A 72,089-nucleotide genomic window follows, 5' to 3' on the forward strand; every position below is an offset into this window, starting at 1 on the left:
ATTTCACTCTTGCATTGAGTCTACCATCAGTCAGCATCCTCCCAATAAGCATCAACTGGGGAAAACCAAAATTAATCCCACCTTTAAATTGATTTATTAAGATAAAATAATTTAGGAGGACAAGAGGGTGAATTGGAGGAGTAGAGATAATGAGAGAAACAACCTACATTCGGGTCAATGAAGTTGGCACCAAATTCATAGTGTGCAGTAGGAATTTTAATGGTTTCAGCAGATTGAGAAGGAAGTTCTGTTGGGCCCATAAACACACTGGGAGATGATTGTGAATGAATAGATACCATTATTTCTTAATATAGAAAAGAAAAGACATAAGAAAAATAGTAATAATAATAATAATAAAAGCAAAAATCTCAAAGAGTCAAAGAAGCTGAAGCTACCTGTGACTGAGTGAGAATTTCTGATTTAGTCCTTTGGTAAAATCAAATCGCAATCCTTCAAAAGTTTCTGGCTTCAGAGACACTGCCAGACATGTTCAAGCAATAAACATTAATTTTTCATAAAAAAGAACAGACTCTAACTGCTATTTTAGGTTATTCTTCTTTCTCCATAATAACCCTGCGAACGATGCATCATAATACCTTACAATTCAAAGCTTGTAGAGATAGATACACAATTAGAAGACAAAATTAGGAAACAAAAGAAACAAATTAAGTGCATAGTCTTCAACATCTAACAGGGCACACTGAATATGCATCAGGTGCTGAAGAAAATAGATGCCAACCAAAGAAAGAATTTAAACATGAAATTAACCATACACTTCAAAGCACTTGAGACCAAAAGAAAAGTTAATTATATCTCAAGAACTTACTTACAAACAAATCTTAGAAGTGTATAACCCTGGCATGCTTTTAGTTCCCTAGTAAACCTCTTTCTTTCCCTTATTACCAAACATAAATATTCACCGGTCATGCTCTTGTTACACACCAGCTTTACACAGCAAAATAATTCCACGTTGGAAGTTGGGTGTGTTATCAGAATATACTAGTCCATTCATTAAACCCAAAGAAACTGCTGCCCCCAATTCTAAGAAGCAACTGCTTTTATAAAACTTGTACTTATAAAAAATCAAAACACTTCCCTCTTCTTAAAAAAAAAAAAAAGAGATATTAAAGTTACTAGTTTTGTGACTAATGCAAAATTATCAATAAAAACCTATCATTTTCACTAATCAGAGCAGAATAGGGTTCTAAGAAAGGGGATTGAAAGCACACCACAAGCTAAATCTGCAGCCCCTACATTCCACTAACTTCGCCATCTCTAGTCAAAATGCCAAACCATAAAATTCCACATAAGCCAATAGAGATTAAGAGACAACCAACCAAGGTTTTTTTTTTAAAAAAAATCGCATCCATAATCTCAAGACAAAGTTACAAATCAAGAAATAAAAAGAATAAAAAGAAAACCAATATATTAAAAAGTGAGAAGGGAAGACTAACTGAGAGCTTCACGGTGGAGCTCTTCAAAAGGAATAGGGCATGGGAGATTCATGTAATCGGTTTTCTCCTCAGCTTTGGTATGCGCCGCTTTGGATGCGTCGGCTGGAATCGTCGTAGTACCAGGAGGTACGAGCCCCGCCATTTATCTCTTCTTTTCTGTAGAGGAATTAAAAGCAAAATCAAACAGCCGCGACTGTGAGTGTGATGAGGAGGAATAAGAGATTGGGGGCAGAAGGAGGAGTTGCAGCACTCAGGATGCGCTTATTATGGGTTTTAGCCAGGGTTTTACTAGGGGAGGGGTCCACATCTTTTTTCCCCCTTTCCTTTTTTATGAAGTATAAAATGTTTTTACTTTTTCTAACCTTTTCCTTCGCTTTTTGTTTGTTTTATGAATGGTAAAATAGAGTTGTATGAAGTCAATCGTATGCTTTTTTTATTTTGGTCATTCAATTATAAAAAATTTATATATATATATATATATATATATTGAAAAGAAATTGTTTCATTCATTCATTAATAATAATGGCTTCCTCTTCTACGATTGATTGTACCAAAACAGAACATTCTGCTATCCAAAACTTATCTTGATTAACCCCCAGACCATATTTTGCTAGGTTGTAGGCTGCTGTATTTCCTTCTCGTTTGATATGCTGCACCCTAAACTCATGAAACTCAGCAGCTCTAATCCTCGCTTTCTCTATCAAATTTCCTATATGAGACAGGTCCTGATTCCAGTTTTTCCTCCTTGTAATTATTGTCTGTGAGTCACCTTCTAAAATGATATCCTGATCCTTATATCTTCGCAAATTCCAGCACCTTTACAGCCGTATAAGCTTCAGCAGTGAAAGGACTTATCACCCCAGGTAACTTATCACAATAAGCTCCCAATATTTTGCCTTCATAATCTCGGATCAGTATCCCTGTACCTTCCTATTTCTTCTCTTTGTCAACTGCTTCATCAAAATTGATTTTTGATAAGTATGTTCGGTGGTTTCCATTTGCTCTCTCGTTCTGCATTGGCATTAACATGCTACTATCGAGCCCTGTGAAGTTCTTCCATATAGCTTCTCACGAATGCAGCAGATACCAGTCAGTCTCTTATTTGTTCTCCATGATATTCTTTGCTCTTATCATTCCAGATTGTCCACATACCAACCAGGAGCATTTGCATCTGTCCTGCTGTGATATTCTCCATAGCCCTTGAGCACCAAAGTAGAGGCTCATCCTACGGGTCATTTTCACTCTCCCACTAGACATTGCGATTTTCCCATACCTTTTTTGCACAACAACATCCCTTGACTGCATGCATTACGGTTTCCTCTTCATTTACGCATCTCATTTACGTGCTTGCCACTGGAATATGCCTCTTCGCCAAATTCACCCCAACTGGTAAAAAGCCTTACTCACCTTCCACATTAGTATTTTAATTTTTGATGGTGCATCAGCTGCCTAGATCTTCGTCCATACATTCTGTCCCCTCTCTCTTTCTTCAGTTGTTTCCTCACCCGAAACAATCTCCATAGATTGTTTGTTTAGCATTTTATATCCACTCTTCACTGTGAAAAGACATTTGTTGTCAAAGTTCCGGACCAGGCAGTCTAGCATATCCATCTTGCTCAAAGGTATTTCACATATAGCATCTGCTTCATCTTGAGTAAACATCTCATGAATTAAATACCATTTCCATGTTCGACTCTACTCATTTATCAAGTCAGCAACTAAGCCATTTACGTCGTAATTGTTCCTTAGTGACTTCAGCTTGAAATCTGCATTACATGGAACCCATTTATCCCTTCACATGCAAATGGACCTTCCATTTCTAACACACGATCTCAACTCGTTTAGCAAGACTGCTTTTGTTGTCCAAATGCTCCTCCACGTTAGTGATGGGTTGGCTCCTAAATCAGCATGTAGAAAAGATCCATGTCGGAAGTACTTAGCTTGAAGGACCCTATGTGCCAGCATGTTGGGATCGGTAAGAATTCTCAATCCTTGTTTGGCCAACAAGGCCTTGTTAAATCTTCCCATTTCTCTAAATCTCATTCTTCCCTGTTTTTTATCCCAACACAGTGAATTCCTTTTTTTTCCTTGTCATGTCTCCACCAGTAATTGCTTATTAAGCTAAGAGGTAGGAGAAAGCAGCTAGTTGCAAAAGTTGGAATGGATTGAAGATGGACTTTATACAGATTTCCTTTTCCCCCAGGACAGTATTCTTTGGCTCTTACCATTCATTCTAGCCTTCATGCGATCTTTCAAATCTCTAAACGATCTCCCTTTGTTTTCGCCTACCATTGTAGGCAATCCCAGATATCTATCTAGATTTTTGTGTTTCTAGGACATTGAAGATACTTTTTATTTCATCCCTTTGTTTGTTTGCAGTGTTGGTGCTAAAAAATATAGCTAATTTGTCCAAATTTATCTTTTGACTTGAGCTTTCTTCATATCCCTTTAGCATATGCATCATCATCTTGCTTTTGCTTCTATTCGCCATAGCAAAGAGAAGACTATCTTTAGCAAAGAACAGATAATTAACTCGAGGTCCATTTTGGCTTAGCCTACCTCCATGCAACTGTCCCTGCATTTGGTTCTTCTTTAATAATGATAAAAGCCCTTCTGTGCAAAAACAAAAACAAATATGATGAAAGAAAATCTCCTTAGCGAAGTCCTTTTTTTGGGACAAACTCATTAGAAATATCTCCATTAACAACAATCGAGTATAAGACAGATGTCACGCAGTCATGATCCTAGTAATCCACTTAAAATGGAAGCCTAATTTACCCGTTATAGCCTCAAGAAAATTCCATTCAACTGTGTCATATGCCTCGCTTATATTTAATTTAAGTGCAAAAAACCCTTTATTGCCTTTTTTTTTTTGTTCTCAAATGGTGTATAAGTTCGTAGGCTACAAGAATATTGTCAGATATAGATCTCCATAGGACAAACGCACTTTGCATCTCACTAATACAAAAAGGAAGTATTCTCTTTAGCCTATTAACTAAAACCTTTGAAATAATTTTGTATATGACATTGCATAGACTTATGGTCTAAATTGTGTAATGTTCTTTGGGCCTTTGGTTTTTGGTATGAGCACAATATGAATCTAGTTTATCTCTCTAATTTTTTTTTCACCCTTTAGATAAGCTAAGCAAAAATTGGTTACATCAATCCCAACAATATTCCTAAATTTTTGAAAAAATAATGCAGGCATACCGTCAGATCCCGGTGACTTCGTTGGGTTCATTTGTTTGATGGCTTGGTGAATCTCCTCATCTTTGAACTCTACAAGGAGCATCCTATTCATCTCATCATTGACACAAAGATCAATAGCCTTTAGAACATCTTTAAATCTTGATGAATTCTCGGAATGAAATAAAATTTTGAAGTATCCAGTGGCAATTTGTTTTATTTGGTCCTCGTCTTCACTCCAAATCTCATTTTCATCCTCCAAACCACTTATCCCATTATTCTTTTTCCTCGCCCAAGCCTGTGCATGAAAATATCCCATATTTCTATCTCTTCCTCGAAGCCATTGCACCCTTGAATGCTACCTCCAATAGGTTTCCTCCATTTCCATATTAGAGTTTAACTCATTCCTTATGCTTTTCACGTGGCCTAGTACCTCATTTGTGGGGGCCATTAAATAGAGCTTTGCAAGGTCATTTTTAATTTGACATATCTTTTCTCTTGCTGCACAAAACGTGGACCTATGCCAAGTCCACAGCTTTTCCCCCACTTTTTTCATTTATTCTTGTACTAGGCCCCAACCCATTTGACGCCAAGTTTCCTCCATAATTTGTTCGCATTTTGCTTCTTTCATCTACATGGTTTCAAATCTTTACCTTTTTTTAAAAGCCATTTCTTCTTTTTCTCCTTATTTCTTGCAGTGGTCACCAAAATGGGACAATGATTAGATACTGGCACTATTAGTTGATGGATTTCTTATTCTGGAAATTGATCACACCATTTCTTATTTCCCAAGCCTCAGTCTAGTCATTCTTTGAAATTTGTTTCATGTGTTCTCCCTCTTTCCCTTGTGAACCATTGTTCAGTATATCCCAAGTCTTCAAAACCACAATCCTTTGCTACTTCTCGAAACGCATTCATCTGGCATTCCCTTCTGATATTGTTCCCTGATTTTTCATTGTTCCTCACCAGCTCATTGAAATTCCCAATGCATAGCCACGGTTTTTCCTCCTACCCAGCAACATCACACAGCAACTCCTATGATTTATTTCGATCCCTTACATCTGGTTCACCATAAAATCCGATTAGTCTCCATGTTACCATATCTGATTCTCCCTTAATATCCACATCAATATGTTTTTGTGAGAAACTTCTTAAATTGATCTCCATGTCCTCTTTTCACAACAACATTAAACCTCCACTACTTCTTTCAGAACTTACCCCGATACAGCCCTGCATTTTACACTTATTTTTTTATTCTACTTGGATTTTTTTCATATAGTTTTGTCTCTATTATAAACATTACATGGGAACTTTTACTCTATACCAACTCATTAAGAGCTCAAATTGCATGTGGGTTCCCAAGCCCATAGCAATTCTAAGTTATACACCTTATTCTTCTCAGCGAGACTGATTCCCAGTTACTGTAGTTTCACTTTTTGGTTTCCAAACCACATTCCCATCTTCCTTGCATTTCTTCGTCTGTATATCAATCTCTATATCCTTTGTTTCTCCTTCATATTCCAGTTTTTTTTCCTAATGCAGTTCGACCCGACTACCACAATACGACCTGCCTCATGTGCCTTTTTTTAGGTGCTCTTTCTACATTTGTTTACCTTAGCATTAGTATTCCCATTGTTCTGATTGGTCTCCGCGCCATATGCTTCCTCAGCAATATTTCCATTATTGAAATCCATTCTCTCGGCATCATTATTGGCTTTCTTGTTTTTCCCACTCTCCACGCAATCTAGTTTATATGGATATTCTGTCTCCATATTTTGTAACATTGGCATATTTTCAATTGACCCTAAATTTCCTCCCTTAAAATTCTCTGCCACGATCCCTTGATTATTTCCCATATCTTTTAATTTTTTTCCCGTTTGTAGACTCAATCCCTACGTTTTTGTTTCTGCATTGATGACTTTCCTCAACAATTTCTCCTCATTCCTCTGTCCCGCCGTCCACCAACTGTCCTTTCTAACCTGTTAACCTTTTATTCCTTTCTTCCCTAACCGTCTTTCTTTTTATCAATGTTTTTCCTTCTTTCCAGATGTATCTTCCTCTCTTCTCCTGGAAAACTTCTCGTTTTATTGGAGAAGCCTTTAACCAGTCACCATATTCTTTACTTTCCCCATTATTCTTTTCCTCTGTTGCATGATCACACTCCATATTTGTATAACCCAGCTTCCTGCACACAAACAGAATTTTGGCAACCTTTTGTACTTTAGTTTTCCCTACATTCCATCTCTGTTATTTTTCCCTGTAATTGAAATGAATCTCCTCAGAGGCTTTGTTATATCTATCTCTACTCTGATTCGCAAAAGTGCTTCCCCATATGAGAACAAGCTATTATTATCAACTCCTTTAAAAGAGCCAATCATTTTGCTAATCCTTTCTGCCATGTCCCAATTCAACCATTTCAACACCATTCCATAACCCTTACCCAGAATTTTGACTTGTCAAAAATGTAATCTGTTGGTCACAAGTTCTCATTATACTCTTTAAACATAGTGAGATCTTTTCAAAGGTCAATGATGATCCCTCAAGAACTTTGTAATCCTTTCTGCCATGTCCCAATTCAACCATTTCAACACCATTCCATAACCCTTACCCAGAATTTTGACTTGTCAAAAATGTAATCTGTTGGTCACAAGTTCTCATTATACTCTTTAAACATAGTGAGATCTTTTCAAAGGTCAATGATGATCCCTCAAGAACTTTGTGTTTGTCATTTTTTGTTCCAAATTTGAAAACAAACAGATTTGTTTCAAGGAAAATCACTGTCATTTTTTTGGATAGTTTTCAGATCACCTATAGCATGTTGATCAGCTCCTCCCCATTGAAGATTTTTGTTGTTAATAACTTTCCTACTAACCAAAATTCTTCCGAGGGATCATTACCCTCTGGCAAGTCTGCTGTTTCAGCGCTTTATTTCTCCGCTTCTGTGAGCATAAACTTGGACCAAATCCACTCCAATTCGTCATTCATTTCCATTCCACCAAAGAAACAAAACAAGCAAATCGTAATGACCAAGTTGACCATTAAAAACTGCACAAGATTATACTCTCATTCCGAGAAACTAAAATTGTTAACTCTTGCAAACTGTCAAGATTTAAAAATTTCTATTTTAATCACTAATGATTAAATAAATTTTTTTATCATTCAATTGTCAATGTCTAATAAAATACTAATTGAACACACCATCGACAAAGAGCACAAGAAATATCCACATAAAAATGTCATGTTAGCAGATTTGAAAAAAAAATTATCGATTTAAAAAAAGTTAGGTAACTCGAAAATCCAAGTGATTAACCTAACTAATAATCTTTGAACCTTTTTCTTTGCCATCCACTTTACTTTTGGTTGCTGCTACTTCTTAAAGCAAATAATTCAGGTTTCGGACACTCTTACTCCTATTCGGCTAATATAATCAACTAATCCGATCCAAACCATTATTTTAATTTGTCTCACACCTAGTATAATGGATGTAAAGGCACTACCATTTTCACCTTAGTTGGAATGTCACAATACATCTTCACTATCATTTTCAATCAAACTTTCATTACCAATTCCAATTCCAAATACCGCCTCACTATCAGTATTTCCATCAACCTCTACATTCAATTTACAAATGAATATTAATCCATTGTCTTTATCTTTAAATGATTCCCTGAATTTACCATGCTTATTCAAGCTCGAGAAGTTCCTGTATGCCCTCGACAACCTTTTCTATGTTCGACCTATCATAAAAAACCCATTACCTTTACCTCATTTCGGTTCATGAATAGTTTGACCAACCTTTCAAGAGTTGGTTCACCATTTACTCAACAAGCTTTTGAGTAAAAGAGACATTATACCACTACAAGAAAATGGAAGATTAGTGGCAGTTTTGTAACGGCGTTTCACCTACAAACACCGCTAGCTTTCGTGTTTTTATAAAACTTAAGATGTTTATTATCAAAATGCCACTAAATATTCAAATAACAGTATTGTTACTTATAAATGTCACCAAAGACTTGATATTAGCGGCGTTTCTCGACTAAAACGCCTTGAATAATCTTGCCTTAAAATTTTGAGTGAATACTAAAAGGGTTTTTGCAGAAAACGCCTTAAATAATTTCATTAAAAAAATTGATAGGAAATTACTGAAGGTGTTTTTGGCAAACAACGCTTCAATAATCCCCTTATAAAAAAATCTATGCGATTATTAAAGATGTTTTATACAAAAAACGTCTTTAATAATTTCACAAAAAATTTCGTAGGCTTATTAAAGGTGTTTTTGGTAAAAAATACCTTCAATAAATATCATATCAAAATTTTAAGATCGTACGGATGTTAATCATAAGGTGGTAGGTTCGATCCCTCCCTTTAGCCTTTTTTAGGTTTTTGCGGAGATTATTTGTAATTGATTATTCTAGGAATTTTCTTGGCAAAAACACATTCACCAATTGCTTTAAAAAATTTTGGAGAGAATATTGAAGGCATTTTTCATAGAGAAATGCCCTTAATAATCCATAGAAAAAATATGGAACCGATTCTTGAAGGTGTTTTTGGCCAAACTCGCATTTTATAATCCAATCAATAAATTTTTAGTTAGAATTATTAAAAGCGATTTTTGTCAAAAATGCCTTCAATAATCCATAGACAAAAGTTGAAATGGATTCTTGAAAGCATTTTTTACTCGAAACGTCTTTAATATTCCAAACGATAAATTTGAATGATTGGATTATTGAAGGTGACTTTTTTCAAAAATACTTTTAATAACATTTTGTTAGGGATTATTTAAGGTGTTACCTGTAGGAAAACACATTTAATAATCCATTCAATTAATTTTTAGTTGGTATTATTAAAGGCGATTTTTTTTAAATACCTTCAATAATCCATACAAAAAAGTTAAAAACGGATTCTTAAAGGCATTTTTTGCCCAAAATGCCTTTAATATTCTACAAAATAAAATTTTATATAGGATTATTGAAGGCGATTTTGGTAAAAAAACGTCTTCAATAACATTTTATTAGGGATTATTCAAGGCTTTTTCTTGCTAAATATGTCATTAATAATCCATAAGAAAAATATAGAATGGATTCTTGAAAATGTTTTTGGGTGAAAACGTCTTCAATAATCTAATAAATAAATTTTTAACAAAAAATTATTGAAGGTAGTTTTTTTCAAAAATGCCTTTAATAATCCATACACAATATTTGATACGATTCTTGAAGGTGTTTTTTTTCTCCAAACACCTTTAATATTCCACACAATATATTTTTAGGTGGGATTATTGAAGGCGATTTTGGTTAAAAATACATTTAATAACATTTTGTTATGGATAATTCAAGGTATTTTCTTGCTAAAAATATTTTTATTAATCCCATGAAAAAAACATATTTGATATTATATATGTTAAGTTAGTTGTAGGTTTATGCCCATAAAATGTTTGAAGTTAATTGTATATTTATGCCCAGAAAACATTTGATTTATATATGTGATACTATGAATTACATTTTGAAATTTACATAATGAACATTGTTGTATTTCAATAAATTGACCATACATCCAAAATTAAAACTGATAACGTTGCCATATTAATATACTTTTTTGAAATAATCGTACTCAATAATATATTAAGTACACATAGTGTATTCATATTAAGTATACCAATAATATTAAACCAATACCCCAATGTACAAACTTAAAGTTTCCATTCAACATGGCATGTTAAAAACATTATAACAATTTGTTCCTCATATATTTACATTCAACCAATAATGTCTAACCTCAAGGTTTATCAACATTGATAAATGATAATACATACTCACACCATTTTTTACGAATTTCATCCAGTTCATCTTTTGTGAAGCTTTCTTTACTCTCCCATTAAAAAAAATATCATAAGTAAATGTTAATAAATGAGAACATAATGTACCTTTTTTATTTTTTTAAAGATATAATGAGTTTATGAAATTTATACTAACCTTGAATGGTGTGATCATAAAATCATGTAACACTATCTCCCGCATAAAACGAAAGACATAATATTCACATTCAGTATTATCGGGTTGATGAGGTACCTAAAAATTAAATTGAGTGGGTTTAGGAAACATTTATCTACACAAACTTAGCATAAAAGAATAAATTTCATATTTACCAGTAATGACACCTATTTTAGTTTTTTTATCTTTTCATCGAATGCAAATATTACTCTAAATTGAAAAAAAAAATTACTTAATACATAAATAAAATTACTTATGAAGAAACAAAAGATATATAACATAATAAAGTGTAATACCTTTTAATAAAAGTTTGAATATCGGGGTTAGGCATCGCTATTGGATTAATTGAATTAAATAAGTATAACGTTAAGGATTTGGTGTCAATCACAATAAACACCTAATGATATGACTGCAAAATAATAACAATGATATATTCAAATTACGCATCAGATCATATTTGAGTAAAGTTGGAATAATTAAGGTTGGAATATAACTTACTGCGCATTATACGGGAGCAAATAATAATCAACTGGTCTTTTCATGCATTGGATCACATGATTAGCATGATAAACGATTGTACCACTCTGCTCACTAATGAAGTTAGGGTCAATGAATCTAAATATGTTCGTCAACTGTCTCCCCTTGAACTCTTTATATAAGAAGCCGCACGATAACAATCAACACTGCTAGTTAGTATTACACCCTAATATAGATTACTACATATTGAATGTGTATATTTGTATTTATAAGCTAACCTCATATAAGCAACAATATCTACAGCTGATAATTCATCCAATTCATAAAATTCTTTAACCTCCTCCACACCAATGAAAAAAAATGATGGTTTATCAAATAATCCTTTCTCATACTTAATGGTTATAAAGTTGCATTTGGATAAATGCTCCAGCAAATATTTGGATAACTCATCCATAGTAGCTTGAGCAAGGGTTATATTATGAGTCCCAACATCTTGCTACAATATTTAATGAAATATAAGTATTAAAATCAAATCAATAAATATAATAAACAAATTAATATTAAAATTATAAATAAAATCATACTTTTTGGGTGGTAGAAGAGGATTGGTTCGCTTTCTTACTTGCAACGGAAGCTTTTCTTACATGGACGATGCTATTAGACCGGCCTACTAGCATGTTATGCTATATTGTTGCCAACATAGACTCCAAAGTAGCGAGTCTTTGCTGTTGCTCATTGAGGCATTGCTCTTGATCATCAATTCGTTGTTGTTGTTGCTCAATGATTGCTTCATATTATGTATTTCTCATTCACGAGATTTTGTGTTGATTACTAAAAAACTTTGATGGCAAGACAAATTTACCAACTCCATGAACCCGACTGGGCCTTTCTTTAGTGCCTAATGCTAAAGACAAAGGATCTTCGTCATACTGGGTTACTGGTTCATTTTGATAGCATAATCATCTTGAAAGATAATAATAAGATGGGCTATAACAATAAATCTATACAAGTTAGTATACAATCATACATACAACCACAATGCCAATCATATATTATATTAAAAAAATAGTTATACATATAATCTTTTTTGTCATTTTTTCGGTTGTTTCATCTATAAAGGATCCATCATTCCGTAAATGTCCTTGTTTCCAAACATCCCATCTGAAAACTTCAATGCCAGAACTCGCTGATTCCTATTAAATTACTACAATAAAAAAATTAGAATGTATGAAAAGAATATTCATAAATATTCATTAATGAGTATAAAATAAATGTGCAAATACATACAAGCTCATACTTCACATTTGCATATCCCTTTCTCACTATCCGATGGTGATATTGTTGTTTAGTCCGAATGTTCCGTTGATTTTCTTTGATTTTTTACAAAAGAAAAAAATTACGTCAATCACATATGAAGATCAAAGGCTATATTGCATAAAGACTTATAAACAATATTTTTGGTAATGGGTTTGCGTACTAATAAATCTTCTGAAAGTCGATATCGAACAAAATTTATCCAATCTTCAACACTTATCACATCTGCATATGCCGCAGGTGGAATAGCCAATGCATCACCTTGATCAGCTAGTGGTACAATATATTAGGTTGTCAATCTACTTTTAAAGTCTCTGAATACTTTCTCAGCAGATTGTAACACCATTTTTTTACAGTTAATTGGGATGTCGAACCACTCTTAAATTATTTAACACAATTAGTAAGAACACATTGAATTTTAATTAAATGATCATTTAACAAAATTTATGAAATAATTGAATAAACATACCACAATCGACTACCTTATATCATCATTTAGATCATCAAGAACTCGTTGCCAATCATTGTACGTAATTAAAATCCTACGACAGACGATGGCTCCAATATGAGTAGCCATTTTGGTAGCTCTTTCAAGACACAAGCTACCCACTTTGATTGAAGTCAACGTGAATTTTTGTGTCACTCACTTTAATTTGTTCATTTGGCCCCCTTCCTTTTTTTTTGGCCTATAGGTGTATCTTTTACATGTTCAATAGAAAGAGAATGATGTTGTTCGAAGTTCATAATATTGCGATTTTGATCATAATTATTCAAATTACACAAAATGATCGTCTAAATTTAACACTGTACTTAATTAAATACAACCAATACCATACATACTACGTACAGAAACACCATTCAACAAACTAATCAGTAATGTGCTCAAATACACCCTTCAGCAAACCACTTAGAAATACCATTCAGCAAACCATTCAAAAATACCATTCAGTAAACCATTTAGCATATGATTCAACATACCAATATCATACAACAAGGTTCAGCAAACCACATTATTAATAGAAAACTACATAGAAACAGCATACATACAATGATAGGTGCTTGGACGACTATGCTTATGGTGAAATTAATAAAAATATATATCATATGTAAATAGTAAAGAACAAAAAAAAATAGCTCTATCAAATAATATAAATAATATAGTAAACAAAAATTATAAAGACATATCAGTAAATAAAAAGGTGTGCGTCATTGATTTGCTGAAGGTCGGTGATGACAATAGGGATAAAAAAACCAAAAGTCTGATAGAAATGTGTTTGTGAGTTTGGTTTGGTTGATTAATATAACTTTTAATCGTTTTGTGTACTAACAGTTTGTGATTTCGATGTCCAAGACAGGGAATGAATATAAAATTTATTATTAAAGGCATTTTTCCTCAAAAAACGTCTTTGATAATTCTGAACAAAAATTATTAAAGGCGTTTTGAATAGAAAATCACCTTTAATAATTATGTACAAAAATTAAAAGAAATTAATGAAGGTGTTTGTTTTAAAAAAATACCTTCAATAATTATGTACGTAAATTAGGAGGAATTAGTGAATGTGTTTTTCTAGAATAAATGTCTTCACTAACATCTTAAAATTTGCATTATAAAAAATTGAAGGTATTTTTCACTAGAAGACACCTTTAATAATCTCAAAAATTTTAAAAGAAAAATATTGAAGGCGTTTGTTCTAAAAAAATGTATTCAATAATTATGTATGTAATTAGAAGAAATTAGTGAAGGCATTTTGCTAGAATAAATGCCTTCACTAAACGTCTTAAAATTTGAGTTGTGAAAAATTAAATGCATTTTTTACTCGAAGACGCTTTTAATAATCCCAAAAATTTTAAGAGAAAATTATTTAAGGCTTTTGTTCTAAAAAATACCTTCAATTATTATGTACGTAAATTATAAGAAATTAGTGAATGCATTTTTTTAGAATAAATGCCTTCACTAACTATCTTAAAAATTGACTTGTGAAAAATTAAATGCGTTTTTCACTAGAAAACGCTTTTAATAATCTCAAAAATTTTAAGAGAAAATTATTGAAGGTGTTTGTTCTAAAAAAATGCCTTCAATTATTATGTACATAAATTAGAAAAAATTAATGAAGGCATTTTTCTAGAATAAATACCGTCACTAACCATCTTAAAATTTGAATTGTGAAATACTGAAGGCATTTTTCACTGAAAGACACTTTTAATAATCTCAAAAATTTTAAAAGAAAATTATTGAATGCATTTATTCTTAAAAAATGCCTTCACTAATTGTCCTAAAGTTTGAGTAGTGGAATATTGAATGCGTTTTTCACTAGAAAATGCCTTCAATAAATTCTTTCAATAAAAAAAAATTAGTCAAAGAATTTTTCTGAAATAAATGCCTTCAATGATCCCTTAAAATTTTAGAAGTGTAATATTAAAGGCGTTTTGTACAGAAGATGCCTTTAATAATCTCAAACAATTTTTTTAAAAAAATTATTGAAGACATTTTTAGTAGAAAATCACTTTCACTGATATTCACAAAAAAAAAAGAAAAGAATTATTGAAGATGTATTATGCAAAAAATACCTTCAATAAATACACCATAAAAATTAGATGAAATTTTTAAATGCATTTTTAGGGCGTAAACGCCTTTAATAATCCCAAATAATTCTACTACGACTCTGTTGATGGCGCTTATAATATATTCAAAAAATATATATGAGAAAATTATTGAAGGTGTTTTTCTTAGTAAACGCTTTCAATAATTCGGTCCAATAAAATTGTCTCCAAATTTAGCGTATCCAATCACCAATTTAAAGCTTCATCTTTATTATTTTACTATTTTTCTTTCCAGACCAACTACAATTTACTTTCTTTTTTCTTCAGCTTTTAGTATTCGAGCATTGTCTTTTAGAACCCTATTTTGACTATTCATTAGTTATTTACTGATATTTTTACTTAATTTGACTATTCTTCAGCTTTTGCAATTAACGATTTTCTTTTTGGTTTAAACAATTTTCTTCAAAACCCACCTTCCTTAAATACCCATTTGTAACCCATCATCCATGTCCCTTTCCCTTTCATTTTTTTTAGGTTTTTTCTATACTTGTTTTACCTTATTTCAATCTTAACTACAAAAACTCTTAGGTACTGTCTACGTTAGCAGTAGATTTTAACATTCATAATATCAGGTACCTTATAAAATACTTCACAATAAGAAGTTCTCATTTTTTTTGTAAGTACTAGTCTTGTTATTATCTTTTGTTTAAAATATAGTAAACTTAAGTATTTGACATGTTCGTTTTCATATAAATTATTTATATACATTTAGTCTGATAATGTAACAAGTACTAAATGGATAAAAGTTGGATGCAAAAGTCAAGATTAAGTCAAGAGTACAGAGATGAAATGGAAAATTTTCTTAATTTTATATTTGAGAATACAAGTGAAGATAGTATAATATTATCCCATGAGTGAAGTGAGCTAATATAGATTGGCAAATGTGTCAAGTTATTTTTGAACATTTAATTTATATTGGATTTCTCTCGGGATATGTTAATTAGTATTTTCATTGAGAGTTTGTACTATCAAGGTCTTTCACTAAAGTTTCTTTAACTTCAAAGGCTCTCCAACACCAACATGATCCTTTTATAGCAGATGACATTTAAAGTATGTTGCGAGAAGTTTTTAACATTCATAACCAATATTTTCATACTCATAACTTACATTTTCATAATCTTTCTCCCCAAAATGATAGATTTAATCACTCTAATGTTGAAATGAATGAATTTGGCGAACATGGGATAGGTATATGTGACCAACAACCTAGAGGAGAAGCATCAAAGTTTTATATATTGCTTGAAGATATGAATGAAGACTTTATAAGGGCTCAAAGCATTCAATGTTATCTTTCTGTGTTCGTCTTTTTCACTTAAAATACTTATATGGATGGATAAAAAATTCTCTAACTTTATTATTGGAGTTCATGAAAGAAATGTTTTCTTTTGTAAAAATCTCTGAATCTTGTAAGGAATAAAAAAAGATGATCAAGGATTTAGATCTCATATATAAAAAAATTCATAGTTGTCTCAATGATTGTATGTTGTATTGGGGTGATAAAAAAAATAAAAAATCTTATCATGTGTGTGGTATTTCTCATTGGGTGGATAAAAACTCTGATGAAAGGTCGAATGAGGATGGTGATAAAGTCAATGTAAAAAAGAAGCCCGCTAAGGTTTTATGTTATTTTTTATTAATACTAAGACTTTAATGACTCTCATGTCTTTTAAAATTACAGATTTAATAAGGTGACAACATGAGAAACGGATAAATGATGGATTATTGAGGCATTCTGTAGATTTTTTGGCATGAAAATCATTTTATTCTAGGTTTTCAGATTTTGCATTTAATCCTCGAAATGTTATGCTTGGACTAGCATCTGACAGATTCAACTCGTTCAAAATGATGAGTACTTCTTATAGTACTTGACCAATTGTATTGATTTCTTATAATTTGTCACCATAGATTGTTATGAAGCAATAGTCATTTATATTGTCTATGATAATTTTCAAAAAAAAAAAGTTTGAGTAATGATATAAACATCTACCTACAACCTATTATTAAAAAGTTAAAGTAATTATGAGAATAAGTTGAGACCTATGATGTATAAAAAAAAAATAACTTCAATATGCGTGTTGTTTTATTATGGACTATCAATGATTTTTTTGTTTATACAAATTTATCTAGTTTGAGTACAAAAGGTCATTATAATTGTTCATGTTGTGCTACACAGACATATTCGAAGTGGTTACCTCTGGTAAAAAGTTTTGTTATATGAGACATCATCGATGATTAGATGATAATCATCGATTTAGATTTTTAAAATATATCTTTGATGAAACTGAAGAATTAAAGAGATCACTTTTACCCATTAGTGGATTTAATATCTTATCAAAGTTAAAAGACATCAATTTCACTTATGAAAAAATGAGTCCATTAAGAAAAAGAGTGAAGGACATCTTTGAAAGTGTACAACCTCATATTATGCAAGTTGGTGATACTGATACTAATGTTGGTGATCTTGATGTTCAAAGTGACGAAGAATATGACCCCAATGAGTTTGAGTTATGAAAAAAAAGTATCTTTTTTTAGTTGCTTTATTGGGAATATAATTTATTATGCCATAACCTTGATTTAATGCACATAGAGAAGAATGTTTACAAAAATTTTATTGGGACAATTCTCAATGTGAATAGAAGATCAAAGGATGACTTAAAGAGTCGACTTGACCTAGTTGATATGAGGATTCACCCAGACCTTTATCCGAAGTTACTTTCTAATGGTAAATATCGATTGTTTGTTACTTATTTTGGGATTTCTAAACTGAAAAAGATGTGTTTTACAAGGTTTTGAAAAATATCAAAGTTTTAGATGGTTATGCATCGAATATATAGAGATGCATGAATATGAAGGAGCGAAAACTTTCTTCATTGAAATCACATGATTATGACATTTTGATGTAAAACTTACTTTTAATTGCTTTACGTTCATCAATGTCAAAGTAAGTCACTTCTGTAGTAATTGAATTGAGTAACATATTTAAATCTCTATGTGGGAAATGTATGAATGTGGAAGAGCTTAACAAATTTTAAGATCAAGCTGCGATTACTTTATGCCATTTAGAGAAGATTTTCCCTTCAAACTTCTTTACTATTATGATGCGTTTGATTATTTACCTTCTATATGAAGCAAAAGTTGGTGGGCCAATTTATTATCGATGGATGTATCCTATTGAAAGGTATTATTGTCTAATAGATTGATTAAGGTTTTATTGATGATCATGCCACTCTAGTTAAAAAGATATATGACTAATAGTTTATGCAATAGGTTTTTGGGAAAATTAAAGTCTTATTGTCACAACAAACGTTATCTTAAAGGTTCTATTGCTGAAGGATATTTAGCAAAAGAGTGTATGACATTTTGTTCTCATTATTTGAAAGATGTTGAAATGAGATTTAATAGACCATCGAAAAATATTGGTATGCAGCAACATGACTCTACTTATAGTTATCTTTTTCAAAGTTTTGGACAACCAATAGGCAAAGCTGAATTGGTGGAGTTAGATGATAAATCTTGGGCACAAGCACATTGATATGTTTTTTTTTTCATCATGACTCTATTGAATCGTTTCGCACGTAAGTTTTTTGGCAAGAAAATTATTCATTACATTAACCATAATTTATTGTATTTTTTTATTGTTAATACTTTATCATGATGCTTTATAGTGAGTATAGAAATAATTTGAGAGCTCCTGCACATTATCGACGATCAAACCCTTGAAAGCTTGATAAGTTGTTTGCTGAAAATTTTTATGAATGGTTAGGAGCAACTATAAGTAATGTCATACTTTTTTTTATGAAAAATCTACATAGAATGTTTACGGTATAATTAACATTAATAACATATATATTTATTCTACTTTTATAAGTTTGGAGTGAAATGTTTGTTAGTGAAGAGGTAAGTGTCTTTCATAATGTCTGAACAGGATTGTGAAATGATACAAAAGTTTCATCATCAATGGATTTAGATTTTACACTAAATGTCATGAGAGATTTAACGGTACATAAAATTCAAGATTTGTTGTTACTTCATCAACTACTAGCTATGCTAGTGCTAGGGACACAAACCTTTTAAAGGAAAATGTTGACTATTATGGCATGATTACTGACATCATTAAGTTGGATTATTATGGCAAGTGAAAAGTTATCTTATTTCTGTGTGATTGGGCTTATGTGAATAATGCAAAGAGCATTAAGAAAGATCAGTATGGATTTATACTTGTGAATTTTTTTCGATTGATTCACACTGACAACAACTCATTGATGAATCTAATATTTTTTCATCTTAAGTTAAACAAGTTTTTTATTCTGAAGATCCCAAAGAATTGGGTTGGTTTGTTGTTGTTCGAAACACACCTAAAAACTTATTTGATATGGGGTTAGATACAAGACATGATGTTGAATATGAAACTAAATGTTATCTTTTTGCTGAACAAAACTTGGATGAAAATATCTTCAATACCTACGCTTAGTGGGTTCACGAAGATGTTAAGGAAGACATTTATGAACCATGATGGATCATGTATATTTTATAATTTGAGTGTTTAAGACATAATATAGTAAATGATTGTATGTAATTAATATCGCATTCGTTGTTGTATATTTATTGTATTGTAAATCATACATTATTTTTTGATTTAATTAAATCGATATGTTCTTTTTGTATCGTAGGTTATGATTTCTTAACTTCTCAATATCTTTATATTTGTTCTAAATTAATATATTTTATATATTCACTTTTATGATGCAGATAAGCTATAATACGGATGAGTAGATTAAAAGAAATATATATCAGAGATATTAGTTCAGAACTGTTTGTGGCACTTGTTGATATTGGCGATGGACTGAATCCTTTAGAGGTGAATGAACGTACTATCAGATCTAACTCAATCGCTTTTAATCATTCAACTGATATTGAATCTGACAATATAGGAGACCTAGGTTTAGATAGTATCCCATCAATTGATTATGCTTTAAATTTGAATGTAGGTATCATATACCCCATATTTACAAATCGATTATAATGATAAAAGTATTATCAATTTAGAAATTTATTTTTTAATTTTTACAGTTGATAATAATGGTCAACGAAAGACCAAAGGCTGGATAACTTTGAAAGAATTGTTTGCACTACCTCCGAACGAGTGTATTGTAGTGTCTGCAAACTTTAATAGGCAATAATTGGTGAAAAGACTCAACTGTTGGCTGGATTTCTAGGCATGTGTGCCTGTAATGAAATGAAATTACCTATTCATTATGAAACATGGCATAAAGTTCTAGTAGAAGTAAAGGCCGATGCTTTAAACTTTATTGAGGTATTAATATAATTAATTACATATAAAAAATTAAGTATTTTAAATTTGGTTTATTAATTAAAACTTTTTTTTTTGTATTATTACAGTTAAGATTTGTACTTGAAATATCAATTTTATTTGTGCTTAAGTAATTGGCAAAGAAATAGAAAGATTATAGGCATAATTTGAAGAATAAGTATTTTGATAGGAATACAACTGTAGAGGTGACGATGAAAAACCTATCACATAATGTGATTAGGTGGTAATATGAACAATTAGTTAGATTTTGTTCTCAAGAAAAAGAGAGGTACTAATTTATAACTTTGTATAGTATAATAAAATAATGAAAGTGTTTTGCTTTAAGTTTGTAATATTTGTATTTCTACAATATACCAAATTATTTTTTATGACAAAAAAGAGAACAAATTAGGATTGGTAGCAGAAAGCAATAGAAATATAGCCACACATTTGCAAGAAAGCAAAAAAAAATAGTAAGTTTATGATTTTAAACTTATTCCAATGAATGAACTTTTTGTGCCATTAAAAGGTAAATATGCAAATTAACAGTTATTATACTATTTTAATAGTTTTGATAGTTTCAATACATGATATTAAACTTATCAAAAGTTTTGAACTTAGTTTAGATGGATGATATGTGTGAAAAAGTTATTGTTTATGTCTATTTAGGTAAAATTACAAATTTTTTGTTATTGTTCAATTTAAACAATTTGGATAGCTTCAATACTTGATATTAAACTTGTCTGATTGATTGAACTTGGTTTCTATGATTGATATGGGTGAAAAAGTTATCATTTATATCTATTTGGGACTATTTTTGCCTTTAAAAGGAAAAAAATACAAATTAAACTTTTGGATGGCTTTCAACAATTTGAATGGCTTCATTCCATAATAGTTTAATCCAAATAATTAAATTTGGTTGTCATGATCGATATGTGTGAAAGGCCAAATGCTTTTATTGTTTGCGTCTGTTTAAGATTATTATGTTGTAAAGGGGCCAAAATATAAATACATGATATTAAAATTATTTGAAAATTTTAAACTTGATTGACAAGCATGATATGTATGAATAAGTTACAGTTGATATGTATTCTATCAAATAACATATGTTTTTGTATAAGAGATTAAGATGGGTGATCAAATTAGACGTGTGAAATTTTTTCGCTTAACACACACAAAAAAGAATGATTTTATATGAATGTCAAAACACAAAAAATTATGGTAATTTGTAATATTTATTTTAATAGAAAGTAAATATTAACTCTTTTTAACATATTATCAATTAATCATTAAACTTGATAGTGGTATATGACTAATTTACAAGAAAAAGTGAAAGAGAAAATGGTTGTTGAAATTGAAGTAGCATTGATGGTTCTCTCAACATGCAAGAATTGAAAAATTGGATATTCATAAAAGTTACTGAAAAAGAAAGGTATGGACGGGTTTGAGGCCTTGGATTGGGTCTAACACCATCTACCTATTATGGACGTAGCTCTCAGCAATTTACATTCTCAGCAAGTCAATCTTTGCGAAACATTTAGATATTAAGAGAGGAGTTACAAACTATGCAATAACATTTTCAGCAAATGAAAGTAGACAAAGAACAGAAGTGTGCCAAAATTGAGGAAGAACATGCTAGAATAGAGCAAGAGTGTGCAAAATTTTAGCAGTTGCATGATCGATTTAATCATCTTATGAATTTTGTGCAACAACAAATTTCAGGAACTAACTCCAACTCAAGTATTATATTTAGTAAATATTTATATTTTTTAATATAAAAAAAGTTTACTATGAAGTTTTAAAAATTACATGCTATTATTCAGTAGGTTTTTGAGCACGCTAGTGACCAAGGTGAAAAAATTTTTCTATCAATTGGTAGCCTTCAAAATATATGCAATCATCAATTTCATACATTTTAATTTTTATTTTGTTAATGTATTAAAAAAATTTGAATGTTATTATACTAATTATTAAACTTTGTGTTAATTAGATGTATATTTGAACATGAATTAAGTTTATATTAATTTCATTATCTAAATTTAAGCTCGTTTATGAAAACAATAAAATTAACAGAAATTTTTTATTTTAAAAAAATACATTTATCAATTTTGCGGTGTTTGTGTTTGAGAATGTCGCTAAATGGATAATTTAATGGCGTTTGTACCATAAAATGTCACTAAGAGTAGCAGCACTATTACTAGTAAATAAGCTAAACTAGCAGCATTTTTGTGATACAAATGCCACCAAAGTAATAACGTTTTTTTTTTTTATAAAAATACTACTAAATTAACGGAGTGTCAAAGGTACAAATATTGCTAATATAGTGGCATTTTCCAAATACAAATGCCCTAATATAGTGGCATTTTTCAAATGCAAATGCCGCTAATATAACGACATTTTTCATATATAAATGCCACTAATGTAACGGCATTTTATAGAAAACGTCGTTATTTTTCGTGACGCATGTATAGCCAGCACTTTGACTAGTGTTTTTCGCAAATGCCACAAATCTTTTAGTAGCATTTATAAACGTCGCTAAACGTAAAAAAAAAATGCCACTAAAAATCAAAACCCATGTAGTGTATAATTGTCTCCTTACAAAGTTGTTGACTATAATCCTGCTATTTCAAAATTTGAGAAATTTGTATCTATTCTATCATACGATTCTCTTTTTTGGGAAGATGACTTCACAAGCTCAAAATTGATATAACTGTTTTCCCCAAATCCAACCCAAATAATCATTTTGTTATTTGTGAGAGGAACAATTAGCCTACTTGGTCCTATAACTTCACATTTTCTCAAATTTCTAAAAAATCCTTTTAAATTTTCCAAGTTTCTTGTTGTTCTTCCTTGTGTCACTCCACCTGGTCTCCACTTTTTCACTTCAACCATCTTTCATGATAGAAAATGAATTCAAGTCGCAACTTGACTGCACCACAAGAGTTACAAACATATCGAAACTCAAAAATGTCAAAATTTCGAGCCTTATTTCTTACCCTTCTGTATGATTACTTGGGTTTTCTATGTACCTAATTATTTAAATTTCAATCTCTCTTTTTATTTTAATTTTTTACCATGTTAGCATTGATGATATGGTAGTTTTCTGATGTTAACATGTTACCTTGTTTTCGAAATTATACATAAAATATCCCATAAAATTTCAATAAATACTAACTATTGGATGATAAAAAAATATTTACTCAAATATTAATTACTAAAACATGCTTCTACAATTAAATGACTAAAATAAAAAAAATCACTTAAGTTATTCTTATAATTTATCCATAAAAACAGGATGTTAGAAGTAGATGTATTCATAGGTTTGCTTGGGTCAAGTTTGGGCTGGATTCGTACTTCATATTAATAATTTAGATGCTTACGTAAGCCCAGCCCAGCTCGAAATTTTTAAGCCTTAAAATTTTTTCAAACCTGATCCAAATTAAAAAAATAAATCTTAAACTTATCCCTTAAACTTAATTTATATAATAAAAAATTTTAAAAAATGTGATTAAATTAAATTTAATGGGATTATATTTAATTCATATATATATAAATTAAAAATAAAAATTATATATGTAAAACTTATAAATAAAAATTATATAAAAATAAAAATTAAGTTTAATAAAAAATATATAATTTTTATTTTTAATTTATATATATATGTGAATTAATTTATACATAATTTACATATATATAAATAAATAAATTTATATATATGTGAATTCAGACCAGGTCGGGATGGGTTCGAACTCTAAATTTTTTATCCAAGGCTCGGCCTAACATTTAAATAGGTCTAAAAATTGTGCCTAAACCCATATAGCGGATTTTAATTTTTTAATCAAACCTATTTAAAACTTGGGTGACTTTCGAGTTTAGAAGAGTAGTCCGACTCTTGAACAAGTAAAATTAGAAGATTGTTGCTTGGAATTAACTATGATGAGACTCATGATGGAGATGTAAGTAGACCATTTGGTAATAATGATCAATAATTAAATGTTGGGTCAAGCATTTATTTTGTGTTAGTACCACTTTTCTTTGTTTCAAACAATTAAGGGTTAATAGCATGTGTAGTCCCTAAACTTTGAGCCAATTTCTATATTGATTTTTAAATTTTGAAAAGTTTTAATTGAGTCATCAGTTGTCCAAACGTGTGTTAATATGGTCTTCTATCTACTGGACCGTATAAATTATCAGTAAATCATACATCGCATGACACATAATCTTATCAACTTTTATTATGTGAAATTTTTTTATTGTTTAAATAGATTATGTGAAATTTTTTATGGCTTTTAAACAAATCATAAAAGAGAAAAAACTAAATACTAAAAAAAAAAACTTAAACCAGACAACAAAAAGACTAAAAAAAATAATAAGTTTTATTATGAAAAAGAGAATGGTTTATGAAACTGTGTGAAAGAGAAAGACAAGTGCAAGAACGATGTGACCTTATGAAGTGAAAAGATTTTGCCTACCTTGTAAAAGAAGATCGATCAAGGGGAATTGTTTGTCAACGAGGAGATCGACCAAAATGGAATCACGTGTTTTTGAGGTTATAAAAAAGGGATATCCTGAGTTGGAGGTTGAGAGAAAATAATAGTGACATTGTTTGTGGTTTTTTTTTTTTTTTTGCTTGTTTATTTATGATTTTTGATAATTTTGCATTGTTTATGATTTGGGTTATTTATTATTCCTATTTGATTTTGGATTTTTTTTAGGGTTTTTCATGTTTAGGGTTCTTGTTTGATTTGTTTAGAATTTTTCATGTTTAGGAATCGTTTGATTTGTTTATTATTCTTGTTAGAGTTTTTATGAGTCTAGTTTAGATTTAGGGATTATTTTAGGCTTCATGTTTTAGAACTTTATTATTTTAGTATCTTCTACTTGCTTTGTAAATGATACAAATTGATAGAGCAAATAACATACACTTTACATCTAATCCATTTGTTTGTCATTTTGAATTTACATACACTGTAAATCCACCCCTCTTTGCATAAATCACCGAAAAAATGTCAAAGTCAAAGGCTATATAAACTATGTTATATGGAAATTATTGCAAATGGAAAGATACAATTGGAAATATAACTCACAATAAATGAAAATAATATTTTAATCTTGTTTTGTTAAAAGAAATATGCTGGAACAGCATAAATGTTTAGTATTCTAGTACATGAATGTCAGCTTTTACAATCTTAACAATTAAGAATACCCTGATTCTTAACAAAACCAAGCTCTAATTAGTTGTATCAACTAAGATATGTTCAACAACAAAAACAACAGTAATGAATGTTAAGAAAATTGCTTTGCTACTTGAATCACCATTTTGCATTACAAATCTTACTCGTCAACCAGAGGAATATTAGTAAAACCTAAACCTTAAAAGATTAATTAAACAAAATAACTATCAGGATTAGCCCCTTTCTTCGTCCTACAAAAATTTTAAAAAGAGGAATCGATAAAGGGAATGGAAATCATTGATAACTGTCACAATTGAATTAAAGACAGAGTATAACATACAAGTACCAATAACCACTTATGCAAAAGCTTGAAAGGCAACAAAATGAAATTATTTAGTTGATCAGTTATTTTAAGTCAAAACCTCTCAATAAGATTGACTTTGTCAAGGCATATGTCAAAGATAATTATATTGATAGCTGTGACCTGCATACATACTAAATACAACTTTAAGGAACCATTTCAATAAATACATGTCATCATTCAATCTACAATTATATTTTGCATAATAAATTTCAAATCATATAGAATAAACAACAATAAACAACACTCTCAGACAACAAAATCATACCATAAACAATACTCCTATATAGGACCAAACATAAAAAAACAAAAACTAAACATATTGATATAATATCACTAATAATGTTATAGTTTCTTTAGACTCATAATTCCTATTTACAACCACCTCAACCTCCAGCAATTAAATTACATAATCAAACATTAAATTACAAAAGAAAATCTATCATCGATTCATTAATTGACATTGTTGGTTTCTATGAAATCTAGATAAAATTTTCAAATTGACAAAAAAGTTATAATTTATACTAGTTACAACTCATATAAAAACCAATTCGCTCATTGATTCTGTCATAACTTTATAAACAACCAACTTGCTAATTTATGTCATGACTTTGCTCAATGTTGATTTTATTTTTTTAAAATTTGATCCTTGATAGTGTTATGTTTTTTAACAATATTGTTTTTTATTTTTTATGCATAGTAGGAGATTCTTCTGACTTACTTCACTATAGCTTTGCATCATGAGAGCTATTCTTATGTAGTCAATATATAAAAAGATAAATAGCTTATTTTAGCTTATGTGATGTTGATAAAATGTGTTTGTTTGAACTTTATAGCATGGTAGATATGATAAGGCATATTGGATTTAATATGTATTTTTGAAAAATATCTCATAGATAGTATAAATTCGTAAAAATTACCACTGATACTGATGTGATGAAGATGTGTGTGCATATGCCTATAAATATGTACATTGTTGTTTACCAATAGTCTAGGGTATAAATTAAGTCTAATGCACAAAGGCCTAGTAACAGTGTAAAAGGGCTTAGTGTATAAGAATTTTATGAAAATGTATCTAATGAAACTATAACTGAGAGTGGAAATTTTGATTATTAGGATAATAAGTATGAGTTGAATCAGATGAAGATGATATGAATTTTGAAAATTATGTAGATCCTAACATTAAAAGTGATAGAGATACTAATCATGAAGAGATAAAAGAATTAAGAGTAAATTTTGATAATGATCTTTATTGTATTGATGGATCCAATGGTGATGATAATAGGAAAAAATGGTCTGAATTTTAAAACATTAACATGGATGATCTATATTTTATGTTGGAATGTTGTTTAAAATAAGAAGCAGTTAAAAGATACTGTGAAGAATGCTAGCATCAAGGATATAGTGATCATTAGTTTTAAGAAAAATAATAAACTGAAACTGAGGGTTGTATGTAAAGAAGGGTGTGAATGGATGTTATATGATAAGAAGTTTAGGCATGAATCAAAAGATCTTACTTGACTATAAGGATAGTGAGTATAAGTTGGATCAGGATGACAATGATGTAAATTTTAAAAATTACATAGATCCTAACATTGAAAGTGATGGAGATACTGTTCATGAGAAGATAGAAAAATTAAAAGTAAATTTTGATGATGATCTTTATTGTATTGATGGATTCGATGGTGATAATGATAGGAAAAAATGGCCTGAATTTTAAAACACTAACATGAATGACCCTATATTTTACGTTGGAATGTTGTTTAGGATAAAAAGCAGTTAAAAGATACTGTGAAGAATGAACATTAGTTTTAAGAAAAATAACAAACTGAGACTAAAGGCTATATACAAAACAAGGTGTGAATGGACATTAAATGGTAAGAAATTTAGGCATGATCTAGGCATCTTACCTATTAGATTAGAACCTATAAGTCTAAGCATTCTTATTGTAAAGACTATGATAATAGGAATATGGATTATAGGTGGTTGGTAGATAGGTATATGGAATGTTTTCTTGTTGTGCTAAATTATTCTTTAGCTTTATTTGAGAGGTAAGTATACAAAGACTATGTGTTGATTATGCCTAAGTTGAAGTTATGAAGAGCAAAATAGTTTGGCTTTGAAAAAACTTAGTGGGACTTACTTGGAATAGTATCCCAAAATAGAAAACTATGTAGAAAAATTTAAAAGAACCAACCAAGGATCCACTATTATGTGTAAGTTAGATGGTGGTTTTTTTTAAATAATATATGTTTGTCTGAAAGCATTTGCTACTGGATTTAATCATTGTAGGCTAATAATTAGTGTTAATGATTGTTATTTGAAAGAAAAATATAAAGGTCAACTGCTTGTTGTTGTAAAGATCGATGTTAATAACTACATTTACCTTATATGCTGTGGTAGAACTTGAAAATACTAAAACATAAACCTAGTTCATTGAAATATTGATGAAGGATTTGAAGATTGAAAATCAATATAGTAGGACTTGGATGTCTGACAAACAAAAGATATATTATATGCTTCTAGTTTAACTTATATATTTGTTATGTGCCATTTACTTTATTGATTTATTATGTTATCTAATAAGTCAAGTATCATCTAATCAATTGCTTTTTATTATAGGGTTTGAAAGCTTCACTTAAAAAGCTATTCCCAAAATCAGAACATAGATGTTGTGTAAGGCATTTACACAACAATTTCCAAAATGATAGTCACAGAAGAAAGTTTTTAAAGGATGCTCTATAGGCTACAACAATGGTAAGCTAATACCAGAATTTAATGCAATCATGGATAAGATAAAAGATAAGCACCTAAAAGTATTTGGTTGGCTTTCAAAGAAGCCAGCATAGGTATGGTTAAGGTCTCATTTCAACATAATCTCTAAATGTAATATTCTACTTAATAACTTATATAAGTGTTTCAATAAGTACATTTTGAATGCTAGAGACAAGCCAATTTTGACTATGTACGAAACAATTAAACATAAATTGATGAATAGATTTTATGTGAAGATGAATGCTGTGAAGAAGTATTTTAGATTGATTTGTCCAATGATTTAAAAGAAGCTTAACAAAAACAAAGAATTTTCTAGTATATAGTGGCCATAACCATCTATATAGAGAATATTTGAAATAAAAAACTTAACGGACCAGTATATAGTTGACCTAAACGAATAGTTATGTAGTTGCAAAAAATGAGAGTTATCTAGTATTTCTTGCCCACATGTAATTTCTGTAATTTTGTTTAACAAGGAGTAGGCTAAAAATTATGTGCATGAATATTACATAAGGATGATAACCCAACCTATGCTTGACGGGTTTTGACCTGATTAGACCTTTTAGGGTTGATTTTTTTTTTGAAAATTAGGTTTCGGGTTAGATCAAGTTGGGTAATTGTAGAATAAAGTTAGGGTCGAGTTTTAGGTAAACCCGCTCTGACCCAATCTAGTATGTATATAATTATTTATTTAATTATTTATTTATATATTTATTTAATTTTATATTTACATTAAAAATAATATTTTATATTTTAAAAAATATTATTTTATTAATTTCAGATCGGGTTGGATTAAGTACGATTTTACATAATATCATATCGGGTTACATTCGGATATAAAAATTAAAAAAAAAATCATTGGGTCAGGTTCGAGTATTATGAATATAGAGTTGGATCGTATTCGAGACGAGCAAAAATCCTCCAACCTAACTTGTTACCATTCTTAATATTATACTGTTGACGGATAAATAAAAATCTACAATAAAGCCATTAATCCAATCAAGGGTGAAAATTGTTGATCTCTATCTAACTACATAAACCTTCAGGGATGTAAATTAAACAACCTAGCAAACCTAAAACCAAGAAAAGAAAAAAACATGATGAAATAAAAAACACAGATGCTAAGGTTAAAAAAGCAAAAGTCACAATGTCACGTTCAAAATGTGGACAAAAGAGTCACAATAAAAGGTCTTGCAATAACATTTCACGAGTACAATCAAATGCAATTAGTAGTTTCAATTCCATAATTTTATGTAAATGTTATTGTTTCTCAAATAATCTTGAATTGATACTATTTATTTCCATTTTTTTATCCAACAATTAGGTATACCCAAATCCAACCAACAAAGCACATTTGTCCAACAGCAACAACAACAACAATTAATTCTAATTCCAGCAATAAGGAATATTGTAGCAACAAACACCAATAGCAATAACAACAATCAATTCCATTGCATGATGTAACACTTAGATGGATGTCTGATATAAGTATTTATATTTATATTTATATTGGTTAATAATGATTTAACTATATATTAATTTTATCTAATCTTCATGATTTGTTATATTTAAGGGTTCAAGTCAGACTATGTATCATAGCAATCCATCATTAGGTATGCAATTTTCACAAAGTAATACATAAAGTGCAATGTTGAATCTTACTCCTACTTCAACTTCTAATGAAGTAAATAAACAATAAATTTGGTTTTTGGTTGGCTTTAAAGTCACTATCAAATTATGTTTTTTTCTGTAATTTTTATCTTTGTGTGCAATTTAAGGTTAAACATTTCTTTCACATAGTTTAGCTTCTATAAAAAACTTGTTCAAGTATGTTGCCCAGAAAGCCTATGGCCAAGCAGCATAGTGTCTAGAAGTTTGCACAATAAATGAAGTTTGCATAGTGAATGAAGCTTGTTTTGTCCAAAATAGTATTTTTTGTTAACATTGTATTTGATTATGCTGGCAAATTTCAGTGTAGTTAGAACATTATGTTTAATTTTGCTATGAAATTTCAATGTAGCCAATTTGGAATATGAATTTGTTGGCACTGAAGTGTACAGAACTTTACATAGTGTAACTTATATTTAAGTCTTTTGAAGTGTACAGAACTTGCTAACATTCAAGTGTACAAACTTATATTTTGTTGCCATTGAAAATGAAAATATGAAATTATTACTTATGTCTATGAGTGTTATACAAACTTGTTACAAAGTGTTCTATTCTGTATAAAAATGTTCTATAAACTTATAGTCATTTCTACAAACTTGTTGCTAGTAAACAATAGTCATTACTTATGTGATGTAAACAGTAGTCATTATTTATAAAAGTGTTTTACAAACTTATTGCTAGCAAACAGTAATGTACAAAGTTGTTCTATTCTTGAGATCATTCTGTTGATTCTGATGTGAACATAATCATATTACACAAAATATGTAAGTTTAGAAATATGCAATTTAAAAACAAACTTGCATTAATATCCATGAAATATATTCATATTACACAAAATATGTAAGTTTAGAAACATAAATAGCTTTAAATTGACAGCATACATATTACAAGCTAATTACCCTAAACAAATTACTAAATTTTATTCAATTTCTTTGCAACAACAACATAAAAATAACAATAAGCAAACATATTGCAATTCACTTTCAATTTTATTCTTACAATTGTTGTTGTTTGCATTATCTAAAGTGATTTGATTTTGGTGTTCCATTCTTCGCAACCTTCTTAACAAATCTAAAATGACTGTCTTACTCTGTTAATTTATTAGAGGATCATACCATTGAAAAAACCCACATGCACCAAATTACTGCAAATTTAAACAAAAACATCACCAAATCAAATGAATAAAAACACACTAAATTAAAAAAATAAAAATCACAAAACAATAATTTGCTACCTATTGTTGCTGCTTGCAACCCATATTCAAAATAATACACACTAATTTACTGTGTTCTTAAATTTCTACAAAATTTAAAACCAATAGTTCTGTTCACATATTCTAAACCTATATTCAAAATCCAATGCACATTTGTTATGTCATCAAAATCTTACTCCATCTATAAAACCCTAAATTCAATTAATAATAATAAAAATGTTATGTTCTTACTCCATTGTTGTTATAATCGAAAAATCAGCAACCTGGTTAGTGTCAGTTCATTATGTCTTAATTCAAACTTGTTGACCACAATGATAAATAGGTAACAAGCCTATATCTTTTATAGGGTAACCCGTAGCTCCTCCCTGTCAACCTTTGACTCCTCTTTTCAACCCTCAATTCTTTTCTTTCAAACTCTTTTTTTTTTTCTCTTCAACACCCTAAAATTTGTAAAAGTTTCTTTTTTTTGGTTGGTTTAATTTTTTGTTATGGATATTGCAAAAGTGTTTTTTACTTGTTTTATTTGCTTAATGGATATTAAAAAATTCCACATAAAAAAAGTTTGTAAGATTATGTGTCATACCACGTATGAATTATCATCAATTTAAATGGTCCAGCAAATGGAAAGATCACGTTGATACATGTTTAGGTAAGTGAAGACTTAATTATAATTTTTCAAATTTTAAAGACCGATATAATATATAACACAAAATAAAGGGACTATACATGCTATTAACTTAACAATTAATAATGAAAATTTGAAAAACTAGGAAGAATTGATTGATGAAAAATAAAACTAAGGTCAACCAAGATGATATGAATAAATGCTATGAAATTATGATAATTTGTCATCCAATTTAAAATCCTTACCCATCAAAATTGCAGAATGGTGGGTCTTACAAGTATATCTTCAAAAGGTTAATTGTAAGCTCATTTTTATTTAACTAGGTCAAAATTTGATCAGCTAATTAGCATGACTCGCACGTGTATGTGTGTTTATGGTTACTTGCATCGTTCGTCTATAATCTAGAATTTGTATAATATACATAATAATAAGTATATTAAATTATAGATACATAAATAATTATCAAAATATTTATAGGATAGAGGATTTTTAAGTTATTTTAAGGATTCTAAGATATAAGGAAAAATATCAAAATATTTTTTTGATAGGATAAATGATTTTTAAGAATATTTTACAAAAAAAAAATCAAATATATTGACAGTAAAACTTTTAAACTTTATAAGCAAAATTAAAAAGATAACATATATCTGTTATGCTATATTTTAAAAAATTAATTAAAAAAATGAAATATATTTCTATCTCTTATCATTATTTGTGAAATTAAACTTTTAAATTTACAATATATCAAATACTAACTAATTTACATATTTCAAGGTACAAAAATAATTACCAAAGTATTTCATGATAAGATTGAGGTTTTTTAAGAATATTTTCATCTATAATTTAAAAAAGAATATTTTCATCTATAATTTAAAAAATAATACTTTCATATATTTCAAAATTATCAAAAAATTATAAAATAAAATAAACTACCTATAATTATAAATATTATAATAAAATAAAATAAATAATAAAAAATATAGATAACAGGCATCAAATATAATAAAAAGTTTTAAAAATAATTTGTAATCCCGTAATACCCTTTAAAACCCTCAATTACCTCACGAAAATAAAAGAAATTACAATATTTCCTAACACGAATAACCAACAACAAAAATACAATATCAATATATCACATATTAAGTTTAAATATTTTCATTTTCTTTTATTTAATCTTAGTATTATCATAATATTTCATGTCTTCCACTAAAATTATTGTATTACTTTTACGTGAAAAATAATCATTAAATATATATCAAAACAATAAAAAGTTAAAAAATAGTGATATAAAAAATTATTTATACTCTTTAAAAATAAAAGAAAATTGTGACTACATACATAATCAAATAATCCAATTATAAGGTGTTATGGTAAATTGATTGATTTTTTAAAAATACATATTTATTAAACATTTAATAAAAAAAAGATGATATCGTACTAACAACAAGAATATTTTAAATACTAACTAAAAATATTATATTTTTTAATAATTGTAGATCCCATCGTGTAACGTAAGTATTTTTTAGTTCTAAATAATTTGTGAAATATATTGTATTATTTTTATACTAATAACAAGGAATTTTAAAAAAAATATTGGCTAAAAAAAGATTTTCATGTTTTATTATGTATTTATTGAATATAAATATACACACTTTTTTTTTTTAAGTCCAGAATTTTAGAGAAAATTAAAACAAGTAAACTAACGTTATTTTATTTCAATATCATCCCAAAATAAAAAGTAAAATAAGAGAAGATTTTATTTCTCAAGCTTTTTGTTTTTTCAAGGGATAAGTATTAAATCATCCCAAATCCCAATCAGCGGAAGGTAAAGGGTTAGATGAGAGCGTGGAAGCCGGAAGCCCTTTTCTCTATTCTAAGCTCGCATTTTCAACTCTTTTCCAAACCCACCGCAAACCCGTAACCTTAACCTTTAACCCCTATTTCGTTTGATTTGGTCTCTCAACAACAGTAAAAGCCATCATCCCTTCTTTGGGTTTTTGACAAAAATCCCAACAAAAACGCTGCCATTGGCCACCATCTCACACAGTGCCCGCGAATTGCTGCTTCCATCCCACCCAGAAGAGAAGAACCAAAAGAAGTAAGGATAAAATGTATGGAAGCACGGAATACAGTAATGGCTACGTCCAAAATCAACAGCAGCAGCAGCAGAGCTCGGGAGAGAAGCGAGGGGGAGGTCGAGGGAGGAGGGGAGGTCGTAGGTCCCGTGACGCTCATGGCTTTAAGGTTTCTGAGCACCACCACCACAACAACGACCAGCAAGAACAGAAATCACCTCCCCCTTGTACGGATTTCGACATGGCCTACTTTCACTCTTATGCCCACGTCGGCATCCACGAAGAAATGATCAAGGTCTTTACTTTTTGTTCTTTTGCTCGCTACTTATTTGTTCTTATCTAGGTTTATTTTGTTTTGTTGATACTTCTTTGGGGACTTGGGAGAATTTCTTTTACTTTTAGCTTTGTGGGTTTTGTTTTTGGGAAGTTTTAAGTGTTTAAATTTCATGGTTTATAGCAATGTGAGGTCGGGGTTGCCAAGGTCGTGACTCAGAGTGAGAGCTTTAATATGGGAATTCAAATTTGAGTTTTTCTCATATCTCCATCTTCTTTGTTTTAAAAATATGTGTTTGTTATTATTTATTAATTAACTACATTTCTGTGCTGACTTCTTTGTAAGCAAGGTTGATTTTACATTTGTGTCCAAACGTTTTAATACTGGCAAGTCTGTTAAGTTAAGCTTTGCGTTCTTCATTTGGTGATTGGATATTTATTGACTTGAGCTCTTTCCAATGGTGGCTTCTCTAAATTATAGTTTGTTGTTTAAGGAAAGTTTTTTTAATTATATACTTATGAACACTTTATCCAGCTTCTTATGGAATTGTATAATTTTGACAAAGTCGTGAGCTTGTATCAGACTATCAGTTGCAAATGTTGAATCACCTTTTGCCTTTTTAAATAATAATAAAAAAGTTCATGACAATTCTCTGATCATACTTTTTTTTTGAAGCATACAGGATCGAGTTAGAACTGAAACTTACAGGGCTGCAATCTTTCAACACCAGAGTTTTATTGAAGGCAAAGTAATACCATTGTTGTAGTCTCAGTTATAAAATTATATATGATCTCTTTTTGTGCTCAAAATCTAATAATATGAGGATAGTTCTGTATTATGTTTGCATTATCGTACTTGGTTTCATTTTGTGTACGATTCCCATTTCATCCAGTCATAACATTATACTTCACCCACTATAATCTCATACCTAGGTGAAATGCATTTGTATCTTATAAAAACATAGATACGAAGCATCTTGCTCTCAAACTCCCCGGTTGGTTTAAAAACTGCTTTCCTAACAATATTTAGCTGGTTCATTCCTCTTCCTCATTATTGCGTGTGATCGTGCTGACAGGTTGTAATGGATGTTGGATGTGGCACAGGCATTCTTTCAATATTTTGTGCTCAAGCTGGTGCAAAGCGGGTAATATGTCCTGAAGTGCATATTGTATAATTGACATATTTATAATGGCAGTGTCAGTGGAAATTTATTTGAAAATTGATTTAATCTCAATTTTCTGTATATCATGTGGTACTAGTTTCAACTAATTTTTGAAGATTACTTTTTTTAATAAGTGCAGGGGGATTGCTAGTAGTTAAATTGTGTTCAACTTTTTTGATTTCCTGTAGTTTTTCTCTAACTAGTTTCTATGTAAATTTTATAACTTTATCATTAAAAAAGACAAAAAGCTTCTATTAATCTATTGACGAAGAGAAGTGTAGATAGAACTTTAATTTTGTTCTTTATTATATTTTAGAAGTTCAAAGTCTCTTGCTAGCTCAAAGTTATATTCTTGTTGTTAATGTTGATGGATTCATCTAAAGTAAAACTGTCTAGTATTTAAAGTGATTATGTGTTCTCAGGTGTATGCAGTGGATGCAAGTGATATTGCAGTGCAGGTACTTTGGCATTACTGCTTAATTGCTTATTACTGAGGCAATTTTACCATCTGTTTCGAGAGTGGTGATTTAGCACTTTTTCCTTTTCTCATCTCCATTATTGTTTTCTCACTGTGTTAATCACAACAATGAAATTATGAGATCTGGTTCACACAACAATTAGAGCATAAAAACTAGTTAATATATATGTTATTTTACTTATCTAGACCTGGCTTCTTGTATTGGAAATGAAACTGGCTATTGGGTTTTTATTGTTCTTTGCTATTTGCAAGCAGGCAAGTGAAGTTGTGAAAGCGAATAACTTAGATGAAAAGGTCATCGTTTTGCATGGTCGAGTTGAGGTAGGCTTTTCCTCTTAGGCTTATGTGTAATATCACAAGAATATCCATTTTTATGTTTTAATGGACTTAATCTGTTCGCATATTTGAGAAAAGAACAAGGTACTATATTTATCAACATTTGGATGAGGTTGGGGCTGGGGACTTGAATCCTGGACCTTGAGCCTTCATTGGAGGGTAACAAACTAACAACCAGTAGGCCAAATTAGTGTTAGATTGCTTTCTTTCCTTTAACTTTTAAAGTTAGTGAGAATCATTTGTTTATCTATGAAACTGCAAAGATTGGTTTTCAACATCGTGGGATTAGAGATTACTCATGCATTTTTTCTCAAGGTTAAGGGAACACTAGCTGCAGTGTAAAATCAAGTTGGAATTAGACTTGTTGCTGTATGCAAAAAGGATGGGGACCTTTATGTGGTGATTTGCTTTTGCACAACATTTTAAGACTTTGCATTGGTGCTGGTGTTTAACTTTCATTATGGATAAGGGAAATTTTCTATTCTGTCCAATTGTTGGATCTTGGATGAAGTGATTGTGATAGCATCTTCTGGATGCTCTCATTGGTAGATAACTGTGCAATAATGGTTGCAATTGTGGATATATTAGGTCAGTTTACCCATCTTTCACATACTTGATATGAGCTCCTTTCATGGTTATGGTGATCATAAGATAATAATTAGTGAAGCTTGCACCTATAGGATATTGGCCTATCATGCTGTTTGCTGGTGTTGCCAGCCTGCATATTGGCTTGGATTCAGCACACAGGTGTATCACTTCATGTATTATTTACTGAACAATGATTAGATATTTCTGTTATTTGTCTCTTTCTTTGAAGGAGACAAGAAAGCTGTGGTTATTGCAGACTACATTAGTGTATGAGGCTGGTCATTTAAGATAATGAAGAACCAAATCTCATTTGTGCATTTTTGTGTTTGGAATCTATATCTACCAATAAATTTTCTACTTGGTGGTGGTGGTGGTGGTGGTGGTGGTGGTCGGGGGGGGGGGGACAGCTACATGCTTCGCACTGTTCTGAGAAACATTTCCTTCCCTTTAACTCACTTATTTCCTTCTGAATTTCAGACAATTTATACTAGCTATAATTTCTACAGGATGTTGAAATTGAGGAAGAGGTTGATGTAATAATTTCAGAGTGGATGGGCTACATGCTTCTGTATGAGGTGATTGTTAAAACCACACATGATCTTATCCTAAATTATTTTGAAGAGATTTCCAGAAACTCTTTGAGGTTGAGATCAAAGCATGATTTTTATTCGGACAATTGATTCTATATCCTTTTATTCTTTTACTTTTATTTTCCTTGCATTTTGAATATGTATCATTGTGATCATCCTCATTATGATTTTCCAGAGTATGCTGGGAAGTGTCATTACTGCTAGAGATCGGTGGTTAAAACGTGGAGGCCTTATTCTTCCTTCCAATGCAACGGTTTGTTTCACTTCATACTAGTATAGTGTAATTTTGTTTTACTAGCTGGGCCTGGCAGTGTAATTGAGCTTGTTTTTTCTTTTTCCATTTTGTTTAACAGTCATGTCTTGAATCTTGAATCATATGAAGCTTTATTGTGTTGCAGAATATGGTACTCATATGATGAAAATCTATTTATTTACTGTTTATTTTCACTCTTTACTGCTTGCAGTTATACATGGCACCCATCACACACCCTGACAGATACAGGGACAGCATTGAATTTTGGCGCAATGTCTATGGAATTGATAGTGAGTATATGCTAAATTAGATTTTTTTTGTTCCATGCATTTATGTGAAATTAACTTCTAACAACCTGCTCAGAAATTGCAGCACTCATGCCTTTTACTTGTAGCTTGTTTCTGTTTTGACTGTATGTTAATCGGCAATTATGATGTTATTTTCTCTTGCAGTGTCTGCAATGTTGCAGCTTGCAAAACAGTGTGCATTTGAAGAGCCATGTGTGGAGACAATAACGGGGGAGAATGTTTTGACATGGCCGCATGTGGTGAGTGTTCTAATTCTCTCACTTTAGTCTCCCTTTGATTTCTCAACCGATTTCTGTACTTGGAAAGACTGAAGTTTATTTTCTGTAAATACAAGTATGTAACTATTGAAATTTTCTCAGTTGTAGTTTATTACATTTGGTTCGTGCCTGTGAATTTTTTTTAAATATCATTTTTTGTCCATTTGGTGCATTTGCATAAAACAAGATTGTTCAAACTATCAAGGAATAAAACTTATGAGTCATACTATGAAACATTGGGAGAGAGTAATTGAATGTAGGTTGCGACGTGAGGTAACTATTTTCGAAAACCAATTTGGGTTTATGCTAGGACGCTCCACAATAGAGGTGATCCACCTTTTGAGGCTTTTATTAGAAGGTTTTCAGGTGAGAAAGAAAGATCTACATATGGCATTTATCGACTTGGAGAAAGCATATGATAGAGCTTCTCGAAAGGTGATTTGGTGGGCCTTAATGAAGAAAGGAGTCCCTTTAAAGTACATCAACACAGTTAAAGATATGTATGAAGGAGTGGTAACGAATGTGAGGATGGTTGGGGGCATGACAGATAGCTTCCCTATTACCTTAGGATTACATCAAGGCTCAGCACTAAATCCTTTCCTTTTTGCATTACTTATGGACTAGCTCACTTGACGTATCGAAGATAAGGTGCCACGGTGAATGTTATTTGCTGACGATATAGTTTTAATTGCGGAAACATGTGATGCCCTTAATGCGAAATTAGAATTATGGAAGAGACATTGGAGTCTCGAGGTTTTAAATTGAGTATATCTAAAACTGAATATATGGAATGCAAGTTTAGTAATCACAAGAAAGTGGGTACTAGTGTGATTAAGTTGGATGGTGAGGGAGTACCAAAGATTAGCCAGTTCCAATATTTGGGATCAATTATTCAGAGTGATTCTGAGATAGAAGCAGATGTCAAATATAGGATTCAAGTAGGATGGGCAAGGTGGCAAAGTGCATTGGGTTATGTGATCGCAACATGCCTTTAAATTTAAAGGTGAAGTTGTATTAAATAACTGTAAGGCCTACATTACCATATGGAATTGAGTGTTTAACTATTAAGAAACAACATGAGAAGAAAATAAACGTAGCAAAGATGAGAATGCTTAGATAGATGTCTAGTAAGACTAAAAGAGACAAAATCAGAAATGAACAGTTTTGAAAAAAATTAGGGGTAGTCCAAATTGAAGACAAGATGAGAGAGGGCTATTTGCAGTGGTTTGGATGTGCGAAACATAGACCTAGTTGTGCACCAGTTAGGAGAATTGAGACTCTAGATTTAGGAGAGATTAAACATCTAGAGGTAGATCACGAAAGATATGAATGCAAGTAATAAAAAACAACATGATGGTTAAGGAATTAGATGAAAAAGTGGTTGTTGATAGAAATGCATGGCACAAGAGGATTCAAACTACAACCGAATTTGATTATCTTATTTGGTTTTTCATACAGCTGACCCCAGAATATGGGATATAAGGCTTAGTGTGTTGTTTTTGGTGCATTTACAATAATCTTCCTGACCAAGTGTTAGGTTTATCATATCATTTGTCATCTTTACCTAACAAACCACAATCTCCTTAGAACACCTAGACATGAGTTGTAAGTGCACACATGGTGTCTGTGCATCCTAATGGCTTCTTCGTATATTAAAATTGTGATATAACAATATGTCATGCATTTCTCACATCAGTGTCATGTGGCTGTTGATTGAGACATTCTCTTTACCAGCAGCATTTGTCCAGGTTATACACCCAAATTATGAGCACTATAACATTGTTTATTTTAACATATTTCTGAAATTGCCCATCAAAAGGCATTTAAATTTATTATCATTAACAGGTTAAGCATGTGGACTGCTACACTATCCAACTCCATGAGCTAGAATCTGTGTCTACAAGATATAAGTTCCAGTCTATGATGCGAGGTAAGCCTTCCCTTGAATTTGTGCCTTTCTATATATGACGTCTTCTTTTTGTGTGTGTGCACACAAGCTGTGTCAGGATTACCATTGTGTGTGCGAACTGTAAAATTGAGATGTTATGCAGTGATGTAATCAATTTATCTTCTCTTCTGGAAGGGACTCTTTAAGGGCTTTTGGTTTACCGTCGTTTCACATCATTTACATCATTTTCTGTTGGCCATAGTTTTATGTTCCTATTTTTAACTTACAGAATTGTTCCTTGCAATTTTTCTTAGTATGTCTATGCATTTTAAGCACAGTATTCATACTTGATACTTCCCTGATTCCCAGCTCCACTACATGGATTTGCATTTTGGTTTGATGTTGAATTCAATGGGCCAGCAAATTCTCCTACAAATAATCATACCCCATCTTCACTTATTGGCACATCGAATAATAATCCTATGGATGGCATCCTGAAGAAGAAACGACCCAATCCCAATGAAGCACTTCTACTCTCAACAGCACCAGAGGATCCTCCAACACATTGGCAACAGGTGCTGACTTTGCAGACAAAGACACACCTGCAGACAAAAATTGTTTGAATCTGTTAAGAATTATGCTATTGATTTGAGCATAACAAAAGCCTGAACGGTCAACTTTACTTAACTATGAAGTTTAACTGTGAAGAAGTCCTATCATTTTTACATCTGATAACTTGCATGCAGCTACTGGTTATATTCTATAATGGACCCTTTTTAATGTTTAGGACATGAATTTTGCAGACATTGATATACTTTTATGACCCGGTAGAGGTGGAACAAGATCAAATCATTGAAGGCTCTCTAACACTATCTCAAAGCAAAGAAAACCGTCGATTTATGAATATTCATCTTGAGTACTCGTGAGTAACAGCAGTTTTCTAAGCTAAGGAGTAGCTTTCCTTCTGTTGGGTAAATGGTTATGGCTCATCAACTTTCTGATCTTCACTTTTGCAGTTCAGGAGGCAGATCCTATGTAAAAGAGTCGGTAATGCGATGATCCCTTTGAGGTACCACGATTGTACGGCTCTACTTCTGTGCCTGTAGTTACCATCAAGCTCTGTGTTTTTGGTGAGATCCCTCACTTGACTTCACAGGCTGAGTGATGTGACTAATTTTTACCATACAAAGGATGCACAAAGATGAGGAAGCTATTTGTTTAACTTGGTACAAAATTGAAATAGGTGAAAATTTGACATCAGCTCTGCTAGTGGTGTAAGATTGTTGTTTCAAAAACCAATGATGGTACTCTTTATTTACCACCATTTGTAACGGAATCTAAACATTTGGTCGTGCCTACCCTTCCTTAATTTATCAGCTGATAAACTTCATGGCCATCTCCTCCAATTTTTTAATTCAAGTGGTTCGCTTTGCATTCCTTTTTTCCTTGGTTGTCTAGGGTTTTGAATGAGTTAGTTGGCGTAGTTCTTGGGTTGGATTCTGTTTTTTATAGTAATTTTGATAGAAAGGGAAAATTTTTTCTTATGGTGCCAGTTCCCACCAGTATTTAACCCCAAACCTTTGGAATTCTATGGATTGGGTTTTAACGAGACTTCCAAAACATACAAGGCGAGAGGCTGATAGAATTCTGCCTGGTAACCAATCCATCTCTTCATTACTTCAATTTCCTTTCTTCTTTAGTCTGTCAGTATAACTTAAATGTTGAGACCGACATTGGTTTTCCAACTAAACACTTGACAGCCAGTTTCAACTTTCAAACAAATACAAAACAAAACTTTGATGGATGTATTTCCATGAATCACGTGTGCATGCATGCTTACCTTTCTTATTATTTCGAGGCATGAAGTCATCAGAAACATGATTAGTTGTTGGCTTGTAGCACCTAATACTACAGCTCAAATCAAAATTCAAAGCATGCCATTTTATCTGTCCTAAATCAATCGTCTTCTAATCATATTAATAATTACAACTTTAAAAAGTCAAACAAAAGCAGTTAAGTATATAAGATGAAATCCATTAATTTTGTTGCTATATAAACGGAAAATAAATGCCATGAGCTGCTTTCACCTTATAGTAACAATAACATCAACTTTATGCCTAAATGATAAAGACCAGAGACCCTACCTGACAATTTCAAATAAAAAAAAAATTGGTGAATTGCCCAAAAGGAAAAAAGAAAACACATGGGCTTTATTTAGTTCGAGAAAAATTTTTGATGATAAAGAAAATTTTAAGAGATTTAAAAATAAAAATAAAAACCAAAACCCTAGCCAAATAATTTCTCTACTTTTTTTTAATGCCTAAAAGAAATTAGGGTAACTAAGGTCTAAAATTTTACTTTATTAATTAATTATCACAAATAATAAAAAATGAGTTTCATACTTTTATTTTGGTACAAAAATTAGATTCCTCTCAAGTTTTCCATGAAGCTTTTCCATGAACAAACACAACCTTAAGGATTCTCGTATGTACATGTAATTCATTTACATTCATAAATATCTGCACAGAGCAAATTAAAGCTTCCTTCCAAAAACCAATTATTGTCTAATTTAATTATACTTCTCCTCTACCATGATCAAGGAGGAAAAGTGGAGTACTTTTTAAAAAAAAAAAAAGATTTAGGATAGGGTTTATCTCTGCTGAAACCTGTCATGTTCCTTCTACTCAAGCCAGCAATTATATATACAGATATTATGTCTCAAGATTCATGTCCATCTTCATGAAACTGTTACAAGATATGGACACATGGAGGCCTTCTTTTTCCAAGATGAAAAAACCTTTCATATATACATACATATATATATATTTCATTTCACTTGAAATTCTTGCATAATTTTATCAGATACCGAAAAGATAATTTCCTATATATCATGGAAAGCCTTTCGAACTTTCATCACTTCTTAAATGATCGATGTACGTGAATAATGAGTTACATGGCATTCAGAGAAAGAGAAAAAAAGGAGAGAAAATAAAATTTTAGTGCCACCACAATTAAAATATTATTAAGGCAACTTGTAGGTGGTCATAATGGTTGAATTATTGGGAAGTGGTGGTGCCTATCTTACGTATTCCCAACTCCAATTTTTCTATTATGTCTTTGTGACATTAATTCCCACTTGGGTTTTTCTTTCTCATTTTTCTGACATATCAGGTTTGGTTGGCTATGGTTGGCCTTGTCGTATCCATCCATGCCTTGATCTCCACTGCAACACTCCCACATATTATTCCATAATCAAAGTCGAGTCTTAAAAAGAAGTTTCAGACAAACCTTCTATACAAAACCCTATCCAAGGGGCAATAGCCTAAAGAAAGCGGTAAACATGCTTAATTAAAATATACCTTTTGTATATAAGGGTTAATGTAAAAAATGATTCATAAATTATAATAAAATATTTAATGTGATATCTGAATTTTAATTATAAATTTATTAATTAATGTGATATTCACTTTTAACATAATTAATTTTAAATTATAATATGTTGTTAATAAACAATCATATAAATGTTACATTAACCAATAGATTCGTAATTCAAATATTAAATTAAAGATTTTTAATATTTAAATATTACATTAAATTTTTTATTATAATTTAAGGATCATACGTTAACCTTTATATATAATTTGATTACAATTGCATTTAGATTGACTCATTAACATTCTACAGAAAACAAAACGTAAATTTTGATACCACAATAAATCTTTAACCTAAAACAAATTGATAATAGATAAAACGGCTTAACTTGCATATAAAATCATATAAAACTTAAAATTTAACATATGTAAAATAACATCACCTTAACTTCTTAAAGAATACATCTACCTTTCTTATTCTTTCACTTGCTTTAAACACAATAATAAACATGCGATAATTTTACTCTTATGTTAATCTTTTTGTAAAGGTTGATGAAAATATATGATCGAAAAGTAGAATTCCCAAAACCAATTATTAGATATTTAAAATTTTCAACTAGCCAATCAAGTTTGATGTAACATCCCACCCCCCCCCCCCCCCTTAAAACTTTCCATTCTTCTTGGCTGACTTATTTTTGACTCTAGATAAAGCTTAGGTTGCCCCTAAGCCTTGATTACTTTTGATATAAACCTAGTCAGTTGAATGGTGATATTAGTATAAAAGTTGGAATTCTGCCAAAAAGAATGAGATCAGCCGCCATGTTGGGGGTTAAAATATCACATTACAGGCAATCTTTGCTTCTAAACCAATCTTCCACTCAAGAAGGAGGGAAAAGTATCTGTTACTGTTGTTTTTTTCTATTATCAAAATTTTAATTATTCCATGCATCCAGCTTATGATTTGACGACCAAAGAACCTCTACTTTCTGCACTAGGTGAAGGTAATGTGTGGTTATGGATGCAGAGAAGAAAAAGCTAGAAACCCTCGATTCTAAAAGTAGTAGCACCAAGGTCTTTTCAATGGGCAGAAATTAAACCAAAAAAAAAAGTTCCAGCTTCTAGGATCCAAGAACTACAAATTTATAGAAATTCACTGAATATTCAGGTAACCACACTTTTAGAACTGCCAAAAAAAAAATGGTCAGGTAGTCGAATTAATTATTTTATAGTGAGTCCCTTCGAGGATGTACGACTATGAAACATGCATAACTGTGTATTTCTTTATAGCTTCTGACCAAGTTTTGGTATCAAAACTATCCATTTCCCATCGAAGGGAGAGAACTTCGTAGTAAAGAACTTAAATTCGGACCAGAACGTAAATGGACGTAACAAATTCAACTTTTCCAAGACTTTGCTGCAAAGAAAGAGAGATTGGGGCCTAAATTAATAAGCCTTGTTATCCCAACCGGTTGGTTGAGAACTGCAGATGTTTTGACTTGAAAATGCAAAGTTACCCAACTTGAATGCAGGAAATCATGATCATAATGGCAATATATCCAAAAGTAATAGGAGAGTCCCATGTTGTGCAATAATTAAGCATTTGCATTCCTATGAGGTATAACCACCTTTTTTTGTCACTTTCATTTCTTCCATGGCCTGCCTACCTGCCTGCCAGCACCATCACTCGTGAATATACTAAAAAGGCAAACAAATAGCTGAATTGATGGGAAAATTAGTCAGATCCTTATCCAGATTGACACATAGAATCCTATACAATTACATGGTTATGATCTACCCATTTTTGACATGGTGCTCCACCGATGATCAAACAACATATATATATAATTTATAGTAGCAGAATTTATGCCTGTTGAAGCTATGGAGGTCATAATGATGATGATAATGTTTGGTCTGGTCCATGGGTTCACAAACTTTAGAAGGACCTTTCATAATTAAAGGAAAAAAAAAAGGAAAAATTGATTGACGAGAGAGATGACATTAAAAGAGAATTATTAAAGAGAGTACTGTGGAACTTTGAGCTATAATTAAAAGTACTGTTGTTAATTGAATTGAGATTTTTAAAGGCATAATCAAATTGAGACTACTAGTAATTTTTTTAGCTAACTAAGAATGTTTGTATCATGCATCTTTTCCTTACAAACTCCATATATTAGAAAGAAGTTATTCCAAAGCCAAATATGAGTATAAACTTTAAAACTTGAAATTTGTTGTGAGAGTGATTTACAACTCTGACATCGTTATTCTTTTTTAATTTCAATGATCAATGATTAAAGTATAATTAATTAAGATCTATTGCATAGCTACATATAACAAGATCCACCAAACAAAATATATATTTAAGGTTATGTTTGTTGGAGTCTAAGGAAACATTTCTCTCTTTCTCTTTCTTTCCTTGTAACTTGTAGTAAGGAATAAAGGTTAAATTTCTAATGCTAGAAATTAGCAAAGATAAATGGTAAAAACAGGGTTTATTATCCAAATATACACTTGAATTTTAATAAAAAAATGAAATTAAGCTCATGACCTTTCATTGTGTGTAATCAAATAAATTTATATCTTTTATTTTTTTATTGTAACCATACTTTTACAATCAATAAAAAAAATCCAATTAGAAATTCGGAAAATTAACTTTTTTATCTAAAATTGCTTATAATTAAACATGTAATAAGTCATAATTAGTGTTCCATTATTCCTATTAGACTAATTTTTATAGAATAACTTAAGTAATGGAACAACTTTAAAAATTGTTGCAATTAGACTTTTTTAATTGATTTTTAAAAATTTATGATTGTAATTATAAAAAAAAAAATTATAATCTTTTTTATATATAATAAAAGGTCAGGGTTTTAACTCTCTTTTTTTTTTTTTAACTAAAATTCGAGCATATGTTTTTTTGTATTAAACCTAAAAACAAAAAATGTACTCATGTCTGTGTCCTTTTACCTTAGACCTTGTAAGGTAGATCAGATAAAATCATGAATTCATATGGCAAGATCCAAAGATTATTTTCTAGCCCTTTGTTTTCTGACTTAATTGATTGAAATATTATATATTTCCATCATTTGAACCTAATTATAGGTGATTTATTGTTTCTTAATTTGCCATAATGATCAAGTGAAAACAGTTAACTTGGGACTAATAATATATATATATATATATATATATACACACACAAATATAATGATTATATGTATGGAATCAAGTTTGTTTGAGCCAACGAAACTTTGACTTATTGGCAAGAAATAAATTCTAAAGTCTTGAGGTTTTAAGTTCAAATCTTATAGTGTATGAATTTGATTATTTTATAATTTTTTAGTTTTAATAATTATGACTTGATTATAATATAATAATTAATTATTTAATTTATTATATAAATATAACACTTGATTATAATAAGTTCAAATCAAGTTTGTTTGTCACCACACCACTTAATCATCATATGCCAGTCTCAAAAACTTTGGGGAAAGGAAAAAAAAAAAAAAAAAAAGACCATGCATGCAGTAATTCTACAAATCTGCAATCACGTACACACCTCAATTTGAGCAAGAGTTAACGAAAATAAGAATAGGTGAGCAGGCATGCACTTTGTAAAAAGGCTAGCTGTGAAGCTTATTCTACTATCTTCCCAGGCTATTTACTTTTTCTAATTAACACCTCGGATGGTTCATTGATAATGAATAATACAAAAGATTTTTAGACTTCATTTAGTATTTTTCTTTTTGAATTGATTCAAACAAGTTTATTTCTACGTTGAATTTAATAAATTTATGAAAAATTATTTTTCTACGATATCCGTTGGCAGAATACTATTCTTTTTAATACTATATTCATATGCTTTTCAAGGCTAATATTAAAAAGGCTCATGTTATAAAATTCAGGATATTCTTCTGCACTTGTTGCAATTAGAATACACATTTTCGCCCACTTTTGCAACTTCTCCACTCGCCTCTAGGAGCAAATTAGATATTTAGGGAGTCTTTTGTCTTTATATTACAAAGGAAGCTGACCCACAAATTTAGCATGCACAATGAAATTTAGAGAAAGGCACTGATTAGAAATATGATTCCATGCCCACCAAGGGCATGGAGTTTTCAATTAACGTTGCCCTTTTATAAAGATGATTAAAAAAAAAAAAAAAAAACCCAGAGCTTCCTGCCTCTTTCCCCTAAAATGGCCATATATACACATACAAAACAAAATTTAAAACATGAAAGTAAGATTAATTGAATGACAAAAAGCACTCAATTCATATATAGTTTCATGGAATGATCTCAAATTAAGGGTCTTCTTGTTTGGTTTCTCTCAAAGCCTTTCCCGTTGATTTCATACACTGTGCGTTCATGGCTGCGCTTTGAAATTGGTGTTCAATAAGTAGGGACAGTAGCTAATATTACAAAGTTAAAATAGCTGGACACAACCAAAACCAAAATTGTCTACCTTGTTGAAGGTTCAAAAGTTTTTTTCTCAAAAAGATGCAAATTAGAATTCTATGCACTCTTGGGTCATCATAACATCACTCATAAAGGCACAAAAGACACTCTGCTCTCTCAAACTCTTGATCACTCCAAAAACAAAACTACAGAACCAAAGCAGAAACCACTTCAACTCGGTTTATTATTCCAAACCCCACATGTCTTTTTCCTTCTACACGTGATCCCGAAGCCAATACCGGTCTCAAATAAATCCCTCCTCAAACCCCCAACTCCTCAAACCACGAAAAACCTCAACCATGTTTGCTTCCCCAGCACTGCCAATAATCCTGGTGGCCATGCTACACCTGACTCTAAGTAACATCGCCGCCACCTCATACCCTGACTTTCAACTCTTGAACGCGAAACAAACTCTCATTGAGACAAAAAGGCTGAGGCCTCTCGAAACATCTGAATATCACAAACTTCCCAACGTTAGTGAAAGTGATCAAGGGAACTGGAAGCTGAAACTTGTCCATAGGGACAGGTTATCTTCAAACAATACGAACGCTGTCCACGACCAAAGCCGCCGTTTTCATGCACGCATGCAAAGGGACGTGAAAAGGGTGGCAAGTCTCCTTCTCCGCTTCTCTGGAGGCGGAAGCCACGACGGTGAGGCTGTTTATGAATTGAACGATTTTGGTTCAGATGTCGTTTCAGGAATGGACCAAGGAAGTGGAGAGTACTTTGTGAGAATAGGGGTTGGCAGCCCTCCAAGAAATCAATATATGGTTATTGATTCAGGCAGTGATATTGTTTGGGTCCAGTGTCAGCCTTGTGACGAATGTTATAGACAATCCGACCCGGTTTTTGATCCGGCTGATTCTGCTACTTACGCTGGCGTCTCTTGTAGCTCTTCTGTTTGTTACCGGATAGAGAATCCGGGTTGCCATGCGGGTCGGTGTCGTTATGAAGTCATGTATGGTGATGGGTCTTATACAAAAGGGACGCTTGCGTTCGAAACACTTACTTTTGGTCGAACCGTGGTTAAAAATGTGGCTATTGGATGTGGGCATATTAACCGGGGCATGTTCATTGGGGCAGCCGGGTTGCTGGGCCTTGGAGGTGGATCCATGTCACTTGTGGGTCAACTCGGTGGTCAAACTGGGGGTGCATTTAGTTACTGTTTAGTGAGTCGGGGCACTGATGCATCCGGGTCATTGGTATTTGGGCGCGGAGCAATGCCCGTGGGTGCTGCATGGATCCCTTTGCTACGTAACCCACAGGCCCCGAGTTTTTACTATGTTGGGCTTTCGGGTCTTGGAGTAGGGGGCATTCGGGTGCCCGTATCCGAAGACATTTTTCAGCTTAGTGAATTGGGGAATGGAGGAGTGGTTATGGACACTGGCACCGCCGTGACAAGGTTCCCAACCTTGGCTTATAATGCCTTGCGCGACGCCTTTATTGCACAAACGGCTAACCTCCCCCGGGCCTCCGGAGTATCCATATTTGATACTTGTTATAACTTATCGGATTTTGTCTCAGTTCGGGTTCCAACGGTGTCATTTTATTTTTCTGGCGGGCCAATCCTGACCCTACCCGCAAGTAACTTTCTTATTCCTGTTGATGATGTGGGAACATTTTGTTTTGCATTTGCTGCCTCGGCTTCAGGACTTTCAATAATAGGGAACATCCAGCAAGAGGGGATCCAAATTTCCTTTGATGGAGCCAATGGGTTCGTGGGGTTTGGCCCCAATGTTTGCTAAGCTGATGATGTAAAGAAATAGTGACTTTTGTTAGGAGTTAAGTTGATTGAAATTGAAATCAATTTTAAAATTGAAAGTTTGGAATTCGAACTTTAATTATAAACAAAAAAAATAAAAAAAAGTATATTCATATGAGTACTATTATAAACATAAGAGTATGATGTATTAATAATGTCATATACTACTTGCTTTATAGTTTATGATTTTTTTTATTACAGTTTTACCTTTTTTTACTGTAAAAAATTAGTGTGTGTATATATATATATATATATATATAATGTGATTTAGTAAAGTTTACGCAAAGAGGCAACCATGGTGAAATCAAAGTTAAGGGTATTAAAGAGTAAGAGTCAAATCTGCAGACAGTCAAAAGAAAGAATCATGAAAAAGATCTTTTACTTGGGTACCGGAGCACCCTTTTGTGTAAACGTGAGAGGATCCAGCATGGTGCTTTTGCACCATATGTATAATAATAGAAGGGAGGTAGTCCACGGCTTTGGGTGGAAATGACTTTGATTGACCTGCAAATTGCTGATTGCGCACCTGCTTTTTTACAACATCTCGACACACGGAGATTCCTTTGGCTGTCTTTCTCAAAGGGGCTATAGTGTTGAAATCATGAGGGCCGGGGGGGGGGGGGGGGTTGAGGGGGAGCCACCATTTCGGTGGTCATGTGAAGCCATCACTAGGCCTTGTTTAAGCCCTAACTTGAAATGCGTTCAACCAATGACTTTTTACAAAGGCATCTTCTTTTTCCCTCCAACCAATTTGCTGCTTTAGGAGAAAAGAAGGGGAAATGTGGAATCAACAAAATCAAAGGCGAAGCTCTGGCAGAAAATCAGGATCGTTTGGGATATACTTCAAAAAAAAAAAAAAACCCATCACCCAAGACAATGCCTTAACATGGGAATTCAAATGGTTGTCTTATCACCTGTCAATGGTTGTCACAACGAGATTTAACCCTGAACAGGGTAACCAAAAATTTTCACCGTGAACAAAAATTCTCTTACCATATGTCATTTCGGCTCAAAGGGGACATCGTCCCCCCAAAAAGCCTAATGCAACGGAAGCTCACGGGATGATTTTCTTCCTTTATTGGACTTTTTGTTTGTTTATACACAAGCTTCCATCCTCTATCCTAGGAGGTTAAAATCCAAAATATATGTGAAATAGATGAGTATGACAACAAAAAAACAACATAAAAGAAAGAAGGATAGAAAAAGATAACTCAGTGGATGAAACGACTTTTGCTAGGGAATGTATTTTCTCATTAAAAGCAGGAAAACAAAAAAAAATATGTACAGTCAGTGTCAATCAAGCTAGGGGAACTAGAATTTGCTGCATGTTCAATTCAATTTCTCTTTGTTCTCAACTCTTTTCTTGTGGGGCCGAAGGCCAATCAAAGTGAAGTTGTTCATAGTCACCGCTCAAAAGGAGTCTCACTACGTCGTAATTTTAAACACATGTTAATTTTAAATAAAATTAATTAATTTTTTTATATTTTAAATTTGAGAAAATGTGCAAACAATTTATATGTATAATGTTCAATAAATATCATCAAATTATGTGTTTGTCACACATTATTTATTTTTTTTAATGTAAATTAAAAATATGCATTTTAATTTCTCTAAACCATAAAAATATTTAAAACTGATCAATCATTTTTTAATCACATGACATCACATGAAAATTATTACAAAATATTTAATATTTTTATTTAACAAATAATATAGATAAAACAAAATATATTGATTAGATACCATGAGTTAAGTTAACAAATTAAAATTTGGTTTAAGATTATACATTTTATTCTTTTTAAGTGTCAATTTATATATATTTTTTAAAATTCATATATCAAAAGTATAATTAACTCTTACATATAACATGACGAAACAATGCGGACCAATAAACAAAAGTTGCAAATTTTAAAATTTTAACAAAAATTATATATACATTTGACAAAAATCATAAAATGATAATTTTTCATATTTTATAAATATTTAATTCAATACTAACAACATACAAATACACCAATTACAAGGCCCGCATTTTCTCTTCCCAATCAACCTATACTGACTATAGCATACCCTTTAATCGACAAACCGCAAACGGAAAAGGGTTGCTAGCGGAAAATGTAGATTGAGTCCATACTGAAGCTTCTTTGCTTTCCATTTTCGACCTTTCTTCAGTGAGGAGAGGGGAATTTAAGGTGAAACAGGGAAAGCTTAGAGACAAACACAGTAATTCGGAAATAAGATTCATGTATTACGTTAAGAAGAAAGGAGGTTAACTACAAAAACCATAAGTTACAAAATAATTAAAATATTTACAGGCAGCCTTACCTTCCTATTTCTGCACCTGATGGTAACCAAAAAAGGCCTCTGGACTTCAAAAATCTCACATAAGTCGCCATCTTAATTTATAAAACATAAGGGACAACATTTAGCAGGAACTAGATGTGTGCAATTCCCTGTTGTGATGAAAAATTTTCAAATCTCAAAGTTTCTTGATGGAAACTTCAAGTAGGAAAATATAAGGCAGAAGAATACGACAAAATGAGATGGCTAATCTCCCATAAATAGATATCTGAGATCTTCAACAGTTAATCGAGCTGCTGAGCACCCACTTTGATCTTCACCAAAAGCAGAAGCAACCATTTTTCTTTTTTCTTCCTACATAGAGGCAAACGAAAAAGACAAGTATTACACAACAAATATTCACCAGCCTGGCAACAATGCAAATTCTTCATCTCCAAAGGCTAACACATTTGCTGGTCTTGCAAATTCCAGAAAAGATGCAAAAGGTCATACTGAACAATTATTATACAGCAATCCTGGTAATGACATCCAAATCAATAACACCAGAAATAATTAATAGTTCACACCCCTAACCAAAGTTGCTAAGTCAGTTGGCTTCCTTAACTAAAACAAGTGTCAAATTCTGGTAAGAGAGAGCCTATCTGACCTTGAACACTTCAGGCCCTTTAATGGTACAAGAAAATGATATTGCTTTCACTGTCGATCCATCAAATATACAAGAACCAGAGAGAATTAAAGGAAAATAAGAGTTCAACCACAGGCAATACCCATCCATCCCCATCCCCATCAAATTTTCTATATTTACATCTTTAATTGGAGGCAATTCTAAGTCATAGCACAATCTATAGAAAGAAAATACCTGAAGAGATAATATTCTATGTTCTACCGTGTTTTTAACGGTGATCCGAGATACAGTAACAGGACGAGTCTGTCCAATTCTATGTGTTCGATCAATAGCCTGGTCTTCAGTAGTTGGATTCCACCAAAGATCCAGAAGGATAACATGAGACGCAGCAACCATATTCAAACCAAGGTTTCCTGCTTTTAATGACATCAGCATCACAGTAACCTGCAAGAAAATCAATTGATGGGAAAAGTTGAGAAACAGAATTACATCATGTTCTACATCATTGATTTACTAAAGTAAAACATTAAAGCATGCTCTTAATGATTATTCAAGTGTTTACAGAATATATGCACGTATGCATGCAAGTCTACAAAATAATGACTAACCAGCCCACTAGGAAACAACCTATTGGAATTGGGGAATTATTTAAATTCATGAGGTAGAAACAAACCTCTGGGTCAGTATTGAAATCTTTAACACTCCTGTCTCGTGCAGCTAAAGACATTGTCCCATCAAGCCTCCTAAAGTTTATACTATGATTACGTAGTGATTGCGCAACCAAGTCCAACATACTAGTCCACTGTGAGAAAACAATTGCTTTTATTGGTCCATCGGCTAGTGAGCTTGAATAATCTGTTGTGTGCTCGGAAGATGAAGAAGTTTCACTGCATCCAATAGAACTTTGTAATTCAGAACTTGAATTCTTCAATAAACATCTTGACTGAAGAATTTCAATGACATTCTTGATTTTTGATGAACTGTACTCATCCTGTAAAATCACTGACTTTTCAAACAACTGAGGATGCATGGGACTACCATTAAGATCCTCGGTAATACAGCTCCTAAAAGTAGCTTTAGAGAAAACTACATCAGCACCAAGTTGTTCTTTACATGCAGGTGAAGGGCACATATTATCATCCCCTGTCAGATATTCTGACACACACTGATAACAGAAAACATGACCACACATGGTAACAACAGCGTCATCAGGTGGATCCTGTAAAAAAAACATTAAACATTAAGCATTAGAATAATCATACCGATTTTTTTGAAACAGTATACTTTTCAGCTAGCTAGACAAATACTGTGGGAGTAGGAATTGGAAAATAATTCAAATCTACTGCCTTGTCCAAAGAGTATTACAGGTGACAAAAAGTAATAATTAAGTAGCAAGAAAACCAAAAAAAAAAAAAAAAAACCCTTCTAGAAACCCACACTCCCACTCCAATAATTTTAGGAGTGTTACCCTTTCTGGATTGAACACTTTGAATTGCAATTGCCTCACCTTGGGTCTTAAAATATTAAAAATTACCATGACAGGGAACCTGCTTATATTCCGAAGAAATGCCATCATATAAAAATTACAGAAAAGTCATTGCTATACTAAAAACATTCAGATTATGTGCAATAGAGACATATTTAGGGAAAATACTACGTTCAAGAAAAACTCACATTGCATACAAGACAGATGGCAAAGGAAGTTTCCAAGCAGTTCAGTAGATTAATCAGCATTTCTCTAGGAAGTCTCTTTGCCATTTCTACAGAAACTTGTCCAAGAGAGTCAGAGTTTCGAAAGGAATCAGAGTTAAATCCTTTGACAAGAAGAGGATGATCACAAGCCTGGCGTAGGCGCAAAAGCATCAAAAGAATATTTGCATAATTTTGGTTCACAGTGCCAGCAGCTGCATATGCCTGTAGGAAACATATATTACAAGAAGTGTAACTATCAGATGATAGAGAATATTGAAAGGCATGATTTAATCTTCACATGAGCAAAAAAATTTACTGCAAAGCTTAGGTTACTCCATATTTACAGCATGATGTCAGACTGATATGAGCATGAAATTAGTGTAAATGAAATATGGTCAAGGCATTGTAAATGACATGTTCAGAAGACACCAACAGAAATCAAATGCTTGTAAATTACAGCAAAAAAACAATTTCTCTGACACAAATTAAATCTTTAAATTACAAAATTAATCCTAGTAAAGTGTATTATCAGGCAATTACATTCGAGCATAATAATCATTATGATTTTGTATAACAAAAAACTGTTGTGGACCAATTTGTACATTCTGCAAAATTGAACCAGATTATTGATAATGTTAATGGAAAATGTTCGAGAACCCAATTTGCACTATAAGGCTTACAAAAGAAGTTAAAAATATATATATATATATATATATAAACAATTTAGCTGCCCCACTTACAGTAAGATTCCATGTCCACCTAAAGTCTAAATAAAAGATAGATTCTAGGTAAAAACGAAGAAGAGGCAGTTGAGTCTGAAAATTTTGGACACTAAGGCAATGAAATTGGATACATACTATCAACTAAATATCTCCATGCATTATAATAACATAAACACAGAGAAGTTAATTATCATACTCTTATGAGAGAGTAAGTTCTTATCCATCTTACAAACTGCAGCCTAATGTAGAAAAAATACAGTAATCATCCACAGGGTTAGTTCTCTTAACTTCAACAAAGTTCACAAAAAACCCCACTTATTATTTTGGTTCAGGAAATAATGTCGAATGATGGTTCAAGAAAAGCGAAGGGGAACTTTATCATATTCCTGCACAGCAGATGGTCTCATCACCTGCACCATCCCATGTCTTAATCATGTGACATCTTTTTGCTACACAATAACACTGCAAACTTTTAATCACATTGCAACATTATTCAAACCTCCCCACCCCAAAAAATAACAAAAAAATGAATCATGCCTGAGAGGTGGACGTTCCTTGTTGAAGGGGAAAAATTACTAGAATCATTTCATTATCATTCCCCTAACTATATTTTGTGCAGAAATAGAACATAATGATTTGAAGAACAATAATAGGGATTTAAACTTCATATTTCAGATACGCACCACCCAGGGATTAAAAAAAAAGGCCTTCATTTGACAAACACCAAAGGTGGAATATGCTGCAGATGCAAATTAAAACAGAAGGATAATTCTGATTGAAATGGTACAACAATCACATGTTTTAAAAAGCGACTTGAAAGTGGTAACAAATATGAAGAATGAAAGGCACCTTAAATTGAGAACGCGAGTCAGCTTCTAGCTGGATATAGAAAGCCCGCTCTTCGGCTGTGAAGTCTACTTTAGACATCTGAATTGACTTTGGCGGCAACTTAATTATTGGCTCCCCATTGACCAATGTTGCTAGATAGAAACTAATCAAATCAGTCAAAACAGCAATAAAGATTCAAAGCTTAAATTCAAATACAGCACATCTATATTAGATAATACAGCTATTGATAATTGTCAAATGCAAAAGCGGTAATATTACTTCTGCATGACAAGGATGAATCCATAAAATGGGGGGTTTAGGGGCCTAAATCGCACATACTATGGGAAGATATGAAGTATGTTTAGAGTTTGTAGGGGCAAAGTATGAAGTTTCTCCTAATACACCAAAACCCACCTCCTAACTATTGTTAGAGAAGGGAATCACCTTTTGTACGGCGCAGCATTACTGTCTTCAAAACAGCTTGCAGCTTCTTGTAACCTTCTACATAATCTCTAGCTATTGGAACTTTTATCCCATTGCAAAATGCTTTATATAGAAAATATGGTTCATGTTTCAGGAACCTGAAGTAGCTATATAAATCATCAATAGCATTTTGCATAGGTGTTCCAGATAGGCACCACCTCCGCTTGGCCCGAAGACTGCAGCAGGCTCTAGCAACTTGTGTTCGATGATTTTTTATTGTTTGAGCTTCATCCAGTATCACCCTAAACCAATTTACTCTAGCAAGTGCACCAGCGCTAGAATCAATAACAGAGCCGTCAATTCCTTTCCTACCCTTTTTACCCTTCTTACCAACATTAGATGTTTTCTTCCTCTTCTTGTTAATTGAAAATTCAGAAGATAATCCATATTTTTCCCCACTTTTTTCATAACTCTCATCATCATCAACTATAGCTTGCTTAGGAACTTCATTGGTGACAATTGAATATGTTGTAAGAACCACATCATACTTGGCAAGTTCAGAAGGATCCTTGGTTCTGCTGCCTCCATGATAGATGAGGACTGAAAGTTTCGATTCTTCTGCAACTTTATCATCCAGCTCCCTGGCCCACTGTCGAAGAACACTTGCTGGACACACAACCAATGTACCTGCTGGTAGCCTCTGTCTGCTGAATGCCCCAGTAGAAGTACTCACTTCCAGAATTGACTTGGTATCATCAGATTCTCCATTCTGCTTTACTTTGTCTGACCCACCAGTACCGCTATGATCATCATCATCCAAATTCAGTGCTACAGTTGTGTTTTGCTAGATCTTCTGATTTTAATTTGGACTCTAAAAACTTCTGCATTTGTATAAGAGCAATCATTGAGATTGTTTTACCCAGGCCCTGCAAGATCAAGCCATCATCAGTATCAGCAGAAAAATTATGCTACAAATTATGCATGAAGGAACATCGATCATTTATATAAATAAAATTAACACTGGATTTTAAACAAGTAACCTGATCATCAGCTAATATTCCACCCAAACAATATCCACTTCTTGTTTCTCTATGAAGCATCCAATGTAATGCAATCTTCTGCAAAATTCAATGATTAAATAACCCATGAAACATGGACAAAAAAAAAAAAAAGAAATAACCACCAACATAAACCAAGGAATCGTCCATGACAGGTAAAAAAATATAACCTGATGTCTGAGAAGAGGAACAGACAAAAGACCATCAGGTAGAGTAGCTTCAACTTTTGGTTGGTTGAGGTCCTGCAAGAAACATAAGCCCCTCATATTTAATCTTTCTAAACACATGAAATATGGAACAATTTTTTAGCAACTTGAAATATAAAGAAGACAACAAAATATTATTGTGTACACACAAATCACATGAAGAAAGGCACAAGGGCAAAAAGGCAAGAAAAGAAACCTATGGCCAAATTCATACTCGATAATTTTAGCATAAGAAAGTTAATTAAATTCACAATTGTAAATAGCCACAGTAGCATGTTTGTCTGAGGTAAAATTCAGAAGTCCAGCAAGTTTGTCTTAAACTTAAATAACCATAGAGTTTGTATTTTACAAACCAAAAAAACAAAAATGCAGAATGAGGATATAGCTCCTTCTTATCAAAATAACATCACCCCAATGTAAGATGCAGAATTTCCATAATCAGTAGTGGATCATCAAATGTCAAATCATGATAAGAAAGAGGAAAGTCTCAGATCCAACAAGAAATACCTCCAGTGCTGCTTGATAAATCATTCTCTCATCATTTACAGGAACTCTTTCTTCGCTTACTCCAGCACGATATAGAGGATCATTAGAACCGGCAAACTGTGTATAATTAACAGACTTTCCAAGCATCAAAGATGGAGGAAGGATCCTACTAGTGTTTCTGTACATAACTTCAGCATTATTGCCCCTGCTATAATGATCTCTCATATAGCCCTGACTATTGGAAAAGCTAGGGCCAGCCAAATGGTTAGAGCTTCCTTGAGCATCAAGAATCTGATTGCTGCTAACATTCTCCACTAAATTGTCCGATTTACTACTTGGTCCAGAGAGTTGAAGAGATGGAGGAAGAATCCTCTTTAGAGCCTTCTGAGATGTCAGTTTCTCAAAATCAGAGCCAGAACCTTTAGCAATTCCTGGATTAGCAGTCCGAGGCTGACCAATATTCCCATTCCCGGTAAAATATTCAGGACCATCATCTAGGGCAATAAGTTGAGTTGAGGCTTTAACTTTGTCACTGGGGTCATTTGTCAGAACTTTTAGCCATGAATGGTTATTTACATTTGAAGAGTTTAAATTAGAAAACCGTGCTTGATTGGGAGAAGGAATCTTTTGAGACTGCCTAGCATACCCTGCATATTTACAAATGTTTATATGGGTCATTGTGAATAAAACATTGAACTTTGAAACTCAGACCATATGGTAAGTTTGCAAACCACAGACTAACCAGTACTCCTTGAATTTGTGCCATGTGTAACTGCCCATTCTGGAAGAACCCTTAAAGATGAGGTATTTTTGTTTCCGACATCTTCTATCTCCAGCTCACTATTAGAAGAACTAATGTCTATTGAATTCATAGCAGCCATTAGAGTTGAAAAGTTACTTTTTTTATCCTTAGCTGAAGCAGAAAGCAGATTCCTAAAAGGAAACTCAACCAGTGGTAAGAAATAATCTGTGGCCTACAAAATACTAACATTTACAACCCACCCCCATTTTGCCATAAAAAATGTAGAATATTTCCACTAACCAGGATGGGGTATCTTAAAATTATCCTGCAAAATCATCCATTTAAGAAAGAGCAACTTGTACGAGCTGAACCTAGGAAATCACAAAGGTGATCCACGTGGTCAAACATCTAACAACCACTTCCTTCACAACAGCATTAAACAAATAAGCGAAATCATTTAAAAATGAAAAGAAAACATCAAAATCTTGACTTGATGAAAACCAAGAAACTCTATGAAGATTTAATTACCATTTGTTAACAAAGTACCAAATCAACATATTAACAATCTTAATTTATGCTTTTACTGAACCAAACAAATAAAACTTTACCATTCATCGTCAAAAGCTATCTATTAAATTGGCCATTTACGGTTGTTGCAGTGGCAAACAACAAGCTATTGGAGCAAGCACCAAGATTTTAGGAAGTATGTTCAATTCTACTTAGAGAAGTACACCTATGCCAATGGCACAATACAGAACCTTAATTCTACATGAATTCATGAGAAAGGGGCTCCCCTTTTTCCTCAAAAAAAATGTGTTTATCTTTAAATTTCCTTACGAAAACAGAGGCCTAATCTCCTTGAACAATTACTAATTTTTGTACAGCGCTACGTATAATTCCTAAATTCTTTTTCCAGATTCATTAACAAGGTCCCCTCAACTAAAATGGGTATTCCTCATCTGATTCTCTAAGCGAGTCAAATGATTTAAATAAATCAAAACCTATCACGCAAAAATTAATAATCACCCCATCAAAAAGTTTCAGTTTCTATTCAAAATTATACAGCACCATTGCTCCCCCCTGCCCCCACTAAAACAAACAACAACAACAAATTCCTATCAACCTAAAACCAAACAAATAAAAAAAAAAATGCAAGTTCAAAGCCCCACAAAAAAACAGAACAAAGCCAGTTAGCAAGTCGACTTCATTACAAGTTCAAAAATTCAAACTTGATAAAACCAAGGAGATACATTCACAGAAAATAACCGATAGAGACATAAAAAGGAAGGCAAATTAAACGACCAAATTAGAACTTAATCAAGTCAATTAAATAATTAAAAAAAACCCTACCATTGGTTCGGGTTCTTCATTAAAAAAGCTACAGTCGGTAGGATCCTTCTTTTAAATGACTGGTAATGTTTAAAGAAGTCAGAATTTCTCACCAGCAAGGGACTGCCTAGTTTGCAAACCGTAAAATTTGAGAGAGCGAAAATCAGGAAAGAAAGAGAGAGACAACGGCAACGTTTAGAACAAGGAAGAAAACAGGGGCAATGACTAATGACAGAGCGTCAAGTTTTAGGATTATGGTAATAATTGTTGTTAGCGAATATTTATTGCGTAATCAATATTTTTAATGTAGGTTAAACTTTTTTAAGCTATTAGAATTTTCATTTTTTTTTAAACTATATTAAAAATAAAATTAAGTACAAATATAATTTTCATTTATTATATATTTTTTATAAAATTAATATTTTACATATAAGATAAATAAATAGTTATTTTATTTTATTAAAGATATTATTTTTGTACTTTTATTTTTTAAAATTAGAAAATAATAGTATAAAATAATTTATTGAAATAACATATATAACCATAAAAGTTAAAATCATTTTTAATATTTACATTATATTAATTAATATAATTTTATATTTAATTTTTATTATAAAAAACTAATAATTGATTGATATTATCATATTTCATTAAATGCGTATTTGTATGAACACTTTTATTTTAGTTTTTGTTTAATAAAAAATATTTGTATTTCCTTTTTGTTAGTATGGATTTTTAGTTTATATTTTAATTGAGATTTAGATTTTTTTTATTTTCAAAATTTATGAATTTAAAAAATATAAAAAGTCTTCAATTAAACAGATAAAAAAATTAAATTTACATGTATTTTTATCTACAACTCTGCTGTAACCAATTATTTGATTGACACCTACCCAAAAAGAAAAGGAATAATTTTATCATATACAAAAGATAATAAAAAATTTTAGTTGGTATTCATCGCATAAAAGCAAAAAAATAGAAGATGAGATTACACTTAAATGGAAAAAAAAAAAAGATGTATATTATTTCATTAAGCACAAACAAATTTGTCTACAAAATATTTATCCCCATTTGTGTTATATCAAAAATGCATAAGTAAATAAACATAAAAAGGTATTAACAAATATATTCATAAAATATTTCTCTCTTTTTTGTTTAAAGTCTTTATACTAAATGTTTAAACTCATATATCAATTGCTATAGCCAAACAATAAGAAATAGGACTAAACTCACCCCTTTTTTGTCATAACAAAAGAAAGAGAGATCAATCCAAGGTATGGGATAAAATGCATGATACTAATAATAGCAAGAGCATTTTTTAATGCATGTAATCAAGTGATGTACACAATCAAGTTCAAATACATGTATTCAAACACAAAAGTATAAAAATATTGTAATATATCTAATTTTAGCATTTTAGTATAAGTCAACAAATTTACTTCATAAAATTTATGAGCAAAGGATAATGAATGATATTCAACCAACTCATAGATCATCTTAGCATAAGATGTGCTTAGAACCTAAAACATTAATAGCAATTAACCATAAATTCAAGAAGCATATGCATACAAGCTCATACCAATTGTTAAAGATATGTTATCATAAAGTATATCGATTGTTATCACAAAACAAATCAAGCAAAATTGTATTCTAAGATTTTTCTTTCTTTTCAAAAAAAGAATTAATCAATTTAAGGCACACATAATTTTGCATGAACGGTACAAGCTATATTAATAATAAGCACATAAACAAGCATCTATGAAAGTTAAAAAATTAGCAATTTTAATACCAATTGTTACCAATTTTATTCAATAACTTTCATAAAGCACACATACTTCAAGCATATGAAAGATTCATTCAATACATGCATAAATGATAATAGTAATATTTCATAAGCTATCCTACCCAAACAAGAATCAAAAGCTTGTATGTATTTAATAAAACATGAATACTATTAAGCAATAAAGTTCAATTATCATCATGTCAGAACAAAGATTATTCAAGTATTTTCTAAATATGATAAACATGTAAGCTATAGCAAAGAAATAATAAAAGTATAATTATTCAAGTATATTTCAAATTATTTTAATATAAAGTGATATTCTTAATCCAAACATATACAAGTATATAAATACAATTCAAACATATTTTTCAATCAAAATCATACAAGCATATGCAAAAATATTTCAAATCACATTTAACAATATACTAATAAAGATACAAATATTTAGACATAATGCGGTACATGCTATCTCAATGATATCAATCAATGAACATGTTTAAAGAAATCAATCTATTTAACTCATATGCATGTCCAAAGATTCAAACAAATATTCGTGCAATAAAAGCTATTAATCAAAACAAATAAGAACTAGGTATAAATATTAATCAATCCAAGCATTTAACAAAGTTAAGATAAATTCTTTCAAGTAGCTTGCTGATTAATTTGTGTAATATGTTTATATATTCAACTACAAAGCCATATATTTGGACATATCAAAGCAAGCATATGTATGTATTCAAACTCATATATCATATCATAAGGTCGATACATTTACCTCCATCCAAGTCAAGCTTTGTTGTTATACTCATTTGGCTTTGAATTCTTCAATCCACTTCATTTGAGCAAAACTAAGCTTGATTGATAATGATGACATGCTTTACTTGCCATACTTGAAATTTAAAAAATGTAAGCTCATTCATGCTCATTTCAAGTTCTTCTACCATAGACTTAAAAATTATTATTGACAAAAAAATGTTAATTAATAGCATCAAGAATATCAATTGATAAAAATTATAATAATTATTAGAAAATAAATTTCATATTCTAAGTCATTATAAGTAGAAGAAAAATTTGCTCATTAAGCAGAAGTTGCCAATTTGCTGGCAAATCATTCAATATTAATTAAAGTTATAGACCATTTATCATAATAAATATTATATAGCATAATGGTGGCACTAAAACAAAAATTATTAAATAATATGCAAAATATCAATCTTTCTAGATCATTTATGAGCACAATGAGGATATATTCAATAATTATGTATATTCAATAAATTACTAAAGAATATGTCAAGATAAATTTTAGGTCATATGCAAACTAAAAACTCAAGAAAGATATATTTATCATCAAAAATATATTTAAGAAAATTTTAGTACAAAAGCATAAATATGTCTACACAAATTATAGGCCATAATCAACAATGACTTAAGTTAAAAATATGCATCATAAGAAAATCATTTACTCAAGTCATATTGTAACCATGCCAAGTCAAAAAAAATCATATTTATCATATATGAACACACTTGACAAGAAAAATAGATAAACTAACAACACATATCAGTAAACACAATTAGTTCATCAATACTTAATCCTAAACCAAAAGATAAGTCAATTAAGCACAAGTTCTAAAATATTTCATAAAATTAATTAATCAATTTAGTACAAGAGCAAGTATATTTAAAAATATTTTAAAAATTAAGAGATAAAAAAATTTAAGTATTTTCAAATCATAAGCATTGAGGTCAAGTTGAATTAATGATTATATGAATACATATTTTGACCAAAAATATAGATGAACAATGAAACAATATATATCACTTAAAAAAAAGATATTCATCAATTCACCAACATCACAAATTAAGAATCAAAACAATTATATATAACACAATCAAGTTTAAAGAATTCACAATATCCAAGCATTATAAACAAATTGAGCAAATTTAAATATCATGGTTATATAGTCATATTCAACAATCATAAACCAATATGTATAAAAGTCACCAAATCATTTTCATCATACCAAAATCATTCAAACAAACATATTTATGTAAAATATCATAGGACAAATCATTCAAAACTTAATATTTTCAAGATTTTTATTTTTGATATTTTAAAGCTCATTTTTGCTTGAAATACCTTAATAAATCTTATAACTAGTCAAGCTCTTTTTTAACCATCTTGAACCATTCCAATAAGTTTTAAATGACAAAACAAAGTTGTTCAAGTAGTCATTTGGTCTTAAAAATAAGAAAATCAAAAAGTCAATTCTTAAATCTTATATTTCCTTGAAAAATGCTATTAAGATGGCAAATATGTTTAAACTCACATTTAAGCTCTTAAAACCATTTAAAAAAGTTTTATAACACACTTTGAAAAAGTTCAAACGGTTTTTATGCTCATAAATGTTCAAAAACAAGATTTGATATTTTAAGCTCCAAAATCCTTTGAAACTTGCATGTAACATTTATGAAAAATTGAAACCATTGTAAGTTATCAAGTTTTCTTTGTTTGAACAAGTTTAAATAACTGAATTTAAGATATTCAAATTCATTTTATAATTAAAAGCTTGCTAAAATAAAATTTTATATTTTAAGACTTGACTCTAGCAAAAATCACTTTCAAAGCAAAATATAAAATTTCAAACTCATTAAGCTTTGAGTGCTCTCCCTAGGTTTGTGCATAAATATAAAAATAATTAAGCACATAACTTAATCACATCAAGCATATATAGAATATATCTCAAGCATTAAATATAATATCAACAAGCATATGTGGGCATTTATTTCCTTCAAAACAATTTAGAATTAATCAAGATATATCAATAAAGCATATAACAATTTAGTACTCAAAATTCATCAAGAATAGGTAATCAAATTCAAATTCATAAAAATTTAGAGATTACCCATCTCTATTGTATGTCTAGAGTTCCAATCTTAAATATCACATTGTAGCTTCTTGCTCTAGCATACCTATAAGAGACAATCTTATTTTATTTTTGGTACCCAAATTGCTTTAGATCCTTAAAAGTTGTCACCAAGTCTTTTGTTCTTTTAGGAACTCATACTTGTCTAATTTTAAATGAAACTTTTTTTTCTAATAGGAGAAGTTGGTGAAGTATGACCATGAAAATAACAAAACTTGCATTTAATCATTTTAGTGCTTAAACTCTTGTCTAAAAGCTCTTGTTTTTCATTCATCAAAACTTTAAATTTCTTTTTCAATTATAAATTCTCTTTTTCTAGCATTTTATTTCTCTTTTGATAAGCTTCAAAATTTATTTTCAATTTATAGTTTTTTTCTCAATCATTTTTTGTATTTATTAAGAAATCATTTTCAATATTCAATTTTAAAATCATTTTCTTGTATTTCATTCTTATTGACTAAAATTCTATAACTAACTCATCAAAAATATCTTGTAATTCATCAAAAGTATATGAATTTGAATCAATTAAGTTAAAGGTTATCTTAGGTTCTTCAAAAGCCATAAGACATGATGTATTTTGATTGAAAAGTTATCTTTCATATAGCTCATCCAACTTTTTTCATATTTCATTTAAAATTGAGTAATTTGAGACTAAGTTGAAGTAATGAGAGTTAAGAGCTCCATAGAGTAAGCACTTGACCTTGGCATCATCCATCACTTGGTTCAAATAGTTTACATCATTTAAAAGAATTTCAAGCTTTATTTCTATCACATTTTAAGCTCTAAAATTTTGGGTCATTATGAACACATTCATCCTTATTCTTCATTCATAAAATTCCAATTTATTGAATATAGGAGCTTTGAAGATTACCTCACCATCTTGAAACCTCAATTAAGCCATAGAATCTTCACTCAATATGGTTAAACCTATAAAAAAAGTACCTTTGAAGCTTGGAGTGGTGTTATGATTTACAACATTTATTTTAGGCTTGAATATGTTCAGTCAGAGCTTAGAACTATTCCATGGTTAGGTTGACCTGTTGTGGGGTAAGTTGGTCTATATGTAAGCTGTTGTAGGTTTCAATTTTAGCAGGGATGATTATCCCTCCTTTCTCATTGGCTCTCTTCCTAGGTGGTATGGTTTCTAGCTTGGCTAAGGAATAAATTGCCCCTTATTTGGTACATAAAATATTGGTATCAAGCTTTGAACTAAAGGACAAAATTCTAAAATCATAGGAAAAAGAAGAGAGCAGTTAAAGGTAAAGGTAGTAGGTGTTCTCTACATTTGCATTTTGAAACTTAAGTCATAAATCGATGTAAAAAAAATTGGAAAGAAAGAAAAATAAGAATATATGAATATAATCGAAATGAAATGATAGTACTTTGTTGTCTCCGTTTATAGGTAAAAAGTAAGGGGTTTGTAAGGCATAATAATGACGTAATCGAACTAACGTGGTATTGAATATATTGTTGGGAAATCAACACGCACACGCAATACCTATACACAAAATAACAAACTCAAATAAAAAATAAAAACACACAAATATATTTATTTCAGCCTAACTCAAAATGGCCTATTCTAAACCTAATCCATTATCAAATAAATCTTTATAATTGAGAGACTTTTGGAATAAGAAAAGTCACCAAAAACTTATTACTTAAAAATTTAGCCTAGAACCTAATTACTCCATTTTAATAGTCTACTCGCTTAGCTATTCTCTTGGTGTCTAACTATTTGGGATTACCAAACCAAAACTAAAACTTTTTATTTATAAAGATGAAACCCTTTATACTTTTACTAAACTCTCGATGTGGGATACAAGACAAACTCAAAACTCTTATAACTTTCGATGTAAGATTATGAGATTCAAAGTAAATCCCAATAATTTTCCATTGACTTGAATCTCTAAACACTTCAACAATATCTACAAAACTAACATGTTTACCTTTTTTTTTTCTTTCATTATAGGGATCCCAGCAACTAAGCCTCCATCAAGCATGTATAAGTGATTTTTTACTCTATGCCCCTGTAAAATCACACTACCATTCTTGTATACTTTTAATGCATTATTACTACTATAAAATTTGTATCCTTGACAAGCTAACTCACCTAAAGCAATCAAATTGTATTTATAACTCGGTACATACCTTACATGATGAAATATCTTAACAACACTATTATGAGATTTAAGGCGAATATTCTTAATACCTTGAATCTGTACTTTTTTATTGTTAGCAACCATAATATCCTCATATCTCTCATTGTTATCTAATTTTATAAAGCAATTCCTATCATTACAAACATGTGTTGTAGCAGCTGAATCTAAAACCCAACCTTTATCACTTTTTAAAATTTGAGTCTCATCCACATAAGTTGTCAAAATGATATCATTATCATCAGACACAACAGCAGTAGTATCACTCTTTTCTTCATCCGATTTCTTTTCATCATTTGCTATTTTGAAAGCAGCCATATCCCTTCTAAGCTTTTTGTAACGCACTTGGATATGTCATTTTTTATCACAATAATAATATTTTATGTTACTGTAATCTTTATTTCTTGACTTAGATCTATCTCTTGATCCATTAATTCTTTTTTGAGTCTTTTTTCGATCAAAACCATATACAGTTAATGTACTTTTCTTAGGTGATGAGTTTTATGCTCTTATAAACCTTTTATTTTCACGTAACAAGGTAGTCACATCATTCAATTTCAAAGTAGATCTACCTATCAACAAAGTATGAACTAAAGGCCTATAAGACTTAAACAAAGATAACAGCAAAATTAAAATCTTTCCTTCATCTTCTAACTCATCAACAAAAATCATTAGCAATTGAGAAACTAATCTATTAAACTCATTCAAGTGATTATAAATACTTGTACTTTATTTTATCTTTAGAGAATACAAATCCATCTTCAAACATAATTTGTTAGTTAATGATTTCGATACGTAAATACCCTTAAGCTTATCCTATAAACTCTTCAGAGTACTCTCGGTCAACACACTATACTTTACTTTTAGAGCTAGCATCAATTTAATAGTACTAACAGCTTTCTTTTAAATTATATTCCAATTACCATCATATATTCCCTCAAGCTTACTACTTTTTAATGCCTAATCCCACCCTTGTTGTACTAACAGATCTTGAATTGTATTTTTCATAACATGAAATTACTCTTTTCATCAAATAGTAAAATCTTAAACTTAGGCATAGGCATAGGCATACATTTTTTAGATATCTTAAAATATTTACTGGGTTTGCCTTTTCTTTGTCCCATGAACCTGGTTTTGATACCACTTATTGAGAAATCAACATGCTTATGCAACACTTACATATAAAATAGTAAGCTCAAATCAAGAATAAAATTACACAAATATATTTATTTTGGCCCAACTCAAAATGACCTACTCTAAACCTAATCCATTATAAAATAAATCTTTACAATTGAGAGACTTTTAGAATGAGAAAAGTCACAAAAAACTCTTTCCTCAAAAACTTAACCCAAAACCTAATTATACCTTTTTAATAGCCTACTCACCTAGCTATTCTCTTGGTGTCTAACTATTTGGGATTATCAAATCAAAATCAAAACATCTTATTTATAAAGGTAAAACCTCTTATACCTTTACTAAACTTTCGATGTGAGATACATGACAAACTCAAAATCCTTATAACTTTTGATGTGGGATTATGAGATTCAAAGCAAATCTCAATATATATTAGGTCGATCCAAAAGTTCAAAATATTTGCTAATAGTCTTTAATAAAAAGAATAACTAAAATGCCCTTTAGACAAAAAAACCCTTAACAACTTGGTCGTGATGAGGATCACCACAGTTTTGATAATATTTGTTGAGAAATCAACAAGAACATGCAACACCCATACAGAAAATAGCAAGCTTAAATCAAGAATAATAACATAAATATATTCATTTTGACCCAACTCAAAATAGCCTACTCTAAACCTAATTCATTAACAAATAAATTTTTATAACTGTGAGACTTTTAGAATAAGAAAAGTCTCTAAAAATTTCTTACTCAAAACTTAACTCAAAATTTAATTATACCCTTTTAATAGCCTACTCACCTACTTATTATTTTTTGTGTTTAACTATCTGAGATTATCAAACTAAAACTAAAATATTTTATTTATAAAGGTAAAACCCCTTATACCTTTACTATACTCTTGACGTGAGATATAAGATAAACTCAAAACTCTTATAACTTTCAATATAGGATTATTAGATTCAAGAAAAATCTCAACAAATCTTCAATTGACTTGAATCTCTAAACACTTCAACAATATCTGTAAAGCTAACACGCTTGCCCTTCTTCTTTTCTTTCATCACATGAATCCTAAAACTAAGCTTTCATCAAGCATGTACAAGTGATTTTTGACCATATTCCTTTGTAGAATCACACTACCATTCTTGCATACTTTCAACGAATGATTGCTACCATAATATGTGTACCCCCGAGAAGCTAACTCACTTAAAGTAATTAAATTGTAGCTACAACTCGATACATACTTTACATAATGAAGCGTCCTAATAACACCATTATGAGATCTAAGATGAACACTCCCAATGCCTTGAATCTGTACATTTTTATTATTAGCAATCACAATATCTTCATTCTTCTTATTCTCATCTAACTCTACAAAGTAACTGTTATCATTGTAAACATGAATTATAACAGCAGAATCTAAAATCCAACCTTTATCACGTTTTAAAGTTTGAGTCTCATCCACATAAGTTATCAAAATGACATCATCATCATCAGATACAACAACAGTAGTATCACTATTTTTTTCAACTGATTTTTTCTCATCATTTGTCATTTTGAAAGCAGACATATCCCTTATTAGTTTCTTGCAACGCACTTGAATATGTTTTTTTTACCATAATAATAACATTTTATATTACTATAATTTCTGTCTCTTGACTTAGATCTTCTTCTTGATTAATCAATCCTCTTTTGAGTCCTCTCTCGATCAAAACTCTCTACAGCTAGTATACTCTCCCTAAGTGATGAGTTATGTACTCCAATAAATCTTTCGTTCTCACGTAACAGGGCAGTTTCATCATTTAACTTTAAAGTATACATACCCACCAACAAAGTCTAAACTAAAGGTTTATAAGACTTGGGCAAAGATGACAGTAAAATTAAAGTCTTTTTTTATCTTTTAATTCATCAATAGAAATTTTCAGTAATTAAGAAACCAATATATTAAACTCATTTAAGTGATTATGAAGACTCGTAACTTCTTATATCCTTAGAGAATACAGATTCATATTTAAACATAATCTATTAGTTAACAACTTCGATGCATAAATACCCACAAGCTTATCCCACAAACTTTTTCAAAGTACTTTCAGTCAACAAGCTATATTTTACCTCCAATGCTAAAGCTAATCTAATAGTACTAACAACCTTTTTCTAAATTCTATTTCAATTACCGTCAAACATTCATTCAGGCTCACTGCTCTCTAATACCTAATTCAACCCTTATTGTATTATCAGATCTTGAATCATACTTTGTCATGACATAAAATTACTCTTTCCATCAAATAACAGAATCTCAAACTTAAGCATAGGTATACTAGATATATTTTCTTCAGACATTTTAAAATTCTTACTTCACGATCTCTTGAGCCTATCTTTTTTTCTTTCCATGAATCTCAAACCTTGAATCTCGCTCCGATACCACTTATTGGGGATCACCACAGCTTTGATATCACTTGTTAAAAAATCAACACGCACATGCAGCACTCACATATAAAATATCAAGCTTAAATTAAGAATAAAAACACACAAATATATTCGTTTTAGTCCAACTCAAAATGGCCTACTCCAAATCTAATCCACTAACAAATAAATCTTTACAACTGTGAGACTTTTAGAATATGAATAGTCTGTAAAAACTTTTTACTCAAAACCTAACCCAAAATTCAATTACACTATTTTAATAACCTATTCACCTAACTATTCTCTTAGTGTCTATCTGAGATTATCAAACTAAAATTAAAACATTTTATTTATAAAAGTAAAACTCTTTATACCTTTATTATATTTCTGATGTAGGATACAAGATAAACTCAAAATTTTTATAACTTTCAATATGAGATTATGAGATTTAAGATAAATCTTAACAGTGGTGGTTGATAAAAAAAAATGTTAAAAAGATTATTTTTATTATCTAAATGTACTGTGACTACTGACATTTCAAGAACATTGATTTATTTAACTAGTTTGGCTTCAAAATAGTAAGCCTATGGCAGTGTCGAAAAAATAGCTTAGCGACCAATCATGGCTTACGTTTTTAACACTCAAATTAAACACTCTTATTTGTGGGGGGAAGGACCAGAGTTCACATTCGGATCGAGAAGCCAAAACCCAGAAGACCACAATAGTACGATAAACCAGAATTAATATTTTAGTAGCCATGCTAATATATAACTCTTCTGCTAAACCTACATGATGGTGAAGGCTCAATCACCCTCGCTCGCCCACCCCGTAAGGTCCATTTGCTCCTTTTGGTCCGTGACTGAGTGCCCATTTCTCAACAACTACTTCGCTTTGCACCAGAAAAAAGAAGATAGAGATAACCCGTTTGCATTTTAACTCGTTTTTACTGGAATGGCCTTGTCGTTTATTACATTTTCACCTTCAACTGCCCCAGGTGTGTTACTTTTACCATTTTCATTTAAATCTCAAAGTTGACAAAAAGGACATTTCCCTTTTAACCTTTTTTTTTTTTTACTCCCATCCGCATGCCCTAAAACGATGGGTCCTCCCCTTCCCCCTGGCTCCATGCTCATTGGCCCTGGCCCGCGGCCGTAGCTGCTTGAAGCGTGCCTTTTAGGGTCGACTCTAAAGCAGATCAAGCTTTAGCATTAGGGTGTGCATAAATACATTTAAAAATAAAAAAAATATATATATCTAAAAATATTATTATGGGTATTTAAATATTAAAAATAAAAAAAATTTTGAAGAAAAATTTTTTTTAATATATATTTTTTTATGATA

General features: G+C 31.0%; 3 protein-coding genes and 1 pseudogene across 8 annotated transcripts in view; 2 read left to right on the plus strand and 2 right to left on the minus strand.

The window, feature by feature from the left end:
- Positions 1–1,723, minus strand: part of LOC111282816 (mitochondrial import receptor subunit TOM40-1-like) — an 8,696-nt gene extending 6,973 nt beyond the window's left edge. For both annotated transcript variants that reach the window (XR_002689286.2, XM_022871073.2), the window contains exons 1-4: positions 1,455–1,723; positions 396–477; positions 168–267; positions 1–55 (exon numbers count right to left, since the gene is read on the minus strand). The exon at positions 1–55 is cut by the window's left edge and continues 41 nt beyond it. Coding sequence is in view for 1 of the 2 variants with exons in the window: in XM_022871073.2 (XP_022726808.1) it covers positions 1–55; positions 168–267; positions 396–477; positions 1,455–1,596 (379 nt within the window). In the remaining variant the exon portion in view is untranslated. The remainder of the gene's footprint in view (positions 56–167; positions 268–395; positions 478–1,454) is intronic.
- A 32,115-nt stretch (positions 1,724–33,838) lies between these two features.
- On the plus strand, positions 33,839–41,800 carry PRMT6 (protein arginine methyltransferase 6). Of its 4 annotated transcripts, XM_022870188.2 has the most exons (13): positions 33,839–34,516; positions 35,178–35,243; positions 35,571–35,639; positions 36,080–36,115; positions 36,391–36,456; positions 37,566–37,634; positions 37,825–37,902; positions 38,114–38,192; positions 38,355–38,449; positions 40,313–40,397; positions 40,725–40,930; positions 41,159–41,277; positions 41,372–41,800. In XM_022870188.2, the coding sequence occupies exons 1-13, from the start codon at positions 34,256–34,258 to the stop codon at positions 41,412–41,414; spliced, it is 1,272 nt and encodes a 423-aa protein (XP_022725923.1). In that variant the 5' UTR covers positions 33,839–34,255; the 3' UTR covers positions 41,415–41,800. The 4 variants fall into 4 exon arrangements, with proteins under 4 accessions (XP_022725923.1, XP_022725924.1, XP_022725925.1 ...); XM_022870189.2 differs by lacking the exon at positions 35,178–35,243 and having other exon boundaries at positions 33,929–34,516; XM_022870190.2 differs by lacking the exon at positions 36,391–36,456 and having other exon boundaries at positions 34,001–34,516.
- A 6,505-nt stretch (positions 41,801–48,305) lies between these two features.
- LOC111282539 (protein ASPARTIC PROTEASE IN GUARD CELL 2 pseudogene) lies at positions 48,306–50,098 on the plus strand (annotated as a pseudogene). The gene has a single exon (XR_016342252.1). The product of XR_016342252.1 is annotated as a protein ASPARTIC PROTEASE IN GUARD CELL 2 pseudogene (transcript).
- Positions 50,099–51,885: 1,787 nt separating this feature from the next.
- On the minus strand, positions 51,886–60,602 carry LOC111282036 (helicase-like transcription factor CHR28). Its single transcript, XM_022869935.2, is given in 14 exon segments — positions 51,886–52,594; positions 53,100–53,309; positions 53,539–54,084; positions 54,540–54,779; positions 56,129–56,259; positions 56,552–57,366; positions 57,368–57,456; positions 57,571–57,648; positions 57,759–57,830; positions 58,302–58,927; positions 59,023–59,167; positions 59,170–59,213; positions 59,323–59,393; positions 60,373–60,602. Coding segments are annotated over 14 exon segments (3,195 nt in total). The 5' UTR covers positions 60,393–60,602; the 3' UTR covers positions 51,886–52,486.
- Positions 60,603–72,089: the final 11,487 nt, after the last annotated feature.

Source organism: Durio zibethinus, chromosome 5, assembly GCF_047325235.1.
Source record: "Durio zibethinus cultivar Kanyao isolate XHJ-2024 chromosome 5, ASM4732523v1, whole genome shotgun sequence".
Lineage (NCBI taxonomy): Eukaryota > Viridiplantae > Streptophyta > Magnoliopsida > Malvales > Malvaceae > Durio > Durio zibethinus.

Excerpts from the sequence above, each read along its gene's own strand:
- PRMT6 (XM_022870188.2), top strand. The coding sequence starts at position 34,256 with ATGTATGGAAGCACGGAATACAGTAATGGCTACGTCCAAAATCAACAG. Across the intron at positions 35,640-36,079 it reads CTCAAGCTGGTGCAAAGCGG|GTGTATGCAGTGGATGCAAG; the intron begins GTAATATGTCCT and ends ATGTGTTCTCAG. Across the intron at positions 38,193-38,354 it reads CAATGTCTATGGAATTGATA|TGTCTGCAATGTTGCAGCTT; the intron begins GTGAGTATATGC and ends TTTCTCTTGCAG.